This window comes from Hyperolius riggenbachi, chromosome 1 (assembly GCF_040937935.1).
Source record: "Hyperolius riggenbachi isolate aHypRig1 chromosome 1, aHypRig1.pri, whole genome shotgun sequence".
Taxonomy (NCBI): domain Eukaryota; kingdom Metazoa; phylum Chordata; class Amphibia; order Anura; family Hyperoliidae; genus Hyperolius; species Hyperolius riggenbachi.
Window position 1 is genome coordinate 486,113,072 of NC_090646.1, and position 72,089 is coordinate 486,185,160.

General features: G+C 42.9%; 1 protein-coding gene and 1 long non-coding RNA gene across 3 annotated transcripts; one reads left to right on the forward strand and one right to left on the reverse strand.

Annotated features, from left to right (window-relative positions):
- Window positions 1-7,940: 7,940 nt before the first annotated feature.
- MMP14 (matrix metallopeptidase 14) lies at window positions 7,941-55,187 on the reverse strand. The gene is made up of 10 exons (XM_068242123.1): window positions 54,812-55,187; window positions 19,655-19,803; window positions 17,077-17,199; window positions 16,686-16,993; window positions 16,400-16,567; window positions 13,663-13,838; window positions 13,449-13,587; window positions 12,040-12,190; window positions 10,959-11,074; window positions 7,941-10,103 (listed from the first exon to the last, which is right to left on the reverse strand). The coding sequence occupies exons 1-10, from the start codon at window positions 54,887-54,889 to the stop codon at window positions 9,778-9,780; spliced, it is 1,734 nt and encodes a 577-aa protein (XP_068098224.1). The 5' UTR covers window positions 54,890-55,187; the 3' UTR covers window positions 7,941-9,777.
- LOC137522097 (uncharacterized) lies at window positions 21,888-47,521 on the forward strand. 2 transcript variants are annotated; one of them, XR_011022257.1, is made up of 5 exons: window positions 21,888-21,949; window positions 23,169-23,308; window positions 46,190-46,332; window positions 46,826-46,923; window positions 47,310-47,521. It is a non-coding gene; the product is annotated as an uncharacterized lncRNA (long non-coding RNA). The 2 variants fall into 2 exon arrangements; XR_011022258.1 differs by lacking the exons at window positions 21,888-21,949; window positions 23,169-23,308 and adding an exon at window positions 44,028-44,307.
- Window positions 55,188-72,089: the final 16,902 nt, after the last annotated feature.

Sequence of the window (72,089 nt, forward strand, 5' to 3'; positions counted from 1 at the left end):
AAACCATACCTTTGGAGATTTAACTCTCTCACTAGAATATTCTGTTGAAATATACAGTACATTTATTTAGTTCCCATACAGAGTAACAATGATGTAATCAGTGGCGGCTCCAGGATTTTTTTTTAGGGGGTGCTAAGCAGGTGCTGGACCAATTTCCAAGGGAGCTGACGACCTGCGGCGGGCGAAGCGCGCCGCGGCAAAAAATGGGTGTGGCTACAACCTGCGGCGCGCCGCGGCGAAAAAATGGGCGTGATCATGACCGGATGAGGGCGGGGCTAACTGTAATTTAAAGTGAACCCAGGGTGAGAGTGATATGGTGGCTGCCATATTTATTTCCTTTTAAACAATTCTAGTTGCCTGGCAGCCCTGCTGATCTATTTGGCTGCAGTAGTGAACTGAATTACACCAGAAACAAGCATGCAGCTAATCTTGTCAGTTCTGACAATATTGTCAGAAACCCCTGACCTGCTGCATGCTTGTTCAGGGTCTATGGTTGAAAGAATTAGAGGCAGAGGACCAACACGGCAGCCAGGCAGCTGGTATTACTTAAAAGGAGATAAATATGGCAGCCTCAATATTATTCTCACCTCGGGTTCCCTTTAAAAGTGCAACGCAAAGACAGAGGGCCCAAGTATTGGTGACCCTTTCCCCAGAAAATTCACATAATTGTGCAGGTTTTCTCAAGAAAATACACGTAATGTGAGCAGATTTGAACAAAAAACTTGTTCAATAACCCCAATATGCACAATCGGTAGCAGATATGGCCCCAATATGCACAATCGGTAGCAGATATGGCCCCAATATGCACAATCGGTAGCAGATATGACCCCAATATGCACAATCGGTAGCAGATATGACCCCAAAATGCACAATCGGTAGCAGAAATGACCCCAATATGCACAATCCGCAGCAGATATGCCCTAAATATGCACAATCCGCAGCAGATATGACCCCAATATGCACAATCCGCAGCAGATATGACCCCAATATGCACAATCCGCAGCAGATATGACCCCAAAATGCATAATCCGCAGCAGATATGACCCCAATATGCACAATCCGCAGCAGATATGACCCCAATATGCACAATCCGCAGCAGATATGACCCCAATATGCACAATCGGTAGCAGATATGACCCCAATATGCACAATCCGCAGCAGATATGACCCCAATATGCACAATCCGCAGCAGATATGACCCCAATATGCACAATCCACAGCAGATATGACCCCAATATGCACAATCGGTAGCAGATATGACCCCAATATGCACAATCAGTAGCAGAAATGACCCCAATATGCACAATTGGCAGAAGATATGACCCCAATATGCACAATCTGCAGCAGATATGACCCCAATATGCACAATCGGTAGCAGAAATGACCCCAATATGCACAATCAGTAGCAGATATGACCCCAATATGCACAATCGGTAGCAGATATGACCCCAATATGAACAATCGGTAGCAGATATGACCCCAATATGAACAATCGGTAGCAGAAATGACCCCAATATGCACAATCCGTAGCAGATATGACCCCAATATGCACAATCCGTAGCAGATATGACCCCAATATGCACAATCCGTAGCAGATATGACCCCAATATGCACAATCCGTAGCAGATATGACCCCAATATGCACAATCCGTAGCAGAAATGACCCCAATATGCACAATCAGCACCACCTGAAAAAGAAAAGAAAAACCCATTTACTCACCTACAGCCAGAAGACCTTCTTTCCCGACCACTGGCACGACCTCCTTGTGGCGCACAGCGCCCGCGCGCCCACGATCCTCTTCCTTCCCGACGTCACGACGAGACTTCCTGCCTGCATGCTGAGAGCAGGGCTACGGGAAAATGGCCGCCCGAAGTCTGCAGAACAGGGCTTCGGGCGGCCATCTTACCGTAGCCCTGCCTGCTGCTCCGTGCTGCCGCTGTGTGAACTGACTTGGCGTCTTTTAGACGCCTGAAGTCATTTCACTCCAGGGGGTGCTTTGACAATTCTAGGGGCTGCTCGAGCACCCCCAAGCACCCCTCTGGCGCCGCCCCTGGATGTAATAAACTCCTTATCTCTTCCCTGTTTTTAGGAGTGTTTGTCACAGCCAAACAAAGTTAGTTATCGGAGAATTATGCTATGGTCTGTCTTCATGCAACTACAGGGAGACTGGGATTACTGTATAGCATTACTCTTACAGTGAGAAAGAAAAGCAAAAGAAAGTGATCACTAAAGGTGGCCATACATCTAGCAATTTGGTGGCCGATTGACCATTCGATTCGATAATTATTATCAAATCAAAGGAAAATCGGTGCCAATTTGGGGGATGCAACTCAGGACGGCGAGGCGGCATCATGGGACCGATTTCCAAAAGATTTCATGTTGAAATCGATGGGGAATCGGCCTGCGGTGTATGAGCAGCCAGCAGATCTCTCTCTGATCAGATTCGACCAGAGAATGGTCTTTCTCATGATCTATCTGCCCATTCATGGCTAGATGTATGTAGGACTCATAATAAATAGGGATGGTCAATGTAATGAGCATAATTCCAAGGCGATGAAGAATTATGCAAATTTATGCAACTTTAATATGGACCAATCTAATCCCACCTCAGCTTCATTTGATTGGTCTATTTTCAAGCTGCATGAATTTCCATAATTCTGCATCAACTTAAAATATTTCATTGACCATCATTAGTACTGAATATACAGAAGTCCATTTCACCATGCTGCATGACATTTTAGGTGCACTTAGTTTTATTCAGTCAAGATTATCATCATTAATCCTTATACGTGCAGATGCTGCGCCCCAATATTAACACTACCCTCTTTAAACCATGGTACATGACACTTGTGAAAAACTTTCAAAATGATGTGTGCTATTGCACATGGTACTGATGCAAATCACTATAGCAAAATTGTGTGCAAAATTATTTGAAATGCTTACTTAAAGGGAAGGTCCAAGCAAAAAAAAAAAATTGAGATTCACTTACCTGGGGCTTCTACCAGCCCCATGCAGCCATCCTGTGCCCTCGTAGTCACTCACTGCTGCTCCAGTCCCCCGCTGGCAGCTTTCTGACCTCGGAGGTCAGGGCGGAATTGCGTACATTTTTACACATTCCCGCTAGTGCAGGAACATTAACACATACATTTTTACGCGTTAGTGGTGAAACGCGTAAAGTTTTGTTCCTGCACTAGCTGGAATGCGTAAAAATGTATGCAATGTGTTCCTGACCTCCGAGGTCAGAAAGCTGCCAGCGGGGGACTGGAGCAGCAGTGAGTGACTACGAGGGCACAGGATGGCTGCATGGGGCTGGTAGAAGCCCCAGGTAAGTGAATCTCATTTTTTTTTTTTGCTTGGACCTTCCCTTTAATTTTATCTCTAACTCTTCCTGAGGTTGCTAAATAAGCAATAAATAATATGTTTAAGACTTACAGTATGTGGATATTTAATAAACACACACATACATCAATGTATAATATGTTAATATCAATAAATGTGACTGCTACCTAGTAGCCACAGTGCATCTTTGTAGGAATTACTCCTTTTTCAACACACTGGCAATTTAAAACCTTAACTTATACTGCAGGAATGTTGTTCTGTCCACTTTGTTAATTCTTAATAATTACCTCCTATCATGTAGGCTTATCAGCACATCCCCATTACTTCTTCTAAGGGTCCTTTATCTGTCAGATTAGTCATACATTCCCCATGAGTTATGAAAGAACAGATACTGTGTTAGCACTACATGGCTGACTACATTATGCAGTGAGAAACCTCCACACCAAACTATTTCATAACCCATCACCCACCCCATCTGATAGAAAAGGCATTTTATTACACGCCTAAGCATTGCGTGAATGCTGCATATAATATGAGCTGACTGGTGCCACACTATAGCCAGCAGTCTCTTTATCTGTTGTCCGTTAAAGCGGGAATGTCACCATAACAATCACATTTCAACAGCAACTGGTCTGAATGTATTAAGTGATAAAGATGGTAATCCTGCATTCAAAACTTTTTCTGATGTTATGATTTGGAGTTATCACATACTTAAAGAAAACCCGAGGTGTGTTTAAAGAATGTTATCTGCATACAGAGGCTGGATCTGCCTATATAGCCCAGCCTCTGTTGCTATCCCAAACCTCCCTAAGGTCCCCCTGCACTCTGAAATCCCCCACAAATCACAGCCGTGCTGTGAGGCTGTGTTTACATCTGTAGTGTCAGTCTCGGCTGCTCCCCCGCCTCCTGCATTGCTCCGGTCCCTGCCCCCATCCCTTCCCTCCAATCAGCAGGGAGGGAAGGGATGCAGGCGGGGACCGGAGTTCTGCAGGAGGCGGGGAGAGCAGCAGACTGACACTATAGAGATAAACACAGCCAGCTCTGACAAGCTGTTTGTCAGCAGCGTGGCTGTGATTTATGAGGGATTGCAGAGTGCAGGGGGACCTTAGGGGCGTTTGGGATAGCAACAGAGGCTGGGCTGTATAGGCAGATCCAGCCTCTGTATGCAGATAACATTCTTCAAACCCACCTCGGGTTCTCTTTATGGAACACTGGTCTTTAGTAGTCAGTGCCAAACAGTTGCATGCTGGGGGTTCTTTTTATCTATAATATATTCCTCCTCTTCCCTTTATTTCCCTGCTTAGCTTCTTATCTGAAACACGATCCCCTGCTCACTTGTGTTTACAAACAGGGCTGAGGTGACTCAGCAATTGGAGAAAAGAAAAAAAGTAAAGGGCAGAAATGACATCAGAGATTTAGCTTAACTGTGGGCAAAAGACATGGCCCCCACCAGGAACAGAATTCTCTTCATTTACTATATAACATGTACTGAAATCAAAATGTGGACAGTACAGTACATCTGTTATGTAAGTAGATCAAGTACCAGTATTTATCTACTTATATGTGTGTTTTTTCCCTGGCATAGTATGGGTAATCCTACTGCTTTAAGGAGTTATAATGGAGATACAGTATTTTACTATTGTCTGCAAAGGACTTTTCACAAACCATCATTGGGTTCCTCTTTGGTTGCTGTTACTCGGGGGTTGTCATAGGGTGTTGTCTGTTACTGGAGGTCTATCATGAAAAACTACTAATATTATTAGGAGTTTATCAAGGGGTGCAGTTAAGGTGTGTGTGTGTGTGGTGGTGGTGGTGGTGGGGGGGGAGGGGGTAGTCCTATAAAGGACACCTGAACCGAAAGGGTATATATGACTGACATATTTATTTCCTTTTTAACCATGCAGATGCCTGTCTGCCAAGCCGAGTCTCTGCCTCATATCCTTTTAACTAAAGTCCCTGAACAAGCATGCAGATCAGGTGTTTCTGACTGAAGTCTGACTGGATTAGCTGCATGCTTGTTTCTGGTGTGCGATTCAGACACTGCCATAGCCAGGACTGCCAGGCAACTTTTATTATTTAAATGGAAATAAATATGGCAGCCACCAAATCCTTCTCACTTCATGTGTACTTTAAAGGAACATGATGTCTAAATATGTTATTTGGGAGAAATGATTGCCCAATTTTGTTGAGCACATGCTGCCTAGTTGTTATTTGGGAAATATGCTGCTGCCTAACTGTATTTTTTGGATACATGTGTATGTTGACCTATTTATGTGTCACTGCATGACTAGCTTATTGCCACAGCTCTTAGTGGCTGTGTCCTACTTCAAGCTGTGGCCTTGGGGTATATTCAAAAAGATTCATTAAAATTCATGTGTGCAGGCAGTGCATGCTAAGTTTATGGGGATTAACATAATTTAGGTACTCATGCTTTATATGCAACACCTACAGTGTTTGTGTAACAAATTATACACATGTTAAGTTTGAAAAGAACTCGAGGTGTGAGATCTATGGAAGCTGCCATATTTATTTCCTTTAAAAAATGCCAGTTGCCTGGCTGCCCTTTCTGGTCAGTAGGGTCTAAATCACATACCAGAAACAAGCATGAAGCTAATATCAGATTTGTCATAGACATCTGATTTGCATGCTTGGTCAGGGTCTATGGCTTAAAGTAGTAGAGGCAGAGGATCAGCAGGACAGCCAGGCAATGTGCATTATTCAAAAGGAAATAAACTTGTCAGCCTCCATATACCTCTCACCTTGAGTTCCCCTTAAATGGGTTTACTTATCACTGGAAAATGACATAAAAGTCTTCATGGGCTGCAAATAATATTCATTACATGGTGTCTTTGCTTTGTGCAAGGTCTGCATAGTCAGCTTTTTACTTTTGACACAGGTACATCATATTGTTTCTATAGTTCTTATGTGACAACAGGTCAAATTACCAGATTCCAATGTGGCACAACCAAAACCTCTAAACCATGTATAAGCTACATTTGTGTACCTTAGAATTTTTTTTTATAAAGGCAAAGTTACCTTTTGGAGTCATAGCTCAGGCTCCCATTTATTTTAATGCATAGTAAATTTGCACTCAGTTCGGGTTCAAAATACGCTGTTACCCTAAAGAGAGGGAAGCTTCAGGATCCTATTGAGGCTTCCCTCGTTGGTCTGCAGTCCCCAGTCCCCCTCCATATTGGGGCTGCATGGCTCCTCTTCCACAATCATGGCCGCCCATTAGAAGCTTGAGCCCGCCTGTCAGAAACTTACCTAAAGAGAGGGAAGCCTCTGGATCCTATTGAGGCTTCCCTCTGTGGTCTGCTGTCCCCTGACACTGAGTGCGGCCCCCCCCAAAGATTAGTGACAAGGCATTGTCGCTAATCCTATCAGGGCCGCGTGGCTCCTCTTCCACATTCATGGCCGCCCAATAAAAGCTTGAGCCCACCCGCGCATGATGATGATATGAGTGATCACGTTTGCTGCTAGTAAACTGATTAAACCTGGTAACAAGTGCCTACTCTGTGCAGCTATTCTTCATGCATAACGGGAGATTTGTGGGCAGTTAGTAACAAGTGTATAAATTCAATTTTTGCAAACAACTGCAGTATCAGCTCCAGTCAATTGTGGAAACTCAAAGCTAACTGCAATTCTTAATGGAAAAATACTTTTTAAAGCAGCAGGGACAGCCGTACTATCCCAGGAAAAAAGCATATATATAAGTAGATAAATACTTGTTCCACTAAAATAACATATGTATTGTTTTAAGTGAATTTTATATAGTAAATAAAAATAGTTTCAGGTATTTTCCATCTTTACTGCCTCTGACTGAAGCCAATCCTGATGTGATTTCCTCCCTTACTCTTTTTTCTCCTAGAAACTGCACTGTAATATCTAGCTTGCTTTGTAAACACACATGAGAACACAATAGATCATATTTCAGCAGCTTCTCCCTTCTCAGCCTTGTGTCGTAACACGTAACTGCCCTCAGCCAATCAGTGAGGAGCAGGAATGTGGGAGGGGAGATGACAAGCTTCCCTCTCCTCAGCAATGTACCAAATAGAGCCAGCTGACTGATATAAGATTTATTACAGCAGAAACTTTTATGATTATATTGGAATGCTTGCAATGCACGATCAGGTTGTAGACTGCATAATAAACACAGAGCAGTGGGTAGATGGAATTTGATTTTAAAGCTGTAAATCCCGCTTTAATACTATTAAATTACAAGAAATCTTGGGTGCTCCTTGTACTGTACGTTTAAAGCAATTATCAGCATTATTAATATCAGTGGCCCATGGCTGAGTTTTACAGCAGAAAGCACTTGTAATATATTGTCCTCCAGGACTGCAGCATGATGGTAAAAACGCCATATGTGTGTAGAATCTGTGCATCAAAATGTGGGAAATGCTAGCATTAAATGTGGGAAGGAAGACTGTTAAAATTCATTAGGAAGAAAAAGGCCTATAAAAAGTGCATACTTCTCAAAGAGCGTAAAATGGTGACTAAACTGTATGATGAAAGCCTCAGAGGGCCCATGTTTGCCATAATATATACATTTCACGATGTAGATGCATTTGACATAAATGATGAACATAGCTATGTCTGAATTTTTCGTTATTTTTTATATTTCTAGAGTTACAAAACCATTGGTTCATAACAAATAGCTTTTTTGGTAACTTTTACAAAAGACTGTAAAAAATAATAAAATAAAAAACACAACATTTTCCACATAAGAGAAGCTTTAATGAATCCGATTTAGTGGGTCCCCCATACCCCTCCCTACATAAATGAAACTGAAGGAATAATGCTTTGAGGTTGCTTGGTGTGTAAGGCACTTGGGCGTTACGTTAGAAAGGGTGTGTGCCTCCAGTCCTGTGCAAGCGGTGATACCAAGCTTCATGCCTGGAGGAAAGGGGTGAAGAGGTGCCCCACTCATTGCACGAGGGAGCGGCGGAACGCTGCCGGCACGCAGCCTCCATCGTTCAACTGATCCCTCTACAGTGGACAGGTGGAAAATGCAAAGCGGCCTGACCTGCAGGAGCTGCCCGATTATCAAATAATAATTATAATAATCAAATATAAACAAAAAATAAAGGAGAAAGACGGGAAACAAGACAGGAAACGTGACCCACACCCCCTGACCGTACCATGTGATTTGCCCTTCTTAACCTCACCCCGACAGAAACCTGCAGAGCTGCGATTAACCCCTTCCCTGCCTAAGACATTCACAGAGCACTGATGTTTCATTTTCCAATTACAGGGGCACTGAGCAATCGTGATGAACCCCACAGCAGCCAGAGACCTGCAGAGCAGTCCTTTCATGGTAGTGAACTGCAAGGATCTTTCAGAGCAGAGATCAACCTCATCCATCACAGAGTAACTGCATGATGCTGTCTCTGCCAGGACCTCCAAACTAGTGACTGAACTCACTTCTCCTACACAGTAGATGAGAGCAGCTATGCACTTCTTCCAGGTCAGATACCAGCAGAGAACCCTGAGATTCCAACCTTCTCCTTGGTGGAGACCATTGGGGGGCTTAGTAGATATAAACTGGATGGGTTTACAGGGCACTTTTCAAGGCACTTTGGGAGCTGGGTGCTGCTGACCTTAAACTTGTCCCTCTTCTTCTCCAGGTACAGATTCCTGCTCTGCAACAATACACTTATCTATCGCAGCTTTCTCTGGGTCATATATCCCGGACAGTACTAAATATTCTACAGGACAAACATTATTGTCCTTGTCACACAATGATTATCATGAAGACATTTTCTCCTTTAATTAAACTGGACCTCAGGTCCAAAACAGTAACCAAATCTTTCGGATTGTTTTTATCACCAATGTGCATTACACAGCAGCTGGTTCTGAATGTCCTTTGATTGGCTATTTGTAACAGTAGCTGTGTTATTGGCAGAATGACACTGGTGTCACTTTTGGCATGCAGACAAAAGCTCACATGGTCAGACAGGTAGCTCCTCCCCCACTCGCACCTCGACACACCTATGGCTCAGGCTGGGTGCTCCTGAATACTCACTCACAGTCAAGAAAACCTATATATCTGAGCTAAGGAACCTGTGTTTGCAAAGAGAAAACTCATCTCCTGCCAGAAATATAGGAGATAAAGATGTTCCTTGACCCTTTACAGGGTGTCTATCTCTGCTCTGATTCTTGCAAGTGATGGCTTTATTGGGAGCACTGCCTGACCAATAGCCAATAAAATATAAAACATGTACCCGTGCAATAAGACATGGCTCCAATCGGCAGTGAAGGGGTTAAACGCAGTGATGCGTGCCACATAAATAGCGGCAATGATGGTGCAAACTGCCTCTCTCCCTTCTTCCCTCCCCAGGAAGCTGTTGCTGCTCCCCATGGTATCTGTGTGAGGGAGGCGTGGGAGGGCTGGAGAGACAGTAATGGGGGAGAGGGTCCAGATATGTGTAGTCTCACACTTTGTCCAACAGGGAGCGCTGCCAGTATAGAAGCCTTTTGGGTGTGCCATATTGCCTGAAGATAAAGACAGCCAGTCCGAGGAACAGCACACAAAGCAAAAGCAGCACTGGAACGACAATAGCTGCCATGCTCACTTCTCCGCTAGCTTCATCAACTTCAATGATCACCACTTCCCTGTCGTCATCAGTATCTTCAGGCTGCCGGACGGTGCTGCAGCCCATCCAGTCCTGCAGTACAGACTTAGGGAAGCCAGATTCTGTCTTCAGCTGCTGATTGTTAAACTTCCAGTACTTGTTACCCTTGTAGAAATAGGTGAAGGCTGCAAAACGGAGGACATTAAGTAAGTCTACAGCAAAATAATGAAGAAATACAATTAAATAAAAGTTCAGGGAATTAATATAATGTCAATTAGAACTCAAACATTACTTTTAAAATCTCCCCCTCTTTGATTTCCCAATGCAAATCAAAAACACAGAAAGAACTCGATGTACAGAAGATGCTTATTAATTTGTATCTACCACCAGTCCGGGGTGACGCAAGAGAAATCCTAAGCTCCAAAACTCTAAATATAATGGTTCTGCATAGTCTCTGATCTTGCAGTCTGCTCCCCTTCCACCCTCAAGGAAAGATGTCCTAAATCCACTACTAACAGTTCTCATATCAGAATTAGAGATGTTGATCTCCAGGTCTTTTTGCTGTTCTCTCATACTGTATATAGGTACATACACACGTCGGATTTTTGCAAACGACCCGCCAAGCAGATCGCTCAAGCCCAGTCTTATCAGCTGAACGACAGACTGTACACACGCCCGATTTGACGTTCAAAAGTCCAAACGACGGGTTGTTTGCGAAAATCTGACATGTGTATGTACCTTATGACAAGATACAGCAGGCTTAAGGCTGTGTATTCAAACATGCTACACCTATCTACATGACAGTATAATGCTAATCTGTTCACCTCTAATGCCAGGTACACATGATGCAATTTTCTGACAGATTTACTGTCATATCGACTATTTCCAACAGATCTGATTCCAATAGATTTTTCAATCAATTTTCCATTCACCTCTGAAAAATCATGTTGGAAATAATCAATCTGACAGTAAATCTGTCAGAAAATTGCACCGTGTGTACCTAGCATTAAACTAGAGGGTAAATAAGAGATCAGCCTTACCTCCATCACTTCCCATGAATGCCCCTCGTACAGAATCAGGGATTCCTTCCCACACTTTGATAGGCTTTGGGTAATCAGAATCCACCTCCCTCATTTCCTCATTAAAACGATAATACCTAAAAGAAAACAATGCATTAATTACGTAAAAAAACAACAACATATGCAATGATTTGATTTCAGCATAGTACATAGTTAATTTAGGGCCCGTACACACGCTAGATGGATGTCACCGATGGGAATTATGACCCGATCCCTTAGCGACATCGCTGTAACAACGTGTTCTGTTGCAATGCAAGGGACAGAGGGCCAACGGAGAGGCACAGGGATGACATCATAAATCTATGTAGTAGAGGGTAAATAAAGGGAGTATACTTTGCATGGATACTTCAGGTCACAGGTATCACACAAGGCCCGCACAATGGCCTCCTTGCCATGTAATGTGGCCCAGAAGAGCTTCCAATATTCATCCGTGTAAGCAGCAAAAGAAAGACAGGGCATTGCCTTTTCATCCAGTTTCAGCTGGAGTGCAGCAAAATCAAAACCCCCCATGTGGCTGGTAAAACACCTTCTCCCCCCCCCCCCCCTCCCGACACCCTCTCCCCACATCGCAGAGTAGCGCAGCAGAGCAGCCGGCGTGCCGCTTCTGTTCTTTCCAGCCGCACGCTTTGTGCTTCCATACCCTCAGCTTTCAATCACATGATATGCATTCGGAGCCAGAGGTATGCAGCATAGAGCATGTGGCAGTCAGGAGGAGTCCTGAAAGAGCACTGGATCAGGTAAATATTAAACTGCTCCGCTGCGCTACTCTGCAGAAGGGGGATGAGCAGGCCAACCCATGGTCGCTATAGTTACCGCAGTTAGTTTGAGACAATAAATGTTAAATCTTTATAAACAATTTGGCCCCCAAATTAGGCAATGCTTTAGATTTTGGCCCCTTACAATATTGAGTTTGACACCCCTGTAGTCCCTCATATTAAACAGAATTTTGTGGCAAAGGATGTCTTTCAAGGCAAACATCTTTATTGTTTGTCAAATACTTTAACAGACACCTTTTTTTGCCTAATCTTGTATGGTTACTTACTTGCTTCCTCTGAAGAAATATGTCTTTCCATTGGGCATCCAGTACAGGGCGGCATCAATTCTATCATTTGGCAATCCCCGACCCATCTCCTTTAATGTTTTGGGGTATCCAGGTTCAAGAATGGCCTCATCAAATACCCAGTATTTGTTGTCTAAGCACACACAGGAAATATAATGAAAATGGGTTCAAAGAATAGATTAAAACAAGTGAAATATCCTACATTGTATTACAGAGATTGTGTGTTACCCAAGTTTATTGTTATAAGTGAAGTACATAAAAAATAAATATTCTCAGTTTAGTAATCTCTTAGGGCTCTTCCAAGCATTGGCTTCAATGTGATTTTCAAAGTGCATGCATTTTGGCAATCACAAGGGCACCGTGATAACATAGTGATCGCAGTACCCTGTACAGCGAAGCAGGTTATTTTGGTGCCCGGTGCTCGCTGGGCACCGGGGCGCAAAAGTAATTTGGGGATCTGGCGATCGCCAGACCCTGAACTACACCTCCCTCGGAAACACAGTGCTATGCAATCTCCCATTTTAAAAAAAAGTTTACATAGATTTTTTTTCCATGGTGAGTAACGCAATCGCTCCTCTGATCACATCTGAAAATTTGGGGCGAAACGCGAGCTCAAAAGTATGTGAAAATCGAGATTGTAATCTCGGTGCACTGCAATCACTATTTTCACGTATGGAAGGGCCCTTAGTAAATCCACTCTCTGAAAGAAATATTCAGTTACATGATAAAGGTACTTTCTGTGTATACAAATAACAAGAATCAACAATAGCATCCTTCTATTTGAGGAATACTCTGCTCCTAAAACTGCCCATTTGATTCAATCACTTTGATCCAATATGCCAGACCTCTTTTATGCAAACATATATGATCAATTATCTGCAACGTTATCAATTGAAAGCCTGATTGGACATGTTGGAAAATCTTTGTGCAAGGAGGGAAGGAGTAGTGGGTGATTGATGACCCATAGCATTGCACTGCATGGAGCAGATACAATTTTGATGTGTTGTGTAGGGTATCAGAGAGATTGAATGCGACGTGGAGCACAGTGCATAGAGGCGGCGACAAGGGTGAGTTAACCAACTTCTGGCGGTTTAGGAGAATGTGATCAGCTGCATCTGTTAGGGAGGAACTAGAAAGTAAGATTTGCTCTCTAGCTGAGAACACCCATTCTCTTCCTAGCTCCATGCTATCTGGAGGGATCTCTGGGTCACATGACTGACTTTTCAAAAGGGGATTTCTCTGGAAGGGTTGCATCAAATATGAAAATTTTTAAATATTGGCATAGTAACCTATTTCTTTTCCTCAGTTTTGCTAAGGATGAAAAATCTGGGACTGTAAACTTGGGTGTTCATTTTCAGTACAAAGACCAAAATTGTTATTAGAATAATTACCTTTGAAGAAGACAAATTTGCCATCTTTGCGTTCATATGCTGAATTAATAGAATTTGGGAGCCCAAGCCAGAAATGCCCAATGGGAAGTGGGTAACCATCCATTACACGGTTATTTCGCACACGCCAGAACCAGCGCTCCTGCAAAGACAGATCAGTTAGACGGGTTTGGAGATGCAATTAGTCATGTTTATGAGATATGTTGCACCTATTGACCTTAAAGACAAACATCTCTCCCCTCAACACTGCAATGGTGTCAAAATTGCCTTGACAAATGTCTGGTCCAAAACCTGGAACATGTGGGTCATCGGGGACATCTGGCCGATATGCTGGGGTAGGTCGAGGAGCACGTGTTGGGCGAGGTGCACGAGTTGGTATTCCTTCTCCATGTCCTAAAAATACATTTACAGTAAGTAGAAAGTAAAAAGTACATATAAATAAAAACTCAACAATTATTAAATAAAAGCACTCCTCTCAAGTTCTGTCAGCTATTGGAATTCATTATTTTACATTCTTTACACTAGGAGTTTAAAATATGCTTTAGGAAAATTTTAATACTTTTGACATCCCTCCCCCTTGCCCATTCAACGATAAGCAATTACTTCCTGGCTGTCACAACCCCTCATTTTATTGTCTCTAGAGCAGTCAGTGTAATTTCTGATGTACTAGGAAAGCCGACTAATCAGATAACTTAGGAAATATTAAAAACTTTTGCAGCAGATATATTTGAAAGCCTCTTTTTTAAAGTTACAAATCATGGATATAATTACTCAATACTCAATGTAATGGTTACCATTAAAAAAGTTCATTAAAAAAAAGACCCCTCTAAGGTAAAAGATATATGAAGGCAGTCATCTTTTTCTCCTCTAGGAATATATAGGGCTTGATTCACAAAACGGTGCTAACTGTTAGCACGGCTTTACGCGCATTTTAGCAGGGCTGTGGAGTCGGAGTTGGAGTCGGAGTCAAGGCAATTTTAGGCACCCGGAGTCGGAGTCGTTGATTTCATAAACTGAGGAGTCGGAGTCGGCTGATTTTTGTACAAAATCCACATCCCTGTTAAGTATTAGACTAAGGAGTCAGAGTCGAGGAGTCTGAGCCATTTTGGGTACCCGGAGTCGGAGTCGTGATTTCATAAATTGAGGAGTCGGAGTCGGAAGATTTTTATACCGACTCCACAGCCCTGCATTTTAGCGCGTTTTTGCATGAAAAACGGGTTTTGTTGGAAAACCGGTTATCGCGCGGAAAAAATTTGAGTTTGCGCGTTAACGCAGATTTTTCACGCATTAACACAAATTTATCCCGCGAATGTTAACCTGCGAAAAATTTGCGTTAATGCGCGAACGTGAATTTTTGCACACGATAACCGTTATCACCCGAAATTTCGCGCAAAGCATTTTTCACAGCGTGCTAACAGTTAGCACCGTTTTGTGAATCAAGCCCATAGTATAGTCAGTTTTATATAAACTGGTCTCTCAACTTATTTACTTACTGGACTGCGCAATGGAAAAGCCACATGTAATGATGCACACAGTGGCTGGGAGCTGCACTGGATAGCCAACACTGTCACAGACCTAATAGTACTAACAGTGTTTAGTGCCATGCTTACAAGCAGTATGCAGCCAGTGATGTCAGAACACCTGAACTGCACTCATTCTGGGACAATGATTAGGAAGTATTAGAGGCAGAAGCTCATCACAATAGCCACACAAGTAGTATTTGTAAAATGGAAGTCAGAAATGGTATCTTCCATATTTCTCCTACGTAAGGTTTCTTTTAAAAACAGGTTTACAGAAATGTTTACAAAAAGTGTCTATTTCTATTCACCAAATTTGAGTGAATTTGTCTATATATAAATCCCTGCTTTCCCAGGAAGTGGAAGCAGTGGCTAGCAAATCAAAGGTGCTCACTGTGGATCAGTTAGCTGGCACTTGTGTTATTTGTCAAACTGATATGGGCTAATACCTCAAGCTTCCTATACATGGTAGATTGTACTGGGCTGAGTGTTTTGGGGCCAAGCACTAGCTTAACGCATTGTTCTCTTCTTTACCCTGCCTGCCGGAAGCTGCTCCACCATGTGCTGTCCCTCCTCCCTTCCCCATGGCAACACTCAGCTGTAAACAAATGTGCTCATGCATGGAACAGTTGCCTGTAGGGATTGAATTAGTGTACATAGCTTTAGACTCGCTACCCGCCACTTTCTTTTCCAGGATGGGCACAGATTGTTTAATTACTGAATTCTTGACTCAGCACTACTAATCAGATACATAGTGCAATAAACCACAATCTTAATCTTGCCAATATCTTATCTTCTAGGTTCATTGTATTAAAAACAATCACCTCTCCTTTCTGACTGTATTCTTATGCTGGGTACACACGGTAAGATTTTCCATGCTATTTTGCGACCCGACTGTTTTTTTTTGCACGATTCTGCACTCAATTCTCTTATCTTCATTCATTTTTCTTATCTTTTTCCATTCACTGCTATGAGAAATCGAGCGCAGAAACGATTGGGAGCAATATTGGACATGACAGATTTTATCAATCGGATCCATCTATCGCACGGAAAATCGTACCGTGTGTAATAGGCATAAGGCTCAGTTCATATTAAGCCATAGGCAAAACAGACCGTTCGGATTGTACAATTCAGTGTCTACTTCGATTTTCGGGACTGATTCGCATGCGGAGCATATGTGTTTCCACCATAGGTTTCTATAGAACACACATACGCTATTAGGAAAAGCTGTGCAGGTCGGGACTTTGCATTTGCATTACATTTTGATCAAGTTCTGATTGACATTGTGAACAGACTCTATTAATAACATAGTATCTGTTCACCGTCCGTTTTCGTGTTCCGCTGTGATCTGGAAAAAAATGCTGTTTTACCTTGCAGTGTGAACTGAGCTTTCTAATCTATGAACCCTCCATTTTTTGCCAACATTTCTTTACATACCACTTCCATATATTTGTTGGATTCCTCTGCGGTCATCATCAGGTAGCTCAAAGTTCTGAGTATCCATCCACTGGTAGAATGGAGCCATGATAGCTGAAGGATCGTTGGAATGTTCTAGACCCAATGCATGTCCCAGTTCATGAACAGCCACAAGAAACAGGTCATTCCCTACATGAAGAAAAATAGTAAATTATAACGGATATTGCTGTATGGTTAGATTTCTTCCTACCCATACTGTATGCACACTACTCACTACTATTCTCTCATCGTGTAACTCTGTCCTTACCATCTAGATCATCATTTCTGGATGTCCAAGGCTCTGCTGAGTCAAAGTGAGTGTCTCCTCCAATCCCAGCCCCAGGAAAGTATGCGTGTGCCAGAAAACCTCCTTCTCCATCAAAAGGGGTGCTGTCTCCATGGAAACCCTCAGCGAAGAAGATCATGATGTCAGCATGTTTCGCATGTCCATCTTGGATGTCCACATATCGAACCTCCCGGAACCTCAGTGGTGTTACCTTCTCCCACACAGTAAAGGCTCTCCGGATAGACTGGTATGTTTCATATTCACCCACTTTGGGTGTGTAGTTCTGTATGCTAGGATGGAGAAGAGCGATATTTAATCAGAAGAATTGAATCTAGAGATAAAAAGTTTGTAATAAGAAGATGTTTTCACATACCAGAAAGTGATGTCCTTGTGCTGCCATTTCAGCCCCTGGATGGCATATCTCTTTCTCCTCACATTGGCCTTAATCTCAGCTCCAAATTTATCTGGAACACCACAGCGGGGTTTTTTCATAGCTCTGTAAATAACCAGGTAGCAGGCATTGATAAGTATATATTTATGTGTATGTACATGCTCTATCAGTGTGTATTACTGAGGACTTTTAGTTGCAGGAGATATGGTTTCAAGCAATGAGAAGAATAAGTCTATAATCAAAAGGCCATGATCTTGAAATACACAATTAGGTTAGAGAGGGTACAAAAAAAGGAAATCTGATTGGGTAGTTGACATGATAAAAGCAAAGTGAAGAGTTCTTTCTTTACAGCATGAGGCCCATGTTGAGAGTCTTATGTGGGCTTGGCTGTTGCAGTGTGGGATTATACAAAATATGTGGCAGTCTCTTCTGCTGCAGATTTTCTTGCTGGGATTTTAGCTGCTGGTCCTTACTGGACTCCCTAGCCAAGCAGTGTGGGATTATAGAAGAGGAGATACATAGCAGTCATATCTGCTGAAGAATTGCTTGCTGGGATTTTAGCATCTGGTCAGTGCTGGATAACCTAGTCGAGCAGAGCAGGGTTAGGAGTGTCAGCTCAGCAGTGCCCTAACTGCAGCAAAGCAAATATATAGCTATAGCTATACGTGAAAAATATGACTATACTTTTGCTGTAATGTATTAGACTGGACTGTAATGTATTAGACTGGACTGTAATGTATTAGACTGGATTCACAGTGGCCATAACGCCATGTTAAACTGAGTGTGAACTGCAATGGATATTAGTGCCAATCACCCCTTGGCACTAATATGTTTCAATAATCAGTAGTATAGGTCTACCTATGTATGTATGTATATATATATATATATATATATATATATATATATATGTATATATATATTTATTTATTTTTGTAGGTTGTTTCTGGTCCATTTGCACATTGGTATTTATTTTGTATATAGGATTGTGAAATTATTTATTTACGCTGTGACTTATTTATATTTTCATTTACTTATTTGTGGCATAGAGAGGCCATTTATTTGTCCACTATCATACATACTATTCATTATCAATTTTTTGGACAATTGACGTACTATTTATTAAGAGACCCCAGTGTCTTGTTGTTTTTATCTATATTTTATTGTTCATAGATGTTTGAATAAAGATTACTTTACATTTTTTGACATTTTTGTCTAGTGTGGTGCATCGAGGGCTACTTTTTTCTGGTTGAATTTAATGCTAGCTTATGCTTCCCCTTGCACACCTAGCGTGGTTGAATTTAATGCTAGCTTATGCGTCCCCTTGCACACCTAGCGTGGTTGCATTTAATGCTAGCTTATGCGTCCCCTTGCACACCTAGCGTGGTTGAATTTAATGCTAGCTTATGCTTCCCCTTGCACACCTAGCGTGGTTGAATTTAATGCTAGCTTATGCTTCCCCTTGCACACCTAGCGTGGTTGAATTTAATGCTAGCTTATGCGTCCCCTTGCACACCTAGCGTGGTTGAATTTAATGCTAGCTTATGCTTCCCCTTGCACACCTAGCGTGGTTGAATTTAATGCTAGCTTATGCTTCCCCTTGCACACCTAGCGTGGTTGAATTTAATGCTAGCTTATGCGTCCCCTTGCACACCTAGCGTGGTTGCATTTAATGCTAGCTTATGCGTCCCCTTGCACACCTAGCGTGGTTGAATTTAATGCTAGCTTATGCTTCCCCTTGCACACCTAGCGTGGTTGAATTTAATGCTAGCTTATGCTTCCCCTTGCACACCTAGCGTGGTTGAATTTAATGCTAGCTTATGCGTCCCCTTGCACACCTAGCGTGGTTGCATTTAATGCTAGCTTATGCGTCCCCTTGCACACCTAGCGTGGTTGAATTTAATGCTAGCTTATGCGTCCCCTTGCACACCTAGCGTGGTTGAATTTAATGCTAGCTTATGCGTCCCCTTGCACACCTAGCGTGGTTGCATTTAATGCTAGCTTATGCGTCCCCTTGCACACCTAGCGTGGTTGAATTTAATGCTAGCTTATGCGTCCCCTTGCACACCTAGCGTGGTTGAATTTAATGCTAGCTTATGCGTCCCCTTGCACACCTAGCGTGGTTGAATTATTTACGAATTATTTAGTGGTGCTGGTTCCAATCTTCTTTCTATTAAATGAACTGCAATGGAGACTGGACATAATGCAAAGCCTGCATGCAGCGAGCTAGAATAACCCGATCAGTTACACCGCAGTACTGTGAACAGGTCCATTGAATTGTATGGGCAGTGACCAGACATGCAGAATTACTCTGCACCGCAACTGAGCACTGTGAACCACCCCTAAGGGATGTGGCTTCTTTGTGTGTCAATAACTAGAGAAATACACAAGACTGAAACTATTGTAACAAAACATGCCTGCTGTAGCATCTGGACTTTTTACTCTTGAAATTCTACTGTTCTAGTTAATAGTTTTGGTCCCCTGCGCCTGTCATGTGTGGATCAGATCCCATAAACACAGATACATTTTTCATTCAATATTCCTGCCCAGATGGTCGATATACCTTTCCGTCTCGCTGTCCATCTTGCCTGTAACTGTTAATCCATAGAACCGTTGCATAGCAGCAATAGCTTCAGGCAAAGACTGTGGGGAGCGTAATGTGTGAGTTCGGAGGTCACCTGGAGGAAGGTAGCCATATTGTTGTAGCCAGCCCTGTGAACACAAAAAGAAAAGCCAATTAAATACACAAGTATCTTTCTACAGTGCACACATCCACCTGCCCATAACTTCAGCACCAAACAAACATGCATCCATTTTTCATCAATCATAGAGACAAGGGCCCATATGCAATTCACTTTTTCTCCTGAGTTTTCTCTTAGGTGATATTTTAAACTTGTCAATAAATGCCTTTTAAATCACCATTAAAGAGAACCCGAGGTGGTTTCTAAGAATGATATCCACACACAGAGGCTGGGTCTGCCTATACAGCCAAGCCTCTGTTGCTATGTAGTGTCCCCCCAGGCCCCCCCCTGCGCTCTGCTATGCACCCATAAATCACAGCCGCGCTGTCAACACGCAGCAGGCTGTGTTTACCTATGTAGTGTCACTCTCGCCGCTCCCCCGCCTCCTGCATAGCTCCGGTCCCTGCCCGCGTCCCTTCCCTCCCTGCTGATTGGAGGGAAGGGACGCGGGCGGGGACCGGAGCTATGCAGGAGGCGGGGGAGCGGCGTGAAGTGACACTACATAGGTAAACACAGCCTACTGCTTGTGGACCACGTGGCTGTGATTTATGGGGGCATAGCAGAGCGCAGGGGGGGCCTGGGGGGCCACTACATAGCAACAGAGGCTGGGCTGTATAGGCAGACCCAGCCTCTGTGTGCGGATATCATTCTTAGAAACCACCTCGGGTTCTCTTTAAGCAAAAACATTCTCTAAATAATATTGATAGTATTTTTTCGCCTACTTTTTGGTACTTTTTCTTTTGCAAAGTGCTGAAAAGTTATTCTAAATCGAAGATGAAACATTATCTCCTAGGAGAAAACTCAGGATAAAAAGTTAATTGCATATGGGCCAAGGGCCCATGTAAAATTCCCTTTTTCTCCTGTGTTTTCTTCTAGCTGATATTTTTACAATTTGACAATAAAATTCCATTTAAGCCACCAATAAAAGATAAAAAAATATATCCTAGAAGGAAACTTGAGAGAAAAAGTGAATTGAATAAAGTTTTCTCCTAGGTTCCACCTTCTCAATAAAATTCCTATTAAGCCACCAGCAAGCAAGAAAATACTCCAAATAATATCCACAGTACTTTTTTTACATCCTGGTTTTTTTTTTTGGTACTTTTCATTTGCAGAGCGCTATTTTAAACAGAAGATGAAAAATTATCTTCTAGGAAAAAACTTAAGAGAAAAAGTATCTTGAATAAGGCCGATTCTGACTTGCAATGTAAGTCTCTACATTTGATATGAAATAACTCTGACACAAATGTTCAATTTTCAATAGTAAGGGCTTCCCTACATTTCTAGAAAGTCAAGTAATCTGTGCATGGGCATTCCTACAGCCTTCTTCCTGTACCGCAGCCAGGCATACAAATATAAGCACACGAAGCAGGTGGAGTGTGGAGCTGGGTGCAGCAGTTCTTGATTACAATGGAGATATGAAGCAATGGGAGGATAAGGCATTTCTTGGCAAGCTTGAGGGAGGAGTTTTCCTGTTTGGCAGGCACTTCCATATGGACATCATCACCAGGAAAGAAAAATAGGCTAGTGCACAGCTGCTCATGTAAGACCAGTGAGCTCACTCCTACTTATTACAGGTCCGGAACTGGGGAGCACATGAACAACAAATCAAAACCGTACAGCCAACCAGCTCATTGTTCTTTGTTCTGTTCCTGATTTCCATCTTCTTTAAGTAATTAAGAAAATTTCCCATGAAGCATATAGACAAAGAAAACTGAGGCGTTATTAGAAACGTACTATGGGATGACTACATCACATAAAAACACTTATTATGCCAACTCACTTCATGTCACAATCCCCTTGCATGTAAACCAGTGAGGATTCTGTGCACAGTAAAGTAAGCTAGCAAGCGTCATAACATGCTGGAACATGTCGTTTCTTTTTACCCTTTTTTGTCCATGGAGAATCTAAACTACCACTGCATTTATTGTTCACTGTGTTTTTTAAGTACTTATTTATGCATAGTGTAGGCTAAATAATTAAAAAGTGCAGTTATCAGTTTTAGTGTTATAAATTAGTTTGGATGCTTTACTTAGTTATTACTGCTGTTTAGTTCAGGCATACATGGGGACAGGAAGGACAACTGTGCATGCCCAACGCAGAGACAGGACAACTTTAAGGTACTTAGTCAATTAGCATTATTCTCTCTTCAGTTTCATGCTGCTCTCACATCAATTGATCAGTTTGTTTTCATTAGGACACCTGTTTTGCTTTCATTAGTATACCTGGGACATAAACTAATGTATAACTGAACCTAAACTGAAAGCCAGCTGATGCCAGACAGTCTTTATAGTTTTCGTTTACTTCCTGTTCCTGGGACTTCTAGTTTTCATACTAAACACACAAAGCTCCCTGTAGGTCCCAGGGACAAGATGTGAGGGGAAATATATGTCTATATGGACACAGACAACAATAAAACTCCATTTTCACAATACTCAGAACTAGAATTAAAAAAAAGGGTTTGATTCAAAGTTGTGGCTAAAAGATGCATTGTCAGCACAGACATTTTCAGTTCACTCTACTTGACACGGTTCTATAAGGACACACTGACATCAGAGAAAGGTAAGGACAGGATGTGAGTCTTTCCTCCTGGGTACATTTTTCGGCCAATATAAGTATATTCTCTGGAAATCATACCCAGCATCTGTACAACATTATAGTCATCCAAAGGATTCAGTTCAGTCTCTCAGTCAGCGTTCACAGGAAAGCAAGGAGAGTCACTAGCAGGAGCTACATGCCATATCTACACTTCACTAGTGGACAAGGGAGAAAATGTATTTGGGAGTGTGAGTTCCAAGTTATGACTCCAGACAGTTTTAATAGAGAGATGAGAAGAGTTAGAAACCATCTGCCATTTCTTGTTATATAAGAAGGATGGGTGGGGGGGGGGGGGGGGTGTATAGATGGAAGAATCAAGACATCACAACAGCTCTCCTATAAAGAAACCTGAACCATTAGCTAACACCTCCTCTAATGTTAACCCTTGCCTGAGGACTAAAACTAACATTCCCTCCTAAGCATTAACCCATTCTTAGTGCCTTACATTAAAGGAACCCTGAAGTGGCATGTAACATTCTGATATGTATGGTTTCAAAAAGGCTACTTAGAACTAGCCTCTGTTCCGTGTTTTTTAGGGTTAAAATTCAGGTAAGAATCCAAGACTATAAATCACAGTTTCTTTGCCATCTTAACTCTCATTGAAAGCCAATTAGAGGTCATAATACTCCTGTGTGGCTGAAAAACACTTTTGAGTACAGGGAACAGATAAAAAGGTTAATAGCTAAGAAGTGTTGGTGTGGGAGCTGTATAAACATTTAACAATTCTTATTTTCTTAATAGGAAAGAAAGGAATGTGTCCCCTGATGAAGCAACTCTGCGAAACCGGTCAGGAATGAGAAGGGCAGCACCCGTTTTATCGATTAAGCTACTGTTGGCCAGCACAGTTTCTACCAGGGTACCCATGATTTTGGGCCCCATATGTAAGTTATGATCTTTTTAGCTTGAGCTTTACATACAACCTTATAACGTGGGTTGATGTGGCCGGTAAGCCTTTATTTCCTTTAAATGGTGATGGTGGGCACAAGACATTGAAGATCTAGAGAATCAAGCACAGTGGAAAGTTATTATCTAGATCTGACACCCTATTAATGGGATCTACGCATTTATTTATATAATTGTTATTTTTCACTTGAAAGTCAAAACTTTCCTACATATTTTAAACTTTAAAATCAAAATAAGACTATGGGATTCCAGTAAAGTCCTATTTTGGATTAGGACTAATGAATATACACAATTGTTCATTTCATCAGTTTACTTTCAATCCAGGTTTGCTTTAAAATGTTTTTGACATGATGAGATATAGCATTGCATGCGCAGCCAAACATTACTCAATTATTACATTAATGTTTGGTTGCACATGCAATGCTCCATTATCTTGGAATTGTGCATCCTGAGTGGATCAGAGATATTCTCTGCATATTTTTTTCAATAGGACTGTGTGTATATCATATGTTTATTGATATTTGGATGACCGCCTGTGACAACCGGCATCCTCATTAAAATATATACGACAATGCTAAAGTGCACTATTTTGTGGCTAGGCGTGATACAGTCCTTTTGAATATGTCTATTTGATAGCCATCTCTCATAGTTTTGGTGGTGGTAATGTGTATATCCCATTATATTGTTTAAATTGACTAATAAAAGTTATGTTTTAGGTACTATAGTACTATTTAGGAAGGGCATGTTTTAGGGTCTGTTGACAGTCCCAGTGCTTGCTGTTTATTGTACCCGATCCTATCAGTTATAGTGACTTGTTTACACTTGGCAGAACCCCGCATAAAGTGTATTTAGCAAACACTGAAAGGCAGTAATATTGGGCATGAGCATTTGAAGTCAGCATAACAGACAGGAGCTACAAAGCATGACACACAATATTCCCAGAAGCATACATGAAAAAGGCACCTGGAAAAAGGGCACAGGGGATTGCAGCTAGTAGAATATCGCTAAAATCTACTACTGAATTCTGACAGTAACATATCGGTAATCTTTACTGATATTTTACTATGGCTAAACCTAACCCTACTCTCACACACCCTCCACTACCGATGCCTAACCCTAACCCGCCCTGGTGTTGCCTAATTTTAGGCATGTCTCCTAACACTACCCCCCCCCCCCCCCTGGTGTCACCTAACAGGTGGCGCCTAACCTCCCCAGGTGGCGTCTATCCCTAACCCCTGGTGCCTAAACCTTAACCTCACCCCTGCTGCAGAGCCACGATTTGAAAGTGAATTTTGGCCCCTGGAGGCGCCGCCACAAAGTCACAATTTGCGGCAAAGAAGGTACATTTCGGCGCCCAGAGGCACCTGATAGCAGGTAGCAGTATGTTCTTTTGTGGTGTGAAAAAAACAAAACACAGCTGACCATACATTTATTGCTACCTGATGTGGCAAAACAAATAAGATTCTTCTCTGATCAAAATCAATTCAGAGAGCAATCAATTCCCACCACACACAGCACATCAATTTTCAATAGATGCCAGCAGTTATCTGGGTGAGACAGGAACCTGGTACTCTAGAGCTACAAGGCAGCAGTAGTCAGTCATCGTGCTACTTGTCTACTTGGCTTGTATATAGAAATAATAATATGAATACAAGAAAAAGGTTACAGGAAGAAAAGAAGGGTGAGAAGCTAAATAATTATCTGCTCATTAGGGCCACAGTGTTCTCTGGAAAAATAAAAATCCAAAGTTGCCACTCCTAGTCATTGTTCAGAGGTCATGTGAATGAGAAGTTCAGAAAGGTGGGGTATGGAAAACTCAAGGCCTATATAGGCATGGAAAACATACATTCAGCAGGACTACACAAACCTTCCACAAACAAGAAAGAGCAGATACAGTATACTGGGGGGAATAAAAGTCAAATTCTCTTCAATGTTATTCTGTCAGTTATCAGGAAAACAGAACAAGAGAAAGAAAATTCTAATGAACAGCTGCAAATAGGGGATAGAGAGTAGAGGAGGTTTAGCTGTTTTCAGGCAAATCAGGAGTTAATAACATTGTTATTGCCTGTTCAAACAGAGAGCTTGTTGGGGGATGTTCTGATGATGTATATGTCTCCCTTGAGGCTGCACAGAATGGATGTAACTTCAAAGTGCTTATGGGGGGGGGGGGAACTTTATAGTGCTGGGCATAAAGGAAGCAGTTTAAAGTTACAGGAAAACCTTGTACACATTTAGGGCAGGGAGGAGAAGGGGCCAGCAGTGAAGGGAGAGAAGATGATGTTGAAATTGTTACACTTGTCTCGTGATCATATGAGCAAGCTACAACCTCTTCAAAAATAACAACTTTATGCAATCGCCTTCCTTTACGGAACAAACTTTGTGATAAATCACAGTAAATGATGTACAATGCAGCCACAAGATCTGTCACACTTCTGCTTTCCATTGCATCACTGAGAACTTCGGAAGAACTAAGAACCTCAGCCCAGACATTGGCCTCAATTCACTAAGCTTATCTCCTGTCTTTAATAACTCCTCTAGAGTTGTTACCATGGTGATAAGGCATGTAGTATTCAGGAAACATTTTACCTCAGGCAAACCTAAAGTTAACTCTTCTGTCTTTAAGTTAACTCTTCAATCCTTAAAATAACTCCAGAGTTAAAGACAGGCTGTTTATTAACTGCATGTGAAAATAACTACAGAGGAGGTAAATTAACTACAGAGGAGGTAAAATAACTACAGAGGAGGTAACTTAACTACAGAGGAGGTAACTTAACTACAGAGGAGGTAACTTAAGGAATGAAGAGATAAGATAACTCTCTCTTATGTGGAGGTAAGTTTTCTCTTGCCTTATTATCCCCAGCATGATCTTAGTGAATTGAGGCCATTGTCTTTATGCTATAATTAGCATTTTTTTTAATATAGCACCAACATCTACCGTATCGCTGTACATAGTACCAAAGATATAGTGGGGAGTATAGCTACACGAGATGTTCAAAACTCTGTACAATCAGGACATTAAAGAGACTCCGTAACAAAAATTGCATCCTGTTTTTTATCATCCTACAAGTTCCAAAAGCTATTCTAATGTGTTCTGGCTTACTGCAGCACGTTCTACTATCACCATCTCTGTAATAAATCAACTTATCTCTCTCTTGTCAGACTTGTCAGCCTGTGTCTGGAAGACTGCCAAGTTCCTCAGTGTTGTGGTTCTGTGATGCATCTCCCCCCTCCAGGCCCCTCTCTGCACACTGCCTGTGTATTATTTAGATTAGGGCAGCTTCTCTCTTCTCTCTTATCTTTTACAAGCTGGATAAATCCTCCTCTGAGCTGGCTGGGCTTTCACATACTGAGGAATTACATACAGGCAGAGCTGTCTGCACTCTGCAGGAAGAAACAGCCTGACACTTCAGTGGAAGATAGCTGCAGGGGGAAAGAAACACACAAATGATCTCTTGAGATTCAAAAGGAAGGGTGTATACAGCCTGCTTGTGTATGAATGTATTTTCTATGTGTGGACATACTGTACATCAACCTACTTCCTGTTTTGGTGGCCATTTTGTTTGTTTATAAACAAACTTTTTAAAACTGTTTTTAACCACTTTTAATGCGGCGAGGAGCGGCGAAATTGTGACAGAGGGTAATAGGAGATGTCCCCTAACGCACTGGTATGTTTACTTTTGTGCGATTTTAACACTACAGATTCTCTTTAAGCAATATAAGAATTAACCACATAAGGACCGCCTTCAGCCGATGGGCGGCGGCAAAGGCTGGGCCTAAACGACCGCTGTCAGCCCATCAGCGGCGGCTCCTTATGTGGCAGCTGGTCGGGGATAGCGCGCTGTTGTGCACGCACATCTGCCGGCAATAGGCTCCGCCCACCCGCAACATCAACCCGCCGGCCGTTCTTAAGCGCCGGCGGGTTGTTAACCCCTCGATCGCCGCATAGTAAGCGTATAATACGCTTTGTAATGTATACAAAGCGTATTATACAGGCTGCCTCCTGCCCTGGTGGTCCCTCCCTAGCTGCACCCAAACACACTGATCCTTCCCCCCCTGCCCCCTGATCGCCCACAGCACCCCTCAGACCCCCCCCAGCCCACCCCCAAGACCCCTGTTTGCACCCAATCACCCCCTTAATCACCCATCAATCACTACCTGTCATTATCTGTCAACGCTATTTTATAGATTAGGTCCTAAACTGCCTCCTGGGGGCTCCTGATCACCTCCCCCCCACACCCTCAGATCCACCCCAGACTCCCCCCCCCCCCCCCCCCGTGTGTACTGTATACATCTATTCTCCCCTGTAAAATCACCCACTGATCGCCTGTCAATCACCCCCTGTCACTGCCACCCATCAGATCAAACCCTAACCTGCCCCTTGCGGGCATCTGATCACCCAGCCACACCATCAGATCGCCCGCAGACCCGCCCTCAGATCGCCTCCGAAGTGCATTGTTACCATCTGTTCTCCCCTCTAATCACCCACTAATCACCCCGTCACCACCTGTCACTGCTACCCATCAGATCAGACCCTCATCTGCCCCTTGCGGGCACCTAATCACCTGCCCACACCCTCAGATTGCCCTCAGACCCCCCCCCCCCCGTGTACTGTATACATCTATTCTCCCCTGTAAAATCACCCACTGATCGCCTGTCAATCACCCACCAATCACCCCCTGTCACTGCCACCCATCAGATCAGACCCTAACCTGCCCCTTGCGGGCATCTGAACACCCAGCCACACCATCAGATTGCCCGCAGACCCGCCCTCAGATCGCCTCCGAAGTGCATTGTTTACATCTGTTCTCCCCCCTAATCACCCACTAATCACCCCGTCACCACCTGTCACTGCTACCCATCAGATCAGACCCTCATCTGCCCCTTGCGGGCACCTAATCACCTGCCCACACCCTCAGACCCCCCCCCCCCCCGTGTGCTGTATACATCTATTCTCCCCTGTAAAATCACCCACTGATCACCTGTCAGTCACCCATCAATCACCCCCTGTCACTGCCACCCATCAGATCAGACCCTAACCTGCCCCTTGCGGGCATCTGATCACCCGCCCGCACCCTCAGATCGCCCGCAGACCCACCCTCAGATCACCTCCAAAGTGCATTGTTTACACCTGTTCTTCCCTCTAATCACCCACTGCTAATAACTGCTCATTCATATCCTTTGTACACTGCATAAAACAATATTAATAGTACATCTCTCTTAGGTCTGTATAGCAACTCTCATTGGGCCAATAGCCTCCCAGAGAAGCTATTATTGATTTCTACAGGGTCATCATCTACTATGGCACTGAACAAAGTAAATGTGTGCAGAGGTGGTAAATGACAAACATGACAGTGCCTCATACACATCATTACATTTTGAGGGTGAACTCAAAAGGTTCAACAGTTGGAAAGTGGCAAGTGTGTTATGGGTAGAGGAGAAGCTTGTGAGAAGTCCTGTATATGTGAGCGTGTGAAGGCGATTCAGGCAGAGTTGTGGACAGTGGAGGTTGCATTGGGGTGATATCTAGGGATTAGCAAGTAAATGTATGTAAGACACAGAATTTGCACTGACTTTCACATTAGATTTAGGAGTTTGTGCTGCATCCTCTGGGTAATTAAGGAACAACAGCTGTGGGGAAAGAAGAACAGTCGGATGAATCGAGCAGCAGAATTCATGGATTGGAGGAATGCAGGTCGGTTAGATTGTAAATAAAGGAGAGGGATATTACCATTATCCAGATGGGATATGATTAGGGCGTGCACAGGTATTTTATTAGTGTTGAGCATGAGAATGGAACAAATGCCAGATATATTTTTGGGATGAAGATGATGGGAACTGGTTAGAGAGTTAATGTGTGAAATAAATGAGAGAGCAGAGCTCAATATTACCTCTAAACACTGCATTGATGTTTCAGGAGTGTCACTGACATTTATTGTTCTTTTAGCTAGAGAATTGCATAGAGCCCATTGGATAATAACCAGTTCAGTTTTACCCATGTAAAATTTTAAGTTAAGTTGTTAAGAGCAGAACATGTTAAGTTAAAGCAAACTTGTGGGAACCCCCCCCCCCCCCCCCCCAAAAAAAAAAAGATTACTGAGGGAAGCCTCTGTATGATCCAGACACTTCCCCGATCCTTCTTCAGCCCACCATTGTGCTCCCATCCATGTATGAGCGTGACTGTGTGGCAGAAGCGGCCCACACGTGACCAGTAGCATGGAGCTTCTGTGCTACTGCTCCAACACGGGCTGTCATTGCGCCTGCACAGTGCAGCCACGCATGTACATGGCCAGGAGCTTGGGCAAACATATCTATTCAACAGGCCTTTGTCAAATAGGTTCAGTGGGTCCCACTGGAATGGTGAGCTGGAGGGGGACGGGGAAAACCTCTGGATTATCCAGGCTTCGCTTCAGGTACACTTTAAACACATAACAGGCAGCTTGGTTCCAGTACAGAAGTGTGTCTGCACATCAACTGTTTCTAAAATTGTTGACCGGAACTACCAGCAAACGTCATCTTGAATGATACTGATTATTCATCTTTACATCAAGGTTTTCCCCAGCCTGGCAGAGAGAAAGCATTTATTTGCCCTGGACAAGGCCAGCATCTACTCTTTCCTATCATAAGTGTGCTCCAGAGAAGAGGCCCTCTCCTTTTGGCCACATTATAGAAAACAATGCTGACATTCCTTTGGTTGGGTTCACAATATGACGGGTTTGTGCTGTTCAGAGACTCTCCGTTGTATCCATTACATTGGACAAGTCATTATAGAATTGGTATTATGACATGTCCAACCTCCGTCCAGTGTCTGTAAAAATCACGCATGTCAGGACTTTGCTCTACATCGAATCCGTCAACATGTCCGTACTACTGTTGAATTGGACCAGTTTAGGCTGTAGTGTGAACCCAGCCTAAGACTTTGCAAGTACATCATGGGACACTGGCATTCATGTTGGATTTTTCAGTCAAGAAGTAACAAAAACCTAGGTTGTGTGTGTAGCTGACCCCAGCACTCCCTCTGCTGCACTTTCAGACACTATACTGTAATAATCTTCCAAAGATGACAGCATTGTAACTATATGGCAGAAAAGTATCCTAGGTTCCAAGCTTTGGCTGCATAGCCGTATATTAGCAAGCCTATTATCTTCATGCCTCTCAGAAAAGACAGAGGAGAACTAATGCTTAGAGAAAGATGTACTTTTACATTATTTCCAATTATCCATAGACATAGACATTTCCACATCTTTGCAGACGTCCAGACATAAACCAAGATGCAACACAGGTTATTATGTTCAGCCACAACACTACAGCCCACTTCCCTCTGCTCTGAGGTAAAATGCTAATTAGGAGGTTGCTGGTCCCTGCTACATCTAGCTGCATGCTGATCCTCACTCGGGCCTCTCTGTTCCCCATTTTGGCCAAGTTAGTAACCATCTGTCCTCAGTTAGAAATTAAAGGTATTATTTAATTCCACATTTTCTACTTGGCTTGTGCATGGCTTGTGGTATTCTCATTAGACTATCTATGTAATCTCCACAATTACCTTCATGATTCTGGGAGTCAGTTACATAAAAAACATCAGAATCCCCACGGCAGTTAACTTCTCTTATATAACTGTGTGCCTGCTTTATGTATTCACAGTACAAGCACACAAATCTATAAGCCTGTATGCTGAAATCAGGGAAGAAGTAAATGCAGATCAGCTTATCCCCTATACCAGTTAGCTGGTCCTCATGCTCATATTTTAGCTTTGGTAGTGACTGAGATACACCTGCAACAAGCATGCAGTCAGCGGGGACAGAACTACTGATCTACCCAGTATACTCATACTCAGCCTTGGTCTGTGACTCAGAAGGTATTTGAGGTGAACATCGATTACTAGCATTAGAAGATGGGGATTAAACTATTTGTTTTTGCTGCAATATTATCTATTTTTTAACTTCACATCCAAAAAATATCAAATGAGTCAGACCATCCTAATGTACCCTACTAAATGAGAAGTTGTCATGTTTTACATAGAGCACTCTTTATTTTACTCACTAACTTTGCCCTGATACTCTTACCCCGCCACTTTTGAATCTTTCAGTCACCAGCAAGTCTGTACAATGTAGCGCACTTGCATGTCATTCTCACCAGCACACACATGGAAGCCATGGGGGTGAGAGCCAACTACAGAAATCTACCAGTATGTTTTGTGTGTGGCAGGAAATAAAAGCAAACTCATGCAAGGACAGGAACAATGTACCAATTCAATGGAGAGGATCAAAGCCAGGAGCCAGTTACTGCAAGGCAAAAATGCTAACCAGTGAGTCACTGTGCTGCCCACTAAACAACCATGCTGAACTCTTTCTAGGATTACTCAGACACATAGCTGAATCTCTGTATCCTGGGTTGACTCAATCTTGATCCCTTTCAGAGAAGCAGTAGAAGCAGAGAAGAAGTAGTATGCTCTTGCTTCCTTTGACTATTGTCCCTGAGTTTGTATATGTATGAGCATGTGATTGTGGCATAGACAATACACTGTAAAATGTAACGGGGCAATGACAAGTGTCATTATTGCAAGGTTAATATGCTGGAATTTGGAAGGATAAGGGTGAGCGGCTATATTCAAGGGCATGCCAACTACAACTTAAGACCCGGAGGGTTCAGAAACGCATCAGCTGTTCTAGGGGTATGCTCTGCGGTACCAATAACACTGCATGTGTGATTTTGTTGTTTTTTTAAAAACATATCAAGTTTATTTAGAAAAATACCAAAGTACAATACATTTAAAGCAGCATTACAGAATAGTAATGTCATGAATAGAGCATGAAAGTGATTATGTTATAATGAACAATATTTTTAGAATGAACACTGCTTCACTTTACCGTAGTTCTCTATTAGTAAATCAATCTCAGAAACTGAGTACTGATTATAAAGAACAAATTCTTTTTAATTCCAATGTAGCCTGGAAATGGAAAGGAAACACTCTGTGTGTTTATACGTTTTCCCACCCTCACCCTGCTCCCACAGAGATATTCATGTCTTGTACTGGCTCATAATGATCTGCAAGCTCTGACCTGCAGCAACACAGATCTTGTCAGGCCAGGAATAATGAGATGAGGAGTTAAGCAACAGAAACTACAGACAAATCCCGGCTAATCTTTGTTATCACACATCTAACCTGCCCCCCTGAACTATTCTCACATCACTGCACATTCCATCAGCACTTCTGTCACTGGCTCCTCTGTAGCTTGCAGGTACTGAATATATTTATAGATGGAGTCTACTCAACAATTCTGTGTGGAAAAAGTTAGAGGCATCAGACAAGGATAAATATAAGCTATTCTGACAGCTGGTAGGGTCCAATCTGATGGATTTTTTCTCTAATATTGACAACTATAGTTTCCCTCCCTTTACAGCAGGTAAGTAATGGTAGGTGGTCCAAAACATCTGTCGTTTTTCAGCAGTGATAATCCGTAATCCTCCAACTGATGGCAGCAGTTTAATAATATCACTTCAGGGGACTTAGGCCTCCTTCAACAGACAGCTGCAGGTGGTACATTCAAGTGCTCGACATGGGCATTGGAGAGGTATCGGCCTATGGAGGCACATGGGAGTGACACCATAGGGACATACCAGCTCTTCATCAACCTATACCACAGTTATTGAAAACCTATGTAAACTGTTCTAGTTCCTGATGTGTCTAAATCCCTAGATATTTTCATAACCTGGTAGAAACTCTTTTTTGTATTTTTCCAATGCTATGTGGATTTGACTAGTTCATTGGCTGTTATGCACCAGATGAATGACAGCTAATGCTCAGTACATCCCATGGTGCCTGTGAGTTGAGATTCCCTCCCACTCTATTCTGACACAAAAGCCTGAATTCCCAGGTTCATATATACAGTGCACACCACAGAGTGGGAAGAAGAGTGGTAATGACGCCTCATTGGTGCTTGGAAAGTACTTTTCTCATGCATTCCAGCCGTTAGATCTCAAGAACAAAGAGCACAGACATGCTACTAAGCAACCCACACAATCATTAAAGGGAATCTGCTGTCAGGCTGTCTATACTGTCTGAATCACATCATGTATACTGGGTTTGGCGCTTTATTGCTCACACTGATGTTAAACACACATTTTGGTCCTATGCAAGTAGAACTAGCTTTCATGTTGGGACAATGGCACAAAGCAGGAAATGTACGCACCCGCTAGCGACTGAAACTTGGGAACGGCCATAGGCACCATTGTAAATAGCGGCTACACCGTGAAATTAAATAACGGGGCCGCCCGCAATGCACAATGCGATATTTATAGTATTATGCCCAATACAATATTTATCATATTGAGCATTTCAAATTCCACAGTGTGGAATGCCCGAAAAGGTAAGAGTATCAGGGCAAAGTTATAATGCCCGAAAAGTATTGTTTTTGCTGCGGAGGTTGGTAAGGTTAGGTGTGAGGGGGGACAGGTTAAGATTAGCCGTGGGAGGAATGGTTAAGGTTAGCCATGCGAGGGATGGTTTGGCTAAGGTTAGCTGTGGGTAGGGGTTGGTTAAAGGACCTCTGTCGCGAAAATCTTAAAATACATGTAAACATATACAATTAAGAAGTACAGTACTTCCAGAGTAAAATGAGACATGAATTACTTTTCTCCTATGTTGTTGTCACTTACAGTAGGTAGTAGAAATCTGACAGAACCGACAGGTTTTGGACTAGCCCTTCTCTTCATGGAGGGTTCACAGGAATTTCTTTATTTTCAAATTACTTTTAGTAAATGGCAGTTGCTCCATCCAACTGCCAAAAAAATGTATGGTGAGCAGGGAGGCTGGTCAGTATCTTTGTCCAAATCTTTTTCAGGGAGTGTTTGTATAAAGCATAAGGGCCATGCTGAGGATCCACTATGGAGAGATGGACTAGCCCAAAACCTGTTGGTAATGTCAGATTTCTACTACTTACTGTAAGTGACAGCAACATAGGAGAGAAGTAATTTATGGCTCATTTTACTCAGGAAGAACGTACTTCTTATTTGAATGTGTTTTCAATTTTAAGATTTTCGTGACAGTTCCTCTTTAACCAGTTCATCCTTCAGTGTTTTTTAACCTTGTGCATCCGAGCAATTTTCACCTCCCATTCATTCGCCAATAACTTTATCACTACTTATCACAATGAAATGATCTATATCTTATTTTTTTCGCCACCAATTAGGCTTTCTTTGTTTAAGTGGTACATTTTGCAAATAATAATTTTTTTTATAAATGCATTTAACAGGAATATTAGGTAAAAAAAATGGGAAAAAAATTATTATTTCTCAGTTTTCGGCCATTATAGATTTAAAATAATACATGCTACCATTATTAAAACCCACATATTTTATTTGGCCATTTGTCCCTGTTATTATTCAGTTTAAATTATGTCCCTATCACAATGTATGGCGCCAATATTTTATTTGGAAATAAAGGTGCATTTTTTCAGTTTTGTGTCCATCACTATTTACAAGATTATAATTTAAAAAAATAATAGTAATATACCCTCTTCACATGCATATTAAAAAAAAGTTCAGACTCTTAGGTAACTATTTATGTGGGTTTTTTTTTCATTGTAATTTTTTTTTTAATTAAAATTTTTATTTGGGTAATTTTGTTTATTTAATAAAAAAATTATGTAGATGTAGTTTTACTATTTGGCCATAAGATGGCCACAGTCACATTTTTTTTTTTTAGTCCTGTAAGCTAATGCTCTCGCTTTCCCTGAAGTATAGGGAGGACGTGAAACTTTTTTTTCTTTAGAAAGATTGTGGCTTCTCAAAGAAGCCACCGGTCTTTCTACTGGGGACTTAGATCAATGAATGGGAATTATGTTCCCAATCATTGATCTCTGGGCTAATGGGCGGTGGCACAGGAGCATGCGGGTACGCAACTGCACGCGGGAGCGTGCAGCGGCAGCCTTTTGGGCATAGTAGCAACGTCCAAAAGGCTAAAGTAGTTAGGGTTAGGTGAGCAGGGGTTGATGGTTAAGGTTAGGTTTCGTAGAGGGTTGTGTGAGAATAGGGTTAGGTTTTGCTATAGTAACATATCAGTAAATTATATTTTACTAATTAAAAATACCACTCTGAAATAGTAGAATATGGGCAAAATACCGATATTCTACTATCGGCTATTCCCAGGCACCCAAGTTTCATGGTGCCTTTGTTTCATGCATGCCAATGGCAACACTCATCATATAAATATTTAGTTTACAGACATATTTCCAGTTACAATCAACAGTTATGACATAGATCATTATATAATTGTATCATCTGGTCTGTTTCCTTACAACTATCAACTATTGTACCATATATTATGATACATTTACAAAAACATTTAGCTCAGTTTGTTTCCACTGTTTACACCTACTGGGTTGAGAAACAATGTAACATTGTAAAGGAAGCTGTCCACATTTAGCCTCAGCTGAAAACAGAATTTACTTACCACACACACTATCAGACTTCATATGTCAAACCAGAAAAAAGCTTGTCTACTGGAAGGCTTTGTGATGTACTGGCACTGCTTACATGGAGGTTTCCTGGCTTCATTATGTGTGAGAGAGAGAGCTGTCACTTTAACTGGCAACATTGATTATTATTTCCTTTTACCTTTCATAAATTAAATGGTTCTTCTCCCAATCAATTCATATGCTTGCTATACATCCTGCATATGCACTTTGTATATGTAATGAGCACCTCCTTTAGGTTATGGATCTGAATTGATGGTCCGGCCTCAGAACTTGGTGGCTATAAGCTATCATATTGTCTCTTTACCCTCTCTGTCGGCTCATCTCCATCTCAGGAAAATCTCTAGTTACCTTCCCAGAGGATAGAGTATAGAATACGCTAGTGGTGGAATCATACTGGTTGGGCAGATATACAGTGGCTTCCAAAAGTATTCGGCCCCCTTGAAGTTTTCCACATTTTGTCACATTACTGCCACAAACATGAATCAATTTTATTGGAATTCCACGTGAAAGACCAGTACAAAGTGGTGTACACGTGAGAAGTGGAAAGAAAATCATACATGATTCCAAACATTCTTTACAAATCAATAACTGCAAAATGGGGTGTGCACAATTATTCAGCCCCCTTTGGTCTGAGTGCAGTCAGTTGCCCATAGACATTGCCTGATGAGTGCTAAAGACTAAATAGTGCACCTGTGTGTACTCTAATGTCAGTAAAAATACAGCTGCTCTGTGACGGCCTCTGAGGTTGTCTAAGAGAATCTAGGGAGCAACAACACCATGAAGTCCAAAGAACACACCAGACAGGTCAGGGATAAAGTTATTGATACATTTAAAGCAAGCTTAGGCTACAAAAAGATTTCCAAAGCCTTGAACATCCCACGGAGCACTGTTCAAGCGATCATTCAGAAATGGAAGGAGTATAGCACAACTGTAAACCTACCAAGACAAGGCCGTCCACCTAAACTCACAGGCCAAACAAGGAGAGCGCTGATCAGAAATGCAGTCAAGAGGCCCATGGTGACTCTGGATGAGCTGCAGAGATCTACAGCTCAGGTGGGGGAATCTGTCCATAGGACAACTATTAGTCGTGCACTGTACAAAGTTGGCTCTTATGGAAAAGTGACAAGAAGAAAGGCATTGTTAACAGAAAAGCATAGGAAATCCCATTTGCAGTTTGCCACAAGCCATGTGGGGGACACAGCAACCATGTGAAAGAAGGTGCTCTGGTCGGATGAGACCAAAATGGAACTTTTTGGTCAAAATGCAAAACGCTATGTGTGGCAGAAAACTAAAGCCCCATCTACACAATACGATTCTTTATACGATTCAATTACGATTCTATTTACGATCTGATTAATTCCGACATGTCCGATCGGGATTCGATTCAATTCGATTTGCTATTGTTTGCAATGGCAAATCGAACTGAATTGAATCGAATTCTGATCGGACATGTCGGATTTAATCGGATCGTAAATAGAATCGTAATTGAATCGTATAAAGAATCGTATCGTGTAGATGGGGCTTTAACACTGCACATCACTCAGAACACACCATCCCCACTGTCAAATATCGTGGTGGCAGCATCATGCTCTGCGGTTGCTTCTCTTCAGCAGGGACAAGGAAGCTGGTCAAAGTTGATGGAACCAAATACAGAGCAATCTTGGAAGAAAACCTCTTGGAGTCTGCAAAAGACTTGAGACTGGGACGGAGGTTCACCTTCCAGCAGGACAACGACCGTAAACATAAAGCCAGGGCAACAATGGAATGGTTTAAAACAAAACATATCCATGTGATAGAATGGCCCAGTCAAAGTCCAGATCTAAATCCAATCGAGAATCTGTGGCAAGATCTGAAAACTGCTGTTCACAAACGCTGTCCATCTAATCTGACTGAGCTGGAGCTGTTTTACAGAGAAGAATGGGCAAGGATTTCAGTCTCTAGATGGGCAAAGCTGGTAGAGACATACCCTAAAAGACTGGCAGCTGTAATTGCAGCAAAAGGTGGTTCTACAAAGTATTGACTCAGGGGGCTGAATAATTACACACACCCCACTTTGCAGTTATTGATTTGTAAAAAATGTTTGGAATAATGTATGATTTTCGTTCCACTTCTCACGTGTACACCACTTTGTATTGGCCTTTCACGTGGAATTCCAATAAAATTGATTCATGTTTGTGGCAGTAACGTGACAAAATGTGGAAAACTTCAAGGGGACCGAATACTTTTGCAAGCCACTGTAACTTTCTCCAGCCATCCCCCACTGGCACAGCTGTCCTACAGTCCCCCTTGATGCCAATGGTATGTCACGTGGTGAAACTGGGATCAGTGGGGGTTGCAGAACTGCCATGCAGGTGGAGGGTGGAGTGCACAGAGCTGGAGGCCGCCATCGGGGTAAGTAATACATAGCCATGCAGTATACTTCCTCCATTTTGGGTACGTTGCACTAATGGGGCACCGTAATAAAGGGACACTTAGGGGGCACTGTAAGGCTACAGTGCCACTTATCACTAGTGGCCACATCCATCTTATAGCCAATCCCCCTGTAAATGTCTATCTTAAGCCTCAGATGCTTGAACCAGGGATTAAACTGGATTGGCAGGCCTTGTTTCCTCTATCAATTAAATATCAATGACAGAAGTGGAATTTAATGAACTTTTTTTTCTCTGAGTATAGTTCTGCATTAAACATTTTCTTACTTAAAGGGAACCTAAACTGAGAAGGATATGTTTTTTTCCTTTTAAAATATTACCAGTTGCTGGACTCTCCTGCTGATCCGGTGTCTCCAATACTTTCAGCCACAGCCCCTCAACAAGCATGCAGATCAGGTGCTCTCTGACTGAAGTCAGACTGGATTAGCTGCATGCTGGTTTCAGGTGTGTGATTCATCTACTATTGCAGGTAAAGAGATCAGCAGGACTGACAAGCAACTGGCATTGTTCAAAAGGAAACATCCATATCCCTCTCAGTGTAGGTTCCCTTCATGTAGCTTACTCCTTAACTGCCAAAATATAATAATATAAAGAAAATACAAAATTCCAGAGATTTTAATATCATGAATCACTCATTGGATACAGTTGGAAGAGTTGCTTGCCATCTCTATACATAACTGAGCAGATTATTTCTGTTTATTTTTATAAACCCACTCTCCACGCTACCCTAACAACTCTCCACTAGCAGAAAAATTAGATAAGATGTGGTTTCCAAGAAATGCTGTAGATTCCAGTGAGTAACTACCCTGACATTTTATCTTTCTGAAGGTGATTTATTATGAGGTGTGCTGTCTCAGGGCAAATACTGTGCAACCAGGACACATATCCCATACTGCTGATCATTCCATTGGCAGCACGTCAGAAGCAAGGCTAGATAAGGAGGATTATTTCTGACTGTGGTAGCTGTGGTCTGGATGTTGACGTCAGCAGATAACTCTCTTTTTGTGCTATGGTGTGCCTCTGATGTAAGCAACCCAGTATGCAGCTTATGCATCATGTAGGTACCTGCTAGTTTCACATATTGAGCCGTGCGATCGTCCCGCAGCAGGAGAGCCCGAGGTAGGATGATTGCACTGCACCATCCTCCTGTGCACATTACCCTGACCTGGGTTCTGCACTGCTACCGCAATGGAGCATTACTGTGTCACCACAGACTTTCATTGCTGCATAATCCATGCAGTAGGCATGGATCATGTGGCAATGCACTGCCGAGTTTGCGATGGCCTTACATCCATTTTGCTACTTCTGTCGCATTGCATCACCATAGTGTGTAAGTCTCCATAGACTTACATTGCCCTGGCAACAAGCTGCAGTGGGGGAGTGTACAGCAACCCCAAGGGGCACAGGAAGTGTGAAAGAAGCCTTAAACAACTCAGTCAACCTTTCACCAGCTATCATTATAACTAGTTTGACTAGGAGGCCTCCAATATGGGTTCTGTGTTGTTACAGCAAAACCCCAAGTAAATATTTCAAGAAAAACACTGTTTAACTCTGCTATGCGCTCAATGAACTTTATTTAAACACTGGTAATAATCACACATTCAATCCCATCTTTACATGTGCTTCATGCAATTATCTACACACCAGCTATTGTATTGGGAGTGGAGGGACAGTGCTGTGAGCAGGTTAGGAGCTAACGCATTGCATAGTGCTGTCAGTCTATTAATGTTAGCCACTCATGGGTCAATCTTTCAGCTTTTGGTTTGAATTACTCTGAATGAATTTCCATCAAATACCGGTAAAACCTCACACAAATCTGATCACAAGCTACAAAAACATTTCCATCCATTCTGCAAAGCAGCTGGTTATGGTTGGCACCACTATAGAGCCAAAGCATATTTTATTAATACGTGGGACTTTTTTCACAAGCTTTGGACAGTGCTGGATTTTGGCTATGGGGTACAGCCAAGTACAAGTGCCAGTGCACAAATGCTCAAGCTGATAATGAAGAAGCCAGAAGGTGAGTATCAGTCAGGGTTAATAGTTTGGATAAGGAGCTAGTCTAGTAGGGCTTGTGTTAGGGAAAAAGGTAGGGGGGACTTAGATTTAATAATTGGAGTTAAGTGTCATGGAGGACTGTGAATGGGGAGGGGGGGGGGGGGGGAGTTAAGGATTTAGGAAAGACTTAACACTGGGGGGAGGGGGGAGTTATTAGATTTAGACAGCAGAAAGGGGTATATATTGGGGTTAGGCATTAATAAGTAGAAATGGACCAACCAACCAATTGATTGAGAAGAACGGCGGAAACCTAAATAAAGGCACTGTGGCAAAAGTCATACAGTTTTGGTGACAGTGCTTTACCAATGTTCTAACTTTGGGCCTTAACTGGCACCCAAGTGGACACTCCTTCTGCATGCATCCTCCATTTTGTATATAAAAAAAATACTAGGGGATATAACACTCACTAGAAAATATCATACATTAATTAAAATATAACTTTTATAAGTAAATGATAAAATATAAATATGAATATTACAACCTGAGCTAGATACAAACAGAATAACCCTAGTATGTCCAGATATCAAACACTGGTCCTACTGCATAATCTACAAGGACCACAATGGCCCTTGCGCAAAAATACAAACTAAACACCCAAAGGTGATCCTACATGTTTTGCCTAAAAGTGGGGCTTTGTCAGGGGCATAAAGTGTAAAATGTACTTACTGCAATAATAAGTAAATCACAATTTAAATTTAAATGTATAACATTGTCAAGTCAAGCAGCATGGCTTTTAGTCTGCAAGCCAGCCTACATCAACTTTGAAAACGTTTCTTTCAAGAAACAATTGAAATGCACACTGAATCTAAAACATATGATCCTCATTAAAGGTGTCAACTTCAAGATGATTTGACAAAACAATTCAATTGACTAGAAATGTATTACTTTTATCAAAATAGGAGGTCTTCATTACAGGAGGGGAGATAATAGGGACTTCATCGCTGTCCTTATAGAGAAACCGTAACCAAGAATTGAACTTCATCCCAATCAGTAGCTGGTACCTCCTTTCCCATGAGAGATCTTTTCCTTTTCTCAAACGGATCAACAGGGGGCTCTGTATGGCTGATATTGTGGTGAAACCCCTCCCACAAATGATGTTAGCGCCTCACAGTACTGAGGTACTGCTATCACACTGTGGGAGCCTTGTTGCATTGTGGGAAATAACAGCTGTGTACAACTGCCACAAAAGCAAGCAGCTTCTCCTTCCACTGACATCACTTGCCAGCAGTAAAAATGTCACCATGTGATAAATGTCAGAATGTACATCAGGGAGAGGAAAGCTTTTACAATGGGCATACACTGACTAAAAATTTTTATTCCATTATTTTCACTGGAGTTCCTTTTTAACTGTACAATCAGCATCCTCTAAGTAGAGCCTGTATGACTCGCCTGCAATGGATCTGACAGAGCTTTTGGAATGGAAAATTGCTGGTCTGTCTGTATGTCTGCCTGGAGTTTCACCTCTCCACGTATAGATTTTAATGTGATTGATGAAGGGTCCCTGAAGACCTGAAATGGACTGGTGCCTTTGCACTCTTTGGTTGATGGAACATATGCAATCTGCATATTGTTACACGAGTTATATTGCTGGACACTAAATAAAGTGTTGATCATTTTTTATCTTTTCAAGTACTCCCCCATAGGGTGTGGTGACCACTGCTAGGGAAGTACTAATTTACCTCCAAGATTATTATATACTGTATTAAAAGCTTGGAGCACAGCTCAACTTACTTACCTATACAGGAACCAAGAAAAATTCTTATAAAACACTATGAATGACTAAGCTGTAGTAGTTTAAGAGCTCCAAAGAGGAGCAAAACTTACATTAGCACTGAAGTCATTAGCACTTGGGCTTTCATTAGCAACAGATGCCCTTAATTCACCCCCATTGCTATCTGTATCTTCGTAATAGCTTAATTGCAGAACTGTCCATGCACTACTATTGAAAACCTGATGATTATAGGTTTTTAAAGACCTGATTTTCTCTATAACTACTTATAAAATAGCTTTGCATGTCACACCACAACTTAATATGCCAATTACTAACATTCAGCTGATACTTAGGAAAAACTGCAGATCAGTTAACACTTAACAACTTAACCTCAAACACTAACCGGTCTTATTAGACTGGAATAACCATTAGAAATGCACAGAGAAATATTAATACCAACAATGTTAGTAGATTAGTGCTATTACAGAAACTGCGCCCACTGTATCTACCCACAGTCTTATTTATAGGTCCAGAGTGTTCGCTATCTGTCAGATCCACAGGATATGTCTATATTACTTTAGTGAGACAGCGCTCCTCTTCCTCTCATCAAGCCACCTATGAGATTAAACACAACTCCACATAGTGTTATACTGTCAGATTATAAAAGCATCTCTAAAACACCCAAAGTGCTATAGTGCTTCACTCGTGCTCCAGTGCCACACTCCACGTATTTCCCTTATGAAATTGCCGCTCACCAGATTCACACCACCTCAAATCCAGGTGGGTCTAAAGCATAGGCCTCACAGCCAACGACACAGCAAATGTAGAGTTCCACAGAGTTTTAATCCAATACCATTGCAGACACTACTCTTCGTGTTGAAAAGATTTGGCACCCCTGGATCCAAAAAGCTGCTTTGTTCGGCATTAAAACACTCTTGACTTCCTGCACATCTCATGCAAACTCCCTCAACCTAGCAGCAGCTCCACCCCACACAGGGAAAAACACAGCTGACTCAGCAGATTTCTGGCGTCCAAGGTGAGAAGAAGATAGGGCTAGGAACTATTTTTGGAAATTTAGGGTCCTTTCAGAATGCTTCTGTTGAGTTCAGTCGCAATGGACAATATAACCAATTCCATTTCAATGGTACATTCACATTGGCACAACAGCAGTGAGGCGGTTTCCCTCAGAAAAAAGGGCAGCATCCTGTGTGTTTACAAAACAATGAGCAGCTGCAGTGAAGCATACATCTATGAACTGTATGCATTGAGAAGAAGGGCATCTCAAAGAAATAGTATCAACTTACATTGATGAGCCAGGGGAGGAAGCAAAAAATTACCAAAACATGGAGGCCTTGGATGGAGTTTACCCAGGCAGAGGATTATAAGAAAATATTGAGAAAAATCTGAACCAGCTATGGATTATATGAGATAAGAAACCATGCGGTTCCCCCTTTTCAATTCTTCTGGCATGTTAAATATTGACAGACTGGTCAACTTGGCGTGTAATTTAGATTTTTGTGGCTGTTGTTTTTTTTTCTCTTTGATTTATTTATTTATTTCCCTAGGTAATATATATAGGATCATGATCAGATAGGGATAACCTAAGCATATACTATAAGAGGTAAAATTGGTAACTTTATGTAGAACTGGTAACTCTTTGTGGGACTGGGTTATGGTGATTAGATATTGATGTGATAATATTATATTGCTGCTGTAATATTTTTTTTTATCTATATTTGTATAAAGAAATAAAGAATCTTTAAAAAAGAAGAAGGACAGAAGAAGGCCACTGCCGACGGCCCTGCTGCTGACTCACAATTTGTTGCCATCCCTGCCGCTGACTCACAGACGTGCAGGGCGGCAGGCGCAGGACGCGTCTCAGTGCGTGCTCCGCCTACGTAAACAGTAGTCACGTGTCTCCCTGCGTGTCAGCTAATCAGCTGACACGCCGAGCTCCGATTGGTCAGGCCTTGTATTTGAACCTGGTGAGCGCTCTAGTCTGGGCCCGTGATAGCCTATGCTGGGCTTGTTGCTGAGATTGCGCTCACAACAAGTGTTTGTCTTGCTGAGGACTTGTGCCTGTTTCTTAACTAAGCTTCTTCTAGATTGGATTACCTGTTACCGACCCGGCTTGAACCTGACCACGCTTCTGTATTGGATACAATACCCGGCTTAATAAAAAGAATTCGCATGAACGCTGCCTGCATTGACCCTGACCTGATTGACCTTGTATCTGTCTAGTGATTACTTCAGCCATTCCCTGTTACCTTGTCTTCTTCTGGATTGCCTCAGCCTATAGGCCTCAGGTGACTATTCAGTACACTGTGTTACATTGCCTTGCTGTGTTAGGTTATTGCTGTCTGCCAGTTTGTATGCTACATCTGCCTGCAGGGTATTGTAGTTTGTATTAGGCAGGAACTTTCGCAGGTGTTAGGGCTGGGTTATATGTCAGTCATTTGGGCATACAGTCTGACTCACAGCAGGGGACCAGACAATACTAACGGGCATCACCTAGGGATAGCCATGTGACAATGAATAAATGAGGAAATCAAGCAACATAATTTACAAAATCTGTCTGAGATCAGAGCTATTAGATTAAGTAACCACATCTGTGAAAACAGGAATAACAATGTATGGGATCTAAATTGGTCAGTGACTGTCCAGACAGATTAGACAACAGCCTCAGCAGCCAGTATAAAGATTACATCAGCCTGGAAGAATGGGTTCAGGAAGGTCAATACTTTATACCACAAAAAAAAAGCAATTACAGAGACAGCTGAGAAATAGATGACCCCTCATCCTTCCTATGCACCAGTTTCAGACCCGGATGGCATTCCATTTGAGAACCAGATCCCTGAAAAATTGGTTCTGAAAATAGGTAGGCATAATGGATATTATCTTTTTTGAAACAAATTATGTATGATGCAAACAGGCAAAATAACCTGACGGTGAAGTCCAGAAGTGAGACACTGTTGGAGCAGTTTGTTTGGGAGTCTGTAGATAATGGGCTTTATTCACAAAACTTCTCAAATATGACTTATTTATCACTTAAAGAGACACTGAAGCGAAAAAAAACTATGATATTATGATTTGTATGTGTAGTACAGCTAAGAAATAAAACATTAAGATCAGATACATCAGTCTAATTGTTTACAGTACAGGAAGAGTTAAGAAACTCCAGTTGTTATCTCAATGCAAAAAAGCCATTATCTCTACGACTTTCAAAGTCATGGAGAGGGCTGTTTTCTAACTTTTATTATCTCAACTGTTAGTTAACTATTTACTTTTCCTCTGGCAGAGGAGAGGTCATTAGTTCACAGACTGCTCTGAAAGAATCATTTTGAATGCTGAGTGTTGTGTAATCTGCACATATTAGAGAATGATGCAATGTTAGAAAACACACTATATACCTGAAAATAAAAATATGAGAATATTTTCTTTGCTGCTAATCTTCTAGTAATTATTCATAGTACACAACCAATTCATTATATCATATATTTTTTTTTGCTTCAGTGTCTCTTTAAGTGATAAAAATAACCTTTCAGCACATTTACAAGCAAAATAATCACTCAAAGTAAGTTGTTCCTGATTAACTTAATTTCAATATTACTTTTCTTACCGTAATTATATTATATTTTTGCTCTTTGAAAGCTTAAAAGTTACATAGATAAGGTGAAAACAAAGGGAAACAGGTGAAAAAGCTGTGTGAATAGAGCCCAATATGGTGAAGGTGGCTGAGTTCTTGGATTAGTCTGGAATGGATTGCAACATGAGAACTCAGTAGCTTGCCAACATGGCCAACCCTAAACAGTGTATGGTATATATGTTCAATAATTATTCTAATCTTATGCTCTTTCACCTGGTGTATAAAATGCTGAACTAGAAAGTGTGTTGAGCAGACATATCTTGACAACTGAAAACTAGGAGTAAACCAGCCACTTGCTTCATCAATCAAAGAAATATCTGCACTGCATTGTATAGAGTGATGTAGGGATCACCATAACAGCTATAGCTAATGGTATGGAGCCTGTAGCCCAGGGGGGTATGTCCCAGTGGGGTGAACTGGGCCAATGGCAATTCAGCTGCCAGGTCATTGGGAGGTTGGGGAGGGCTGTCATGACAGCATAGTATGAAACTCACTTTTCAAGGTGCTCTTTTCTTCTCTGGTTGGTGTCACCATCTCCATAGATCCCCAGGCTGAAGCCACATCACATGATCCACTGTGCATGGTGTAAATTAGTCACACACTGGCCTAAATTAGATGCAGCATCAGCCGGAGGAATGAGAAGACTCGGCTGCTGATCTGAGGAGAAAGTGCAGCGATGGGATAGGTAAGATACTCCCCCGATACATTGCTGCATAATCTGCATGGAGTAGAGGGGATGACACAAGCGGCATTATTATTGAGGGGTAAGTGGAGCAAAATTACTACCTAATACTTCTTCTGGAGGAAGGATGGAGGCACAAAGGCTACATAATTAGGGCTCAACCAAAGTATTGCTATTGGGCCCATTGATTTCTGGCTACGTTCCTGATTGTACAGGTGTGCTTAGTATTTTATTATCAAGAGTCAGCGCCAAACTTTTTGTAGATGAGTTATCTGTCATCTATGAAAACTGATTAACAAATGAGATCCTGCTTTTTATAAGAAAAGGTCCTGCATTGGTTCCAGTGGCTGCTCAGTTGATCATGTGATTCCCCTCAGAGCTACAGCAGCCTGCAACTGTTCCTCACAACATTATTCTCTATCATATTTGCTTTAAATAACAGGATTTACTGTCGCTATTGTTACTTATACTCATTCTTTGCCTTTTCCTGTTTAAGCTTAAGTCCAGACAACTTTGTTTACTATCCATTGAAGCAGCAGCCCCTGTAAGTGTGTAAGGCTGGTCTCCCCGCACGCTGCTGATCAAGGTCCTCTGGTGAGCGCCATTCACTTATGCACTATATGCACTTTCCCTTCTATTACACTGTGATTCTGTTGCAGCCTAATTCAGATTCCTCATTGATTGCGCTTTATATTGTGACTGTTTACATGTTTATTGGCACCAGGGCACTTTACGTACATATTATGTATTTATTGCCACAGGTTTTTCAGCTTTATAAATAATCACTGTTTATTATCACAATGTAATTTATTATGCATCATCCAAAGGACATTATTGAAGGTTAACAATTACTAATTTACAGTATATCAGCCAGCTGATTATAATCAGTCTAAGGGGCTTCTTTTACCTGTTTTACTTTTTTATTGCTGCATGTATTTAGTACTATCATGTCACTCATTATTTTGTATCCTCCTTCACAGGCTGGTTATGGAGTGTCCTATGACTACAGTCAGTAACATTTTCTATTATACATGATAACCATGTTGGAGTGCCCCTTAAAATGAACTTTTATACAGACTGTTCTTCACAGTTGAGCACCTGAACCCAACCCTGGAGAGTGGCTTTCAGGAGGCTATAAGTGTGAGCGGTGATGGTAATTCATCAGGTGTACAAAAACGTGATGGTTCGCAACATGTAGTGTATTGCTGTGTCTGTACAATATATGCTTGAATAGCAAAGCCAGTGGTGTGCCGCCTCTTCATTCACTTGTTCACATCACGCATCTCAAGGGAGCAACCTGAAAGAGGTTTGGCACCGACATTCAAAGTATATTCCATTCCTGAGTTACCACTCCTGTGGTTCCTCACTAATTGCCACTAATAATGAATCATACAAAGTTTTGTAGACAAAGATTTGTAGACAGTCCCTATTCAGTGTGCAGCAGGCTCTTGTGTACAGCGCCCAGCCCCCAACCTCTCTACCCATCTCTAAGTGCTCAGTACTGTAGTTATGCTGTAGCCAGTTCAGCTCCATCAGAGATGGACAGAGTAAGTGTACTAAGCTGTGGCTGGGAGCACACTCCTCTGTCAGTTTTCTGCATGCATTTTCTGCACACTAGGGGCTTGATTCACTAAATCGTAATAAGTCATTTTCGCACTTGCGCGATAATTTGCGATTGCGCACTATAATTTGCGATTGCAGGCAAACCCAAAAATGCGCTTGAAAACGGCCATGATATAACTTATCACGGTTTAGTGAATCAAACCCCACGTGTGTCTGTATGTGTGAAAACATGCACATTTTATCACAGAAGCTAATGTAATTGATGGAGAAAATGCCGGCAGTGCTTCACTGCTATTTGTTTTTATCTGCATGGGTAAAACACATCCAAGTGTGCACTAGCCAATTGAATAATGTTCTTCTCAGTTTACCTGTGCAGAAAGTGAGGGGGAACTGTGACGTTTCGCAGGAGGCCCCAGTGATTTCTAGTTACGCCCCTGCTTCCCACTCTATCCAAAACTGGAGTTAGGCTTTAACATCCATGCAGTGCTGTAGTTTTAAGACATTTCTTGGTATAATCATCATCCTTGATGTTTTTCCCTGCAGAGACTGCTGGCAGTCACTGAAATGATTACTATTGCAGTAATCTGATACCTAATCCAGGTGGTTTTAGTCCTGTCTGCCTTTCTCTGTATCAGATGCATGACAGATCATAACCAGCGGCTGTAGCTGCAAGCCATGGCAGAACTAACATCCAGCCCTGATGAAACCAATCGGTGGAGGTTTCTGCTTTCTGTCGACTTCTCTGTTATACATATTTAGGAACTTGACAAAAAGTTACACACACACATTATTTTAGTATTGTTGAATCAACATATTTTGGTAAAATCACACACTAATGCAGATAGAACATTAATCTATTAAAAAAATGGGATGACTCACTGAAAACGGATCCTGACCCACTTTCTGGACTATAAGCCATAAATTAAAATCATCTGGATTTGTTTATTTAGTTGGATAAATACTAAGACTCCTTTTCTTTTGCAGTCAAAGGCAGCTTATCTGAAATTACCTACAGAAGCTTGACGTATTTGGACTGCAGACACAAACCAGCTCCAGAAAGCTTTCTATGAACAGCCAGATTCAGTTGGGTTATTGTTTGTGACTATGAAGCTTAGGACCAATTCAAGGAAACATGCCTGGAGTCAGTTATTGGTGAAAACAGAAGTGATCTGTGCAGGAAACCCAAACCAGCCAACTGATTACCCAATGCAAAGTTGCGTAAGGAAAATTAGCGGGGCCTATATTACCATTTCCAATTTCAGCTATACGCAGTCACATTGGGCAACAGTATTATTGGAGAGCATGCTCTTTAGAACAACATATATGCCTCTCTAAGCAACCAATTAACTTCCTTTACTAAGCTTGGTAATTGCCTTCTTAAAACAGAAGGAAATTTGCAATAGTTCAGTTATAAATGAACATTTGTGGTTACCCACAATGCACTACTACTAAATATGCAAATTATCCCTTTTCGCCCTTGTTAAGCCAAGCAAGCATCCAGAACCGCTGGTATATAGCAAGCCTATAGCTTTAAGTTTTACACAGCCAAATCAAACCCACATGTAGACAGCCTGTTTCAGACTTTTGGTCCTCATCAGTACATGGCAGGGATTAATAAGGCTGTATGAAATAGGGCTTGGTCGAGTACAACAGAGTAACCAAGCAGCTCAGGGTGACCCAAACTACTAGGAATGTGTAGGGGGGATAAAAGGGACCAAAAAGCCCTCTTACTAAGTACTTACTTACTTACTTAGTAAGAGGGCTTTTTGGTCCCTTTTATCCCCCTACACATTCCTAGTGGTTTGGGTCACCCTGAGCTGCTTGGTTACTCTGTTGTACTCGTCCAAGCCCTATTTCATACAGCCTTATCAATCCCTGCCATGTACTGATGAGGACCAAAAGTCCGAAACAGGCTGTCTACATGTGGGTTTGATATGACTGTGTAAAACTTAAAGCTATAGGCTTGCTATATACCAGCGGCTCTGGATGCTTGCTTGGCTTAACAAGGGCGAAAAGGGATAATTTGCATATTTAGTAGTAGTGCATTATGGGTAACCACAAATGTTCATTTATAACTGAATTATTGCAAATTTCCTTTTGTTTTAAAGGGAAGGTTCAGGGACAGTTGAAAAAAAATAAAAATCCGAATCCACTTACCTGGGGCTTCCTCCAGCCCGTGGCAGGCAGGAGGTGCCCTCGGCGCTGCTCCGCAGGCTCCCGGTGGTCTCCGGTACCCGACCCGACCTGCCCAGGCCGGCGGCCAGGTCGGGCCTCTTCTGCGCTCCATTGTGCGTTCCACGCCGGCGCGCTGACATCATCGGACGTCCTCCGGGCTGTACTGCGCAGGCTCATAACTACTGAGCCTGCGCAGTACAGCCCGGAGGACGTCCGATGACGTCAGTGCGCCGGTGTGGAACGCACAATGGAGCGCAGAAGAGGCCCGAAATGGCCGCCGGCCTGGCCAGGTCGGGTCGGCCACTAGAGACCACCGGGAGCCTGCCACAGGCTGGAGGAAGCCCCAGGTAAGTGGATTCGGATTTTTATTTTTTTTCAACTGTCCCTGAACCTTCCCTTTAAGAAGGCAATTACACCAAGCTTTGCTTCCTTTACTAAGACAGGTTAAAACAGGTAATGGGGACACTGGTTGGTTGTGTAAAAGGAATAGAAAATATTTTATTTACTTCAAAATGCATGTCTTCTTGATGCTCGAGTTTACAAACTGCACATGCCCAGTAAAAGGAACTGCACTTCCTCTTTACTCCGTGCATAAGTGGTTCCTTTCACTGGGCATGCACGGTTTGTGAACTCATACATGCTCAGAATGAGTATGCTTCTTGATGGCCATGTCTGTACTGCGGGAGCGTGAGAGACTTCTGGCCAAAGCTATTCAACTGCAGAGCAGCAAAAGAACTCAGAAGAACAAAAACCAGAGCGACACTAGAGCAACCCAGGAGCGTAGATTTCACTTCAGGTACCCTTTAATGGAAGAAAAATTGAGAAAGAAAAAAAGAAGCGCTCTTTGTGATTAAATGTATGAGGATGCTTGGTGCTTGGGGGTTATGCATCCCCATACATTTAAACACAAGGGTCCGGATGCAATTCATTTTTTCTCCTTAGTTTTCTCCTAGGAGAACATTTTTAATCTTTTATTTAGAATAACCTTTCAGCACTTTGCAATGGAAAAAGTCCAGAAAAGTAGGTGAAAATAGTGCAATCAAAATAATTTTGAGTATTTTTTTTTTTGCTTGCTGGTGGTTTAAATTGCATTTTATTGACAATTTTGAAAATATCACCTAGGAGAAAACTCAGAAGTAAAAGTTTATTGCATATGGGCCAAAGAGTGCTTCTCTTTCTGTCTTTCTCTCCAGAACTGCCCTCGTTGGTGGTACTCAATGTGAGAGGACCTGCACACTTGTGTTTCCATCATTTTCAGAGGTTAGTGTGATTGAAGTGCATTCCCCATGGACTTTAGGGGTCCCTCATTGTTTAATATGCTGTAGCCAGAGCTGTCCAGTATAGAGAGGAGGTTCTTCATAGGTTCTTTCCCTCAATGACTGTTAGTGATGCAACTTTTTTAAAATACAGAAGATAGTGGCCACATGTCTGAATGTGAATGGAATAATAATGACAGAAGATTGAGTTGCTTGATGAGTGCAATAAGAAAACATCACCACATTCACCCCTGCTTCCACTTTTTGTTGCGGCTGGCATCCTGAGGCACATGACATGCCCTGGGTGCCCGGGCCTACCAACGCCCCTGCTACTGTTCAGTGCAAGAAACAAACATTAGACTTCCTTTTGAAAATTACCTGCCTTTAAAGGGAATCCGATGTTGGAAATAGTCGAATCGATCCCGATCGACCCGCGGATCGAGCGGGAAAACACATGGTGTGCACCCAGCATTAGACACAGGATCAGGAGGACTGCCAGGAAACTAATATAGTTAAAAGGAAATAAATATGGCAGCCTCCATATCACTCACCTTGGGTTCCCTTTAAGAGGAAATCCAATACAAATAATGCTGGCCAACCCAATCCAGTACAGTGTATGGTAGATCCAGTAAATGACTGATATATAGTGGTGGTCAATGGTCATGTCTAAAAAAAACTCATGGAGACTCATGTGATTTGTTTGATCAGCTGATAGATTTTCAAAGCTTTCATTTGCTGTGATCATTTCCTGCTTTAGCACATGATCATGACTAGCAAATCAGAGACTAACATATCTATCACCTCACCAACAGGGGAGTAGCAATAGGGGGTGCAGAGGTAGCGACCGCATCGGGGCCCCAGATGGGCCCTCCCTCAACAGCAGTATTAGCTCTCTATTGGTCATGTGCTCATAATAGTCACTTCTATAGATACTTTGAATAGTGGTAATCATTAACAAACTGTTCCCCATTCCATTCTTGCACCTCTGACAATGTAGTTGCCATTGGCAGGTTTTGGTGCGTCATATCAATTGTTATGTACAGAGTGCTTGGTGGGCCCCAATGTAAAACTTGCCCACAGCTCCTTAGCTAACGCTACTGCTCACCAAACTGATCACATGATTCTCCGTGAGTTCTCCTAGACACGGCCATTACTACTGATATCATCCTGGTCTGCTTCTTGCACCATAAGATTACAGCAAAATCATACTTCTTGAGAAATAAAACAACTGAGCACTGATCAGTATGTCCTTATTCTGTAATGGATATTTTTCTATTTGATGTTGTCTATACTTTGCTTATATCTAATGTATTAAAATGTCTACTTGAGTATGGCCTCCTGAACTTTTGTAACTTATAGTAATGTCAGGACTGTTTTTAGTCAGTGTTCTGAATAATGACTGCAAATGCAAATGCCACGATCTGGGGGTTGGGTGGGGACAGAGGCCACCGAACACTGCTATATGGGGGACACAAAGGCCGCCAAATACATCTATTGGGGGGTAGGGGACAAAGGCCTCCTAATACTGCTGTATATTGGTGTGTGTGTGTGTGTGTGTGTGTGTGGGGGGGGGGGGGGGGGGGGGTGTTAAATCATTATTTTTGCCCAGGGTCCCATTTCACCAAAAACTGGCCCGGGGTATTAGATGTGTGTATTCCACACATGAACTATGTATGTATTTTTTGCTTATGTTGCTGGCATGTTCTAATTGTTCTGTGAATGCATTTGAAAGTATTTAGGTAGAAAATGTAATTGTTTCTAAGGCAAGACTGATATTTCTTATACCGTGTAGATTATTAGAAAGAGTTTAGCAGTGATCCCCGCTGCACATATTTAGCAGCGTTTGGGATTATGAGCCTGATTTCTGCCAGCAGTGACTGGTCCAGGAAAATATGTGCAGATGAGGTTAAATAAGTGATGCTTGTGCCGCCTGCCAGTAGAGTAGGTAAGCCTTTTTTTACACAAGAGAGCTTGCAGGATGCTAACAATGGAGAAAAGAGTTACAGTAACCATTAAGAAGCAATCATATGTTTCCTCATCCAATGACCTGGAATGCAGCAGATGCTTACATAGGCACTTTCTAAGCACAGGCTGCAACTGCACACTCTTTTCAAATTGTTAGTGTAGCAATTTAAAACAAATATTCAACTGTGCAACTCTGCTGAGCGCCAGGAATTAACTCTTGCTGCAACCCTGCCACACAGCAACGGATCACGGTTTATCGGGGCCACCAGGAATTCTATTATGACTTGATTAACCTTATAACGGCGGTTGTCATACGGCATTCACAGGACACATAGCCCTGTTGTTGAGCCTCATGTCTCTGGTAAGCCAGGACAAGGAGACCACAGAAAAGCTGCCTGTTCAAATGGAAGATCCTCCAAGTGGCCTCTCTCTCCTCCTCTTTCCCTTACAATGGCTCTCCTCATTCACTCTCCCTTCTTCTGGACTCCCCTTTCTCTCTAGTACACTCAGTTCTTCATTGTACACCTAAGGCCATAACAGCATGGAACTCATAAAAGCCAATAGTCGAAAACTATCGACTAGTAGTAAAATAACATTTCAGGAAATATAATGCAACAGTGCTGCAGACAGTGGCTTTGGATGTGGGCTTCTCCAATCCTGAGCATCTGCTATCCCTCCCCATCTCTACTCTTCTGTCACTCTGCCTATACTGCATTCTGCTGTGCAGAGACCAACTGCTGCCAAAGGAGGTTCCCTAAGGAATAAAGTCCCACAATTCCACAAGGAAAGCTGACTATTGATAATAGATTCCTGTGTTATCTAATGACTGTATTCTGTCCCCTTTCATCATCTGTACTTTAGGGTAATGCATTATGAAAAATTAAAACTAATTAAAATAAAGCTGTTGTGAGCCAATCATATTCTAGCTCTCATTGTCCAGCTTACTACATAAACAAACAAAAAATGCCATCTGATACTTTACTGCCAGCAACACTCAAAATGTCTTTATCTGCTTATCATCAAGCTGTATTTTGCAGTGAATGTCCACCTCTGCACTGTGCACAGCTCCTTATAATCTGAAGAACTTAAAAGCACAAAGTGAAGAACTTAAAAGCACATCTTCTGACTGCTCTAAGCACATATGCCCTGACCTCCTAAGTCACCGAGGCTGGATCTTTCCCTCTCCTCCTTTGCTCCCTTAGCATTGAATCCTTTCCAGAGAGCACATTTCCAGATTCTAACAGGATTCATGTGTGACCTCAGATTCAGGGAGAGCCCAGAATGGCTTCTCCAGGAAAAAAAAGGAGGGAGGGAAAGGAGCAAAGGGATTCAAGGGGAAAAAAGAGTGCATGATAATACTGATACACCAGGGCTTAATGCAACCGTGCAATGTGCAAAACTTGTGTGCAGAAACTACACCATGCAAACAGACCAAAGCCTCTTCACTGAAAAGTGACTGATGCTTTATTGAAAGAAAAAAAAAAAAAAAGCTTAGTTGCATAGATAGAAGGACTGACACTTACCTCTGGGCTGAAAGCACTGCTGGATTGGTATACAGTGCATAGCATGAGCCATATCCAGATTGTACTGAGAGTGTCCATCCTGAGGGTCAGGGACTGCACTCAAGGCTGTGAGATGACTGGAGGTGGGGAGTTAGTAAACTCTAAAGATATAAATGGTGAGTATTATGCTCTGCCACCTCCACCCTTCTCAGCTCACTTTCAGGCACTGTCCTCTGACCCTCTTTCTGCTTTACTTAGCGGGTCGCAGCACTCCTTTCTCTGTCATTTGCTTTTCTTCTGCCCCTCCATCAACTCTACACACTCTCTCTCCTAGTCCTCTTTTTTCACTCCCTCCCACCCAACTCTTGGCTCTGGCTGTGCCCTCCCCTCTCAGACTGCAGACGTGGTCGGTCACATCGGCTCTCATACTACAGATTTGGGTTTTCTTTCCTCTGTAAATTTGAACGCTCTGCCCCCTGCGGGACGTCACGAAAAAACAACATTTCCAAACCCACAGAGCTTACCACCTACAGCCTTCAAACGCAAAGAACAAAGAGACTATGACTGGGCACGTTGACTTTGGCGGTTCATTCACGGTAATGTTTTAAACAAAATTATATTGTACAATGCAAATATTTATGAGAAAATAAAGCTATTTATGTATCATCTAAACTATGTTAAAGTGGAGCTCCAACCAAAACATTGTAGACATTTCCCTCACTTCATCCCCAGCTATGGCAAGTTAACGTCTGAAAGCAGACAAAAGGAATACAGATCACAACAAATATCTGAGAGATGTTGTAACAAAGGCCATTTTTAACCAAAGGCATTCCAGGCCATGTCCTGGAGTGCCATTGAACTTGGGGCGTGACCATGGCCGGATTTCTGGCAAGGCCACATAGGCCATGGCCTAGGGCACCAGATAAACAAGGGGCGGCCTGCAGACAGTGGGCATTATTTGCAAGTGTCCAAACAAATGAAAGTGGTCAGGATAACTGCACTATTAGTACCAGCTGGCACCTGCCTGTGCTACAGGCAGCTGCAGTCCGTTAACCAAACATTTGTGAACAGTAAAAGCCAGACCTTGTCCAATGACATAGCAGCAGCTGCAGGCAGTTACAGAAGGCCGGGTCTCACGCACTTGGTGTGGGGGATGAAAGGACCAGGAGCAGCACCAGCAAATAGTACAGAATACAGAAGGTAGCCTCTCACAGTACCCATTTCTTAATTATTGATTGGCCAGCGCTGTTACCCTGGAGACAGCAGTGGGTACAGGACTCACTTTTATGTGTAGCTGACCCCACCCAATGTCCAATCCAATTGTGAGCCACTTTTGACTATGTGTGTGTGGTGGACGGCTCCCACCATGCCCATCACCTGTAGATCGCTTGATTGACCAGTTCCCCCGTGTGACATGATTGATTCACTTCACATTGCCATGGAGACCTCGGCACTAGCCCCAATAGTGGACACCATCGGCTCAAAATTTTTTGGATGGGTGTTTGTGAAAAGAGGTGGTAGGATACGGTTTCGGTTGGGGCGGCTGGTAATAGCCGGCCTTGGGCGGTAAGAAGTACAAATCCGGCCCTGGGCGTGACATGACTAGGGATGATCAATAATATGCAAATTTTTCCAAGTTTATGCAAATTGTTAAGTAAATATATGCAGTTTGATTTAAATTGATTGGTCCATTTTCAAGCTGCATATAGAAGTATTTGCATAGCATTGATCATCCCTAGCCATGACCCTGGATTAACCCCTGCCCCCAGACTAAGCCCTGCCCCAGACTAAGCCCCACCTTACGCTTGCATGTGTTTGATCACCTACTTCTGCTGTGTGTGCATGCAGCAGCAGGAAGTTTGGTTCCCTTAGAAGCAGCAGCATCGCCAGTCTGTAGACCGCAGACATCACAAGGTCCAGATAATATAAGTTGCAGGCAGCCTCCACTTTGTCCTTCTGTGCCACGTTCCCTCCCCCCCCCCCCCCTTCCCTGTGCATCCCACTGCCCCCTCCTTCCCTGTGCCTCTCTCTGTCCCCCTGTGCCCCTTTCTTTCATTCTGTCCCTCTCTGTTCTTCCTTCTGTTCTGTTGTGCCTCCTTCAGTCCCCCGTGCCACCTCTGCCCCCATGTGTTCCTCTGCCCCCCTTTGTGCCTCCTTCTGTATCGTTGCGCCTGCGCTTCCCCTTGTGTGTGCCTCAGTGCCTCCTTCTGTCCTTCTTCTTTGTGACTCCATTTGGCCCCAATGCTTTCTTCTGTACCCCTTTGTGCCTCCTTCTGGCTCCTTGTGCACCCCTATGCCACCTCTGCCCCCCTGTGCATCCCTCAATCCCCGTGCCTCCTTCTGCACCCATTTCTGACTCATTCTAGCCCCTGAGCCTCTTTCTGTCCCCTTCTGCTACCCCTGCCTGTTTCCCTTTGTGCCTCCTTCGGCCTCTTTGTGCCTCATTCAGTCCCCCTGCGCATTCTTCTAGCTCCCTGTGCCTTCTTCTGTCCCCCTGTATCTCCTTCTGTCCTCCTGTGCCTACTTCTGTCCCCCTGTGCCTACTTCTGTCCCCTTTTGTGCCTTCATCTGTCCACCTCTGTGCCTCCTTCTGTTCCCCTGTGCCTCCTGTCTCCGTGGGCTACCTCAGTCCCTCTGTGCATCCTTCTGTCCATTTTTGCCCCCTTCTGTCCCTCTTTGTGCTTCCTTCTGTCCCCTTGTGCCACTATGTGTCCCTGTCTTTTTCCTGCATGCCAACAGCCCAGTGTGTAAATACAAAGTAGATTGCAGAAGTTGTGCTCTCACTTCCCCACTGGAGTCCAGAAATGTGCCTGTGTGACTATCCTGTCTGTCTCTTGCTCCCTCTGGTGCTGGTACCTCACTTTCCTCAGGTCCTGTGTAATTATGCTACATGCAGTAGGAGATGCTGGGTGCTAGGCAGTGTGGTGTGCGGACAGACGGAAGCCCAGCACTGGACTTCAGCGGAGAGGTGAGAGCACCGTTTCTGCTGCACTATACTTCATCCACCTTATATGCCCACAGTTCTATATTCTGACACAGGACTTCTTGCTTGGGGTAACAAAAAGGCTAGAAACTGCCCTGGTTGTAGCCGTTACCCATCTGATGCCAAAGTAGAACTAAAGTCGATCAAAGAAAGCACCCAGTGGCAGGATCACTGTAATTGCAATATGTGAAGTCTTATCTTTTCAAATGACAGATAAAAGGAGAAAATACAGGTAAATGCTGTACTTATCAAGGTAGAGGGAAGCCTCTAGATTTGATCATTAACCACTTGCCGACCGCCTACTTCATATTGGCGGCGGCAAAGTGGCAGCCCCAGGACCACGTAATGCAGATTGGCGTCAGGTCCTGGGGCACTCTCTGGCCGGGGATCGCGCGCTGGGATGCGCGCGCATCCACCGGCAATAGGCTCCGCCCACCCGCGACGTCAACCCGCCGGCCAATCGGAAGCGCCGGCGGGTTGTTAACCCGACGATCCCCGGATAGGAAGCGTATAATACGCTTTGTAATGTTTACAAAGTGTATTATACAGGCTGCCTCCTGCCCTGGTGGTCCCAGTGTCCGAGGGACCACCGGGGCAGGCTGCAGCCACCCTAGTCTGCACCCAAACACACTGATCTGCCCCCCCCTGCCCCCTGATCGCCCACAGTACCCCTCAGACCCCCCCCCTGCCCACCCCCCAGACCACCATTTGCACACAATCACCCCCCTAATCACCCATCAATCACTCCCTGTCACTATCTGTCAACGCTATTTTTTTTTTTAGTCCCTAAACTGCCCCCTGCTCCCTCCTGATCACCCCCCCACCCCTCAGATTCTCCCCAGACCCCCCCAGACCCTCCCCCCCCCTGTGTACTTTATGCATCTATCCCCCCTGATCACCTGTCAATCACCCGTCAATCACCCGTCAATCACCCCCTGTCACTGCCACCCATCAATCAGCCCCTAACCTTCCCCTTGCGGGCAATCTGATCACCCACCCACACCAATAGATCGCCCGCAGATCCGACATCAGATCACCTCCCAAATCCATCGTTTACATCTATTCTCTCCTCTAAACACCCACTAATTACCCATCAATCACCCATCAATCACCCCCTATCACCACCTGTCACTGTTACCCATCAGATTAGACCCTTGCGGGCACCCAATCGCCCGCCCACACGCTCAGATTGCCCTCAACCCCCCCCCCCCCCTTATCGATTCGCCAGTGCATTATTTACATCCGTTCTTCCCTGTAATAACCCACTGATCACCTGTCAATCACCCCCTGTCACTGCCACGCATCAATCACCCCCTGTCACTGCCACCCATCAATCAGCCCCTAACCTGCCCCTTGCGGGCAATCTGATCACCCACCCACACCAATCAATCGCCCACAGATCCGACATCAGATCACCTCCCAAATCCATCGTTTACATCTATTCTCTCCTCTAAACACCCACTAATTACCCATCAATCACCCATCAATCACCCCCTATCACCACCTGTCACTGTTACCCATCAGATTAGACCCTTGCGGGCACCCAATCGCCCGCCCACACGCTCAGATTGCCCTCAACCCCCCCCTTATCGATTCGCCAGTGCATTATTTACATCCGTTCTTCCCTGTAATAACCCACTGATCACCTGTCAATCACCCCCTGTCACTGCCACCCATTTATCACCCCCTGTCACTGCCACCCATCAATCAGCCCCTAACCTGCCCCTTGCGGGCAATCTGATCACCCACCCACACCAATAGATCGCCCGCAGATCCGACATCAGATCACCTCCCAAATCCATCGTTTACATCTATTCTCTCCTCTAAACACCCACTAATTACCCATCAATCACCCATCAATCACCCCCTATCACCACCTGTCACTGTTACCCATCAGATTAGACCCTTGCGGGCACCCAATCGCCCACCCACACGCTCAGATTGCCCTCAAACCCCCCCTTATCGATTCGCCAGTGCATTATTTACATCCGTTCTTCCCTGTAATAACCCACTGATCACCTGTCAATCACCCCCTGTCACTGCCACCCATCAATCACCCCCTGTCACTGCCACCCATCAATCAGCCCCTAACCTGCCCCTTGCGGGCAATCTGATCACCCACCCACACCAATAGATCGCCCGCAGATCCGACATCAGATCACCTCCCAAGCGCAGTGTTTACATCTATTCTCTCCTCTAAACACCCACTAATTACCCATCAATCACCCCCTATCACCACCTGTCACTGTTACCCATCAGATTAGACCCTAATCTGCCCCTTGCGGGCACCCAATCACCCGCCCACACCTCAGAACGCCCTCAGACCCCAGCCCTGATCACCTCGCTAGTGCATTGCTTGCATCTATTTCCCCCCTCTAATCACACCTTGAGACACCCATAAATCACCTCCTGTCACCCCCTAGCACACCTACCCATCAGATCAGGCCCTAATTTGCCCCGTGTGGGCCCTGATCACTCGGCCAAACCCTCAGATCCCCCTCAGACCCCCTTCCGATCACCTCCCCAGTGCATTGATTGCATCTATTTTCCCCTCTAACCGCCCCCTGAGACACCCATCAATCACCTCCTGTCACCCCCCTAGCACTCCTATCCATCAGATCAGGCCCAATTCATCCTGTCATCTAAGAGGCCACCCTGCTTATGACCGTTTCCACAAAATTTGCCCCCTCATAGACCACCTGTCATCAAAATTTGCAGATGCTTATACCCCTGAACAGTCATTTTGAGAAATTTGGTTTCCAGACTACTCACAGTTTTGGGCCCGTAAAATGCCAGGGCAGTATAGGAACCCCACAAGTGACCCCATTTTAGAAAGAAGACACCCCAAGGTATTCTGTTAGGTGTATGATGAGTTCATAGAAGATTTTATTTTTTGTCAAAAGTTAGCGGAAATTTGATTTTTATTGTTTTTTTCACAAAGTGTCATTTTTCACTAACTTGTGACAAAAAATAAAATCTTCTATGAACTCACCATACCCCTAACGGAATACCTTGGGGTGTCGTCTTTCTAAAATGGGGTCACTTGTGGGGTTCCTATACTGCCCTGGCATTTTAGGGGCCCTAAACCGTAGGGAGTAGTCTAGAAAACAAATGCCTCAAAATGACCTGTGAATAGGACGTTGGGCCCCTTAGCGCACCTAGGCTGCAAAAAAGTGTCACACATGTAGTATCGCCATACTCAGAAGAAGTAGTATAATGTGTTTTGTGGTGTATTTTTACACATACCCATGCTGGGTGGGAGAAATCTCTCTGTAAATGGACAATTGTGTGTAAAAAAAATCAAAAATGTGTCATTTACAGAGATATTTCTCCCACCCAGCATGGTTATATGTAAAAATACACCACAAAACACATTATACTACTTCTTCTGAGTACGGCGATACCACATGTGTGACACTTTTTTGCAGCCTAACTGTGCTAAGGGGCCCAAAGTCCAATGAGTACCTTTAGGATTTCACAGGTCATTTTGAGACATTTGGGTTCAAGACTACTCCTCACGGTTTAGGGCCCCTAAAATGCCAGGGCAGTATTGGAACCCCACAAATGACCCCATTCTAGAAAGAAGACACCCCAAGGTATTCCGTTAGGAGTATGGTGAGTTCATAGAAGATTTTATTTTTTGTCACAAGTTAGCGGAAATTGATATGTATTGTTTTTTTTTTCACAAAGTGTCATTTTCCGCTAACTTGTGACAAAAAAAAAATCTTCTATGAACTCACCATACCCCTAACGGAATACCTTGGGGTGTCTTCTTTCTAAAATGGGGTCACTTGTGAGGTTCCTATACTGCCCTGGCATTTTAGGGGCCCTAAACCGTGAGGAGTAGTCTAGAATCCAAATGCCTCAAAATGACCTGTGAATAGGACGTTAGGCCCCTTAGCGCACCTAGGTTGCAAAAAAGTGTCACACATGTGGTATCGCCGTACTCAGAAGAAGTAGTATAATGTGTTTTGAGGTGTATTTTTATACATACCCATGCTGGGTGGGAGAAATCTCTCTGTAAATGGACAATTGTGTGTAAAAAAAATCAAATAATTGTCATTTACAGAGATATTTCTCCCACCTAGCATCTGTATGTGTAAAAATACACCCCAAAACACATTATACTACTTCTCCTGAGTACGGCGGTACCACATGTGTGGCACTTTTTTGCACCCTAAGTGCGCTAAGGGGCCCAAAGTCCAATGAGTACCTTTAGGATTTCACAGGTCATTTTGCGACATTTGGTTTCAAGACTACTCCTCACGGTTTAGGGCCCCTAAAATGCCAGGGCAGTATAGGAACCCCACAAATGACCCCATTTTAGAAAGAAGACACCCCAAGGTATTCCGTTAGGAGTATGGTGAGTTCATAGAAGATTTTATTTTTGTCACAAGTTAGCAGAAAATGACACTTTGTGAAAAAAAACAATTCAAATCAATTTCCGCTAACTTGTGACAAAAAAAAAAAATCTTCTATGAACTCACCATCCTCCTAATGGAATACCTTGGGGTGTCTTCTTTCTAAAATGGGGTAATTTGTGGGATTCCTATACTGTCCTGGCATTTTAGGGGCCCTAAACCGTGAGGAGCAGTCTTGAAACGAAATTTCTCAAAATGACCTGTGAAATCCTAAAGGTACTCATTGGACTTTGGGCCCCTTAGCGCAGTTAGGGTGCAAAATAGTGCCACACATGTGGTATCGCCGTACTCAGGAGAAGTAGTATAATGTGTTTTGGGGTGTATTTTTCCACATACCCATGCTGAGTGGGAGAAATATCTCTATAAATTGACAATTGTGTGTAAAAAAAATAAAACAATTGTCATTTACGGAGATATTTCTCCCACCCAGCATGGGTATGTGTAAAAATACACCCCAAAACACATTATACTACTTCTCCTGAGTACGGCAATACCACATGTGTGGCACTTTTTTGCAGCCTAACTGCGCTAAGGGGCCCAAAGTCCAATGAGCATCTTTAGGCTTTACAGGGGTGCTTACAATTAGGCACCCCCCAAAATTCCAGGACAGTGAACACACCCCACAAATGACCCCATTTTGGAAAGTAGACACTTCAAGGTATTCAGAGAGTAGCATAGTGAGTCCGTGGCAGATTTCATTTTTTTTGTCGCAAGTTAGAAGAAATGGAAACTTTTTTTTTTTTTTTGTTACAAAGTGTCATTTTCCACCTAACTTGTGACAAAAAATAAAATCTTCTATGAACTCACCATGCCTCTCACTGAATACTTTGGGATGTCTTCTTTCCAAAATGGGGTCATTTGGGGGGGATTTGTACTATCCTGGAATTTTAGCCCCTCATGAAACCTGACAGGTGCGCAGAAAAGTCAGAGATGCTTGAAAATGGGAAAATTCACTTTTGGCACCATAGTTTGTAAACGCTATAACTTTTACCCAATCCAATAAATATACACTGAATGTTTTTTTTTTAATCAAAGACATGTAGCAGAATAACTTTCGCGCTCAAATGTATAGGAAATTTTACTTTATTTGAAAAATGTCAGCACAGAAAGTTAAAAAAGTCATTTTTTTGACAAAATTCATGTCTTTTTTGATGAATATAATAAAAAGTAAAACTCGCAGCAGCAATCAAATAGCACCGAAAGAAAGCTGTATTAGTGACAAGAAAAGGAGGTAAAATTCATTTAGGTGGTAGGTTGTATGACTGAGCAATAAACCGTGAAAGCTGCAGTGGTCCGAATGGAAAAAAAGGCTCTGGTCCTTAAGGGGTTTTATGACTGCAGTCCTTAAGTGGTTAAGCTTGATCATTAAGGTACATCAGCAAAGTTCCTCTATAAAGGGAACCGAGCACTGCTTTTTTCCCCCTGGTGTCTAATAGCTATAGGAGCTGCCTTGTCCCACCCCCCCCCCCTTTTAGTTGCCCATTATTTATCCAGGGAAAGGTGTGAAGTAGCATCTGTGACTTCTTAAAAGTCTTTGAAGCCTGATGTCCTATGTCCCAAACACTCCTGCTAATGAAAGGTTTTGTTTGGTCTCTGCTAATGTGGGCAATAAAATTACATCAGTCCTCAATCTGCCTGAAATTTCTGCAGTTGGGCAGGCTATGGAAGTAGGATAAAAAAAAATCCTCTGCTAAACTTTTACATGTAAAAAGAAGATGTAAACATTTTTTTTTTTTTTTTTTTTTTTTTAGTAATTTGCCACATTATTGGCACGCATTTTTAATGTGCTATTGAGATGCCCTGGGTGCTAGAACGGTGTTTGGTTCACTTTAAAGCCCTTGTTCACCCTCCCAGATTTTTCATTGCTAGTACACTGAATAGGGGACTGTGTTCCAGAAAAATTCCCTTTGGAAAAGTTATGGCCCATACTCACGGGCTACAATTGTCGCCGCAAGCCCGTGAGTATGAGGTGTTGCATGGGCGCGCACCCCGAACCGTCGCTTGCCGCTGATGTCGCCAGGCGATTGAACCGGTCAATCGCCTAGCGACAGTTGCCGCCGCAACTTTGCCGCAACTGTCGCTAGTCCGCGTGTGTATGCGGACTAGCGACAGCAACCCCATAGCCGGCGCACTGAGTTTCCGGCGGGGAGGAGGAACGTCGGCGACAGCTTTCGTCGCGCCACTAATCCCTCTTCCGCAGTGTGTATGCGGAGGGACGTGGCGACGAGCTGTCGCTGAACTGTCGCGCACACGCTCCCGTGTGCTAGCGACATGCAGTTTTGGTTGCCCGTGAGTATGGGCCATTAGTCATGTGACTTAGAGATCCCTACAGCAAGCACAGTGCTGAGCAGCAGTTTGGGTGCTTCCAGCTATAGAGTAGAGATTCCCAACACAGCACTGATCCATTAACTATACTGAAATGTATAAGCAGTGCAACAGACAGCAATACTGATAGGGAATGCTGTAGATGTGATATACTTGGATTTTGCAAAAGCCTTCAGTACAGTTCCTCACAACAGTCTGACGCAAAAGTTGAGGATGCAAGGACTGGGGAAGAATCCATGTGCATGTGGATAAGGAAGTGGCTAATGAAATTATAAAGCATCACCTGTTTGCCTGTGATATCTGAAAGATAGACTCAGAGCAAGAGAGAGAGAGAGAGAAAGAGACAGAAAGAGACAAAGAGGCAGAGAAAGCACAAAAAGACAGATCAGCACTCAGCAACCACAGAACTGATGTATATGGTATCCAGACATTTAGCCAAGAGGAAGTATTTGTAAATAACAGCGAGACGGAGGATACCATTTGTTTTGGTTTGACAGTTCGGCGTCAGGTTGTTTCGATGTTGGAGTGTACTGCAGTGTGCTGTTTCACTGCAAAACACAGATCATACAGGGAAAACTCTAGCACTTTTTCTTGTGACCTAGCTATGCAATCTTTGGTGCACTTGCACCATCAGAAGAAAATAAGGAAACATGCACCTTCCATCCATGAAGTATCTGTGTTTATTCGTCGGGTTTCCATACAAGTGAAGTAAGCCAAGTTGCCAAGCAAAACCGATCACCTACTTATAGGTGTCGTTAGTTACAGAGTGAGTGGAGGTGGATGGCGGGGGACAAGGCGGGAGCTGGGAAAGGCCGTTTCACGTCCAAGGGACGCTTGGTCACACTGCGTTCCACATGTGTAGAAAGTCTTTGCGGTACTCCAGAAGTCTATGTGACATGTAAATGACTTTCTAAGACCATCTGCCCTGATGGTCTGGTCTGAAAGAAATAAAATGCCCCTGGCCTGAGCAATGCTTCTGTCCCTACACGATGCAATCTCGGATCAGATTGCATATTGCGTTCAGGAATCTCACGGTTCTGCTGTGAACTGTGACTCTCACAGTTCACAGTTATGATCACCAATTGTGTGTTCTAAAAAGTGTATAGGAACACATGCAGTGAGAACGGGCCCTTAGATAGAAAGTATGAGGAGTGTGACATGCCCAGCACACCAGTTGTAAATTGAGTAGAATGGCTGCATACTGCTGTGAAAACTGGCCATAGTCACAACAGACTGTAGGTGGGGCTAAAAAAGGGGCAACCTAAAGTATGTGATCTAAAGCTACAGTTGAGACCAAAATTATTAGCCCCCCCCCCCCCCCCCCCCGGAATTATGGAACATCTTTCTAAACTTACGTAGTTACATAGTTGTTCGGCTTGAAAAAGAGACATTTGTCCATCAAGTTCAACCAGAAAATAATGTGCAACACTAGCCTGCACCCCCACATATCCCTGTTTATCCAGAGGAAGGCGAAACATTGGCATGGTCCAGTTAGCCCCAAAAGAGAAGAAAAAGTCCTTCCCGACTCCAGATGACAATCAGATAAAATCCCTGGATCAAAACCACTGGGAATTACCTACTTCTTTCCAATGTTTGCTGTGAACTGTGACTCTCACAGTTCACAGTTATGATCACCAATTGTGTGTTCTAAAAAGTGTATAGGAACACATGCAGTGAGAACGGGCCCTTAGATAGAAAGTATGAGGAGTGTGACATGCCCAGCACACCAGTTGTAAATTGAGTAGAATGGCTGCATACTGCTGTGAAAACTGGCCATAGTCACAACAGACTGTAGGTGGGGCTAAAAAAGGGGCAACCTAAAGTATGTGATCTAAAGCTACAGTTGAGACCAAAATTATTAGCCCCCCCCCCCCCCCCGGAATTATGGAACATCTTTCTAAACTTACGTAGTTACATAGTTGTTCGGCTTGAAAAAGAGACATTTGTCCATCAAGTTCAACCAGAAAATAATGTGCAACACTAGCCTGCACCCCCACATATCCCTGTTTATCCAGAGGAAGGCGAAACATTGGCATGGTCCAGTTAGCCCCAAAAGAGAAGAAAAAATCCTTCCCGACTCCAGATGACAATCAGATAAAATCCCTGGATCAAAACCACTGGGAATTACCTACTTCTTTCCAATGTTTGCAGCATTGATGAAACCTGATAAAATCAAACATTCACCATTGCTATAGTATTTAGTAGCTTTTGGTACATTTTGTATTTGTGCTATAAAATACATTTTAGGCTTGCATTACATCAAATATACTTTAAATATGGTGGTCAAAAATATTAGCGCCATGCGAATGTTTGCATTCAAAACACACCTACAGTAATTAACCAATCAGTTTTGAAACCACACCTGTGCAGTGAGTTGGCTTCCTAACAACACCTGCAGTCAATTGGCTTCCTAACAACATTCCATCAGCATAAAAAGACTCCAATGAACAGGGCACCTGAACACTTGAGAGGGACTACTGATACTCACGTGCCAAAAACAAAGGAATTCAGTCTGGAGCTCAGAAAGAAGGAAGTAGGAGGCATATAATAAAGGTACGTACACACGCACTACTGCCGCCAACGACGCGTCCGTCAGACCCTCACGCTGGGCGGATGTTCAGCCGACAGTAGCATGTGTGTACACGCTGTTGGCGAACTCATAAGGCTGTTTCTGAACGATCCGCTGAGCGGTTTACAGTGTCTAGAACTGCTGCAGTATGTTGCAGCACTGCCAAGTACAAAGAGACAAAGTCTGTAAGGAACAAACCTGGCCGTGGGCGTAAGTGCAAGATTTCTAGAACTCTGGAGAGGAAAATACAAAGAGATGTCAGCAAGGAGCCCCGAACATCTGCCAAGATGATTGTTAGTGACCTGGCCTCTTCTGGAGATGATGTTTAAAGGAACACAGTTGTGGGGGCTCTACATTGTGGTGGGCTTCAGACGAACCCCTTTACTCAAAGAGTGGCACATCACTGAGGATTGCCTGTGAACATTTGAAAGGTATACTATATATATATATATATATATACAATGACCCAAAACTTACATCAAAATTAGTCCAACAGTTCCTCAAGGATACCAAAACCAAATCCTGGAGTGGCCCTCACAGAGACCAGGCCTCAATCTTATTTAGAATCTGTGGCGGGTGCTCAAAGTGAATGTCCATGCTCGGAAACCATGCAATTTGGACCAGTTAGAACAGTTTGCATTGGAAGAATGAGCCAAAAATCTTCCAGGAGACCTATGCCAGCGTAGTAAAGAACTATTCTATGAGATTGTTGTCAGTTGTGGCTCAGAAAGGGTACAGTATTGACTATTAATGCCCAGAGGGATAATCAATTGGGATGTTTTATTTTTGCTCTTTCTTGTTTCAACTCAGTGTATTAATACAATATCCTAATTAAACTTAGTGGACATCTTTTATAGTGTATTTGTTTCCAAAATAACAAACACTTGTTTGTTGTCATTTTTATAGAGATATCAAGAGTGTTGTCTAATTTCATAAGAGGGGCTAATAATTTTGGCCTCAACTGTACATGCTAGAGCCACTGTGTAAATGTGCCACACGTTAAATATACAGTATACCATGCCACATGCAGTGTGGGAATTCATTATTCAATCCTCTGCAACTTTTTTAAGTTTGTCCACTTACAAAGAAATGTGTATGGTAATCTAATTTTAACGGTGAGAGAAAGAATACAAGCAAAAATCCCAAAAAAGCATGTAAAAACATTTACATTACATAAAAGTTATAAATTGATTTTGCTATCATACATTAAGAAAAATAAGTATTTGATCCCCAAGCAAAACTTGACTTATTATTTGGTAGCGAAACTCTTGTTTGCAACCACAGTGCTAAGTTGTTTATTGTAGTAGGTTACCAGGATTGCACACGTCAGGATGGATTTTGGCCCACTTGTCTTTACAGAAACCCTCTAAATATGTTAGGTTTCTTGGCTACCTCTTGGCCAATGGGATCTCCAACTCCCTCTACAAATTTTCTATAGGACTGAGGTCTGTAGACAGGCAAAGACACCCCATGACCTTCTTCTTTAGCCAATCTTTTGTTGCCTTGGCAGTATCTTTTGGTCATTTTCCTGGTTCTTCCTACTCAGTAAGCCAGCACCTATTCAGTAAGGAGTTCATTGGGCAAAACCCCTAACACTGCTACTGCCTATTGAGTGCTCTCTTGTGGCTGCCTCGCAAGCACTTTGAGTCCTGCAGGAGAAAGGCGCTATACAAAAAAAGGAATTATTATTTTCATGCTGAAAAACAAAACCACTACCGATCTTCAGTGTTCTAGCTTCAGGAAGGAAGTACAAGATTTTACAGTACATGTTCCCATCCATTGGACCGCAGTGTGGTTAAGTCATCCTATACTGTAGCAGAAAAATATTCCTGAAGCAAAATGTTTCCACCTCCAGGACTGACTGTGGGGATAGAGTTCTTTGGGTCATACAGTACTCAGTATTTCTCTAACTCTAAACACAACAATACCGAATCAAGATGGGCCTTTACATGTGCCTTCTTGAGCAGGGGCACCTTGCAGGCACTGCAAGATTTCAATCCATTATGACGCAGTGTTCTTGGTGACTGTGTTTCTAGCTGCCTTCAGATCATTCACATGCTTCTCCTGTGTAGTTGTGGGCTGATCCTACACCTTTTTGCATGATCATCCTTACCTCATGAAGCAAGATCTCGTATGGAGCTCTAGACTGAGGGCAAACGTAATACTTATTTCCAAATAATTGCACCAACAATTGTCACTTTTTCACCAAGCTTCTTGCTAATGTTTTTAACTCATTCCATTATTGTGCCAGTCTACAATCTTGCCCTGGACATCATTTGATCTTGCCCATGATGATAGAGAGATTGTATGGTAATAGAAGAAACTGATTCTGAAACTGAGTGTAATGTGTGTGCTACATGGGTGCATGAACAATCTGTGTGATCAATTAGTTACAGTATTTAATTTAATGACATTCAAATCAATTTGTTAGGTTTTTTTTTTTTGCTTAATTTGTTTGCTCAATGTTTTTTTTCTATTGAACTCTGGTGTTGCAATGTTTGCCACCAAAAAACTGACTTTTATTGTTAAATCCATCCCAGGTTTTACTGGGAGATTTGGGGGCAGGGTGAAGCCAAAAATCATCTCACCCTGCTCCTGCAGAAGTCCTGGTGGCTTTAATTACTATACCTCCTCCAGGCTGCATGTACTCAGGGGTAAGACTTAATCTGGCTGCCAACTGTTGCTGGCGATCGAATTTCACGGTTTTTTTATAGTAATTTGGGCTCCGTCTTTCGGCAGCACCCAAATTACTGTCTGAGCTCCGCTATAGCCGTAATTCACATTAGATGGGTATTTACTTAGCAGATTGATCCAATCATCTCGATTTCTGCAGGTGGGAGGCGTTAAACCCAAATCGGGGCACTATGATGGCCAGCAATATAACAGAGGGCTTTATTATACAAACATGAAAATGGAAAGGCACTGTAATTGGGTGAACTACAATACTGTGAAGTACCATAAAAGGTATTATAGTGAGAAGCACTATAATATAAGCACTATAATAGTAATAGCAATATAATGAGGTCATTACATAGTTACATAGTTATTTGGGTTGAAAAAAGACATACGTCCATCGAGTTCAACCAGAAAACAAAGTACACCAGCCCGCTTCCTCACAAATCCCTGTTGATCCAGAGGAAGGCGAAAAACCGTTACAGGGCATGGTCCAATTAGCCACAAAAGGGGAAAATTTCCTTCCCGACTCCAGATGGCAATCAGATAAAATCCCTGGATCAACACTACTGGGCAATACCTAGTAATTATAGCCATGGATGTCTTTCACCGCAAGGAAAGCATCTAAGCCCCCTTTAAATGCGGGTATAGAATTTGCCATAACTACTTCCTGTGGCAATGCATTCCACATCTTAACTCTTACTGTAAAGAACCCTTTCCTAAATAAATGGCTAAAACGTTTTTCCTCCATGCGCAGATCATGTCCTCTAGTCCTTTGTGAATGCCTAGGGACAAAAAGCTCATCCACCAAGCTTTTATATTTTTACAGTGGGGGCACTATAATGGGGAGAACTAGAAAGGGGATGATGGAGACATTATAATGGTGGTTGGCAGCCTAGTTAGGGCTACTGTTCCTAGTATCAGTGCCCTTATGAAAATGTAGGTAAATCTGGTAATGCATTATAATTGAATTATATATCCTGGACAATTTAGGGTTAATTTAGCACGTCTGTGTTATAATCATTGTGATCTTTCATGCTGGCGTTAATTAAACAGTAACACCTACAGTAACTCATAAAGACAGGTACAGATTCTTAGGAGGTTAATCCAGACAGAGACACAAATCAGTTGTAACTGGTTATGGATCATTGCTAAAATGCAACGACCCTCTCATTACTAAATATTTTTATGGGGCAAAAGGCAACAGGGGAAATGAGGGTCAGCTGTCAGATATGCTGAACTGTGAGATTCCTGCTTATTTTCTTGCACTCGGCACAGCAGCACACTAGAAGCGCTTACGGAGTTAACAGTAATACAATAACACATGAAACATAAAAGAATCTTTACAAGGTCACACAAGGGTACAGCCAGGAAGTAGTCAGAAAGCTGAAATATCTGTGCTAAGCATCCTGTGTGGTAAAATAAAGTTGGAAAGTGCTTGGTAGACAGCAGCGGTCATTCAAAAATCCCTCCTCTCAGCAGCTCTGACCAACAGCCCTTCAGGGAACAAGAAAGATGAAAATGTACATTTCACCTTTTTGGAAGGGAAAAGGTTACACAACAAGCCCCATTTCTTCCCCACAACATCCCATGATATGTTAGCCCCCACCATGCATCTGGAACGGTGCCTTCCCCACAGTGCTCAACCCAGAAGTCCTGTCTCAGCACAAAGTCTGGGTGTGTTTCTTGCTGAGCCGTGATTTCTTCTCCCCCCACCTTTCTTCCTTGTGATCCCCATTTCCTGAAACTCCAGCTTACTTTTCCTCCCACACCCCCTCGACTTTCATTCCCCCCTCCTTTTTCTCATCGGTCTCTTTGTGTCTCCCTCTCTGCCCTTCCTATAGCCTCTCCCTCCCGCCTTCTATGCACATCTATGCTAACAATACTTCACGGAGGGCGTGCAGAATGAGGAGAGGCTGATGCCTGATTTTCTGCTGTAAGCAGAGCATCAAACAAACACAACTGACAAGCACAGATTGAGAAATGCCGCAAGGCTCGGTGGAGGGGATAAATACTGCAATTTACCAAAAAATAAAAAAAAAATCATAATTTACCATATTTGGCAAATTGTGAATTCAACTTAGTCATATGAGTCATACTGAAAATGTTCCATGAGGACACTTATAAGAAAAACAAGTACAACGCAAAGAAAAGAGAGCCTTTTCTGTAAATTCTTCAGTGATATAAGGAATTATGTGAAATATAGAGAATATTGGAGGCCATATGGCCTTCCATAACACTTATAGAGTCCTCGTGTAGTTATGTGTTATATTATAATTGTCAGGGAACAATTGTAAACACTTGACAGTCAGAGTGGTAGGTTATTTC

What these genes read in the sequence shown, in the direction of transcription:
- MMP14 (XM_068242123.1), bottom strand. Translation starts at nt 54,889, where the DNA reads ATGGACACTCTCAGTACAATCTGGATATGGCTCATGCTATGCACTGTA. An exon ending in GCAGTGCTTTCAGCCCAGAG is followed by an intron (nt 19,804 to 54,811) that starts GTAAGTGTCAGT and finishes TTGTGTTCACAG; the next exon opens with GGCTGGCTACAACAATATGG. An exon ending in ATGGACAGCGAGACGGAAAG is followed by an intron (nt 17,200 to 19,654) that starts GTATATCGACCA and finishes GGTTATTTACAG; the next exon opens with AGCTATGAAAAAACCCCGCT.